Source organism: Meriones unguiculatus, chromosome X (assembly GCF_030254825.1).
Source record: "Meriones unguiculatus strain TT.TT164.6M chromosome X, Bangor_MerUng_6.1, whole genome shotgun sequence".
Taxonomy (NCBI): Eukaryota; Metazoa; Chordata; class Mammalia; order Rodentia; family Muridae; genus Meriones; species Meriones unguiculatus.
In genome coordinates, this window is record NC_083369.1 from 144,833,957 (window position 1) to 144,906,045 (window position 72,089).

At 38.3% G+C, this 72,089-nt stretch overlaps 1 pseudogene; it reads right to left on the bottom strand.

Annotated features, from left to right (window-relative positions):
- Positions 1–17,078: 17,078 nt before the first annotated feature.
- LOC110542152 (large ribosomal subunit protein uL3-like) lies at positions 17,079–18,284 on the bottom strand (annotated as a pseudogene).
- Between the last annotated feature and the right edge of the window lie 53,805 nt (positions 18,285–72,089).

Sequence of the window (72,089 nt, forward strand, 5' to 3'; positions counted from 1 at the left end):
TTTGCCATCTTACCAATAGTGGATGAAAGCTCTCTTTTCCCTGTATTTCTACCCTCATTGTTATATTGATATTGGTTATTCTGACAGGGTAAAGATAAAGTTGTAAAGTTGTTTTGATTTACATTTCTCTTGTTTGCAGGGGAGAGGAACATTTTTTAAAGATATTCCTTAATCATTTCTTCTCTTTTTAAGAACTCTCTGTTTTGGTCCTCTTTCTATTTTTTGAACTGGTCATTTGTGTGTGTGTGTGTGTGTGTGTGTGTGTGTGTGTGTGTGTGTCTTTGTGTTTGGGTTCTCTACATACTATGGATATTAATCTTTTGTCATATCTATAGCCAATAAATATTATCTCCACTTTATAGTTTGTCTTTTCAAACATTTGATTGGTTCTCTAGCTGTGCAAAAGCTTTTTAGTTTTATGGAATCTAACTTTTCAATTACTGGCCTTAATTCTGTCATTATATTTGGGTTCCAAGATGGCAGTAACCAGTTTGTGCCTTATCTGAGGTGCAGAGGATCTGAGACTATGAAATCAGTGAGCCGACAGGTGTTTGGATACAGAGCATTGAATCTGGGGATTAGTATACTAGAGAGGACATCCTGTGAGTTGAGGCTGATTGGATCCAGGAATGGCCATCTCCCAGGTCTGGTAGTCTCCAACTGTGGACACGCTGCTCTTTCCACATACTTGGCTAATGTGGAGGCTATGTCCAAGAATGCCCCCCTCCCACTCCACACCCACACCTTTATCCCAGCTCTAGCAGCCAGACATCAGATCCCTCCTTCTCCACTGAGAGAAGCGTCAGGATTCCTAGGACATTTGGGGTCAGGCACCCTGTGGCCATCACCTAAGTCTGAGAGTAAAAAACGTTAGGCCCCTTGCACTTAAAGCTACCTCCCTCCAGTGAATGTGGAGCCCCAGGTCTAGGGAACCTGCTCTCTATCAGCCAGATATTGGATTCCTCCTGGTCCCCAACCCCCTGACAGTAGCATCAGGATTCTTGGGACAGCTTTCTCAATATACAAGTCACAGTTCTGCTGGTCATCCTGTGAACACCAGGCAAAAAATAGAATCACAGTTATCCAAGATGGCACAGTGCAGATGAATCTCAGTAGCAATAGCACAGAGACTGGCAGAGCTGTAAACCACAAGCCAGCTCCCTTCAGAGACACCTCATGATTGCCACCAATGCAGAGCCCACCAAGGTATCTTCTTATGCTCTCCATGACCACACCCATATCTGCTCCTAAACCCAGCCCTTCAAAGGAACTAAACACATGCACCCCCTGAACTTCAAAGCACACTCCCACACATGCAAATGTGCCTGCAGATGCTTCCTGCCATTCAGGGCACTCTTACCAGTCATGGAGCATGCATACAAGACACCTGAGCCTGCGCCCTGCTTTCCTTAGCTGTGTGCGTGCAAATTACCAGCACCCATTTTTGAACTCCAGGACCTCTCTCATCTTTCTGAATACTACTCCAGTCTCCAGGGACAGGTGGACCTAGTCTGCTATTCAGGATCCAGGAACAAACAGTCATGGCTACAGATAACCAGATGGTTAAAGGCCAAAGTAAGAATACAATCAACAAAAACCAGAACATCATGGCTCCACCAGAAACCCACAATTTCAGTGAATATTCTAATGTAGCTGAAACAGAGGAAATTATCTTAAATATATGATTATGCAATTATTAGAGGTACAAATAGAGGATATGAACAAATCTCTCAAAGAAATACAGGTGAGTACAACCAAACATATAGAAGCCACCATGAACACACAGGAATCCACAATCAAACAGGTGAAGGAAATAAATGAAATCATACAAGACACGAAAACAGAATTAGAATCAATAAGAAAAACACAAACAGAGAAAACACTGGAGCTAGAAAATCTAGAGAAGAGATCAGGAACCACAGAGGTAAACATCAACAACAGAATATAAGAGATGGAGGAGAGAATCTCAGGCGTTGAAGACACAAACAAAATCAATACATCTCTCAAAGAAAATATGAAAACATAAAAGTTTCTGATACAAAACATCCAACAAATCAATGACACCATGAAAAGACGAAACCTAAGAATAATAGGAAATGACAAAAAAGAAGATTCTAGGTTCCAAGGTTCAGAAAACATTTTCAAGAAAATCATAGACCACTTTCTCAAATATATCTGGGTCCATGGGTCTTTTCTGAGACTGTTTCTCCAACCAAGGATCATGCATGGATATAACCTAGAACATCTGCTCGGTGTAATCCATAGCAGTTCAGTATCAAAGTGGTTTCCCTAGTAAGGGGAACAGAGACTGTCTCTGACATGAACTCAATGGCTGGCTCTTTAACCTTCCCCCCACCCCGGAGGGAGGAGCAGCCTTGCTAGGCCCCAGAGGAGGATATTGCAGCCAGTCCTGAAGAGACCTGAGCTATGATCAGATGGAAGGGAAGGAGGACCTCGCCTATCAGTGGACTTAGAGAGGGGCAGGGAGGAGATGAGGGAGGGAAGATGGGATTGGGAGGGAATGAAGGAGTGGGCTACAGCTGGGATACAATATAAATAGACTGTAACTAATATAAAAAATAATAAAAAAGAAAAGAAAATCCTAGAAGAAAATTTCCCCAACCTAGTGAAAGAGATGCCTTTAAACATACAAGAGGCTAACATAATACTAAATAGACTAGACCAGAAGAGAAATTTCTCCTGCCACAAAATAATCAAAACATTAAATCTACAGAAGAAAGAAAAATATTAAAAGAAGCAAGGGAGAAAGGCCAAGTATCATACAAAGGCAGACTTATCAGAATCATACCAGACATCTTAATAAAGACTAAGAAAGCTGGAAGGGCCTAGTCAGATATCAGGAAGTACCTAAGACACCACAGATGCCAACCAAGACACACAACAAACTTTCAATCACCATTGACTGAGATGACAAAATATTCCATGACAAAACTAAATTAAAACAATATTTATGCAGCAACCTAGCACTACAGAACATATTAGAAAAAAAACTCCAATCCAACAATATCAACTATACCCAAGAAAACATAGGATATAGATAACTTCACGTAAAAAAATAAATAAATAAAAGCAAAAAAGCAAACAAACACACTATCTCCACCAATTCTACAATAAAAGGAAGTAACAGTCATTGGTCACTAATATCTATCAATATCAGTAGACTCAAATCTCCAATAAAAAAGGCACAGACTAAGAAAGTGTTTATGGAAACAGGAGCCAACATTCTGCTGCATTCAAGAAACACATCTCTGAAACAAAGATAGACACTACCTCAGAGTAAAGAGCTGGAAAAAGGTTTTCCAAGCAAATGGACCCAAGAAACAAGCTGTAGTAGGCATGCTAATATCCAATAAAATAGATTTTCAAGCAAAATTAATCAAAAGAAATAGTGAGGGACAATTCTTCCTCATCAAAGGAAAAACCAGTTATGAAACAAACCTAAAGATCTGTGCCCCAAATACAAAGGCCCCTGCATTTGTCAAGGAAACATTATTAAAGCTTAAATCACACTTTGATGACAACACAGTAATAATGGGAAGCTTTTTATTAAGTGTATATGAACATAAATGTTATTTATTTATGTTTTCACTTTTTAAAATTAATTTTTTAATTCTATAAATTACAGTTTATTCACTTTGTATCTTAGCTGTAGCTTGCTCACTAATCCCCTTCCAATCCCACTCTCCCTCCTTTATTTCCTCCCATGCCCCTCTTTAAGTCCACTGTTAGGGGAAGTCCTCCCCCCCTTCCATCTGATCCTGGCTTATTAGGTCTCATCAGGACTGGCTGCAATGTCCTCTTCTGTGGCCTGGCAAGGCTGCTCTTCTCTCAGAGCAGGGGGTGGGGGTGGTCAAAGAGCCAGCCACTGTGCTCATGTCAGAGACAGTTCCTACTCCCATTACTAGGGAACTTACTTGGAGACTGAGCTGCCATGTGTTACATCTGTCAAGGGGTTCTAGGGGACCTAGGAGTTCTAGTTTCATGGTTCTTGGTTGGAGTATCAGTCCAGGAAAACACCCCTGAGTCCAGAATATTTTGATCTGTTGCTCACCTTGTGGAGGTCCTGTCCCATCCAGGTCTTCTTGCATAAGATTCCCTGCTCTCTGCCCAAAGTTTGGCTATGAGTCTCAGCATCTCTTTCTTTACCTTGCTGGATAAAGTCTTTCTACTGCCCGCTATGGTAGGCTCCTCTCCTGTTGCCTGTTTTCTCCTTCTTCAAATGTCTACCCCCTTTGCCTTTCTGCCTGAAGATTGATCATCTTACCCAGGGACCTCCTCCTTGCTTAACTTCTTTAGGTGTACAGATTTTAGAATGTTTATCATGTATTATATGTCTAATATCCACATATAAGTGATTATATATCATGTGTGTCTTTCTGCTCCTGAGATACCTCACTCAGGATGATCTCTTTCTATTCCCCACTATTTGACTACAAGTTTTCATGATATTTGAATTTGTTTGTAATTCAAATAAATAAGTAGCCCTTCCGTGTACAAGAGACAAAAGGGCTGAGAGAGGGAAACAACACCCTTCACAATAGCCACTAATAATATAAAGTACCTTGGTGTGACTCTAACCAAGCAAGTGAAAGAGCAGTTTGAAAAAAAAACTTCAAGTCTTTGAAGAAAGAAATAGAAGAAGATATCAGAAGATGGAAAGGTCTCCTGTGCTCATGAATCCGTAAGATTAACATAGTGAAAATGACCATCCTGTAAAAAACAACCTACAGATTCAATGAAATTCCTATCAAAATACCAACACAATACTTTACATACATTGAAAGAACAATTCTCAATTTCATATGGAAAAACAAAAACCATAGAATTGCTAAAACAATTCTGTACAACAACATATAGTCTGGAGGTATCTCCATCCCTGATCTCAAGCTGTACTATAAAGCAACAGTAATAAAAACTGCATGGAACTGGAATAGAAATATAATGGTGGATCAATGGAATTGAATAGAAGACACAGAAATACACCCACACACCTACAGATACTTGCTTTTTTACAAAGAAGACAAAACCATACAATGGAAAAAAGACAGCATTTTCAACAAATGTTGCTAGTGTAACCGGATATCTACATGTAGGAAAATGGAAATAAATCCATATTTATCAGCCTGAACAAAATTAAAGTCCAAGTGCATCAAAGACCTCAACAACAACAACAACAACAAAAACACTAAACCTGTTAGAAGAAAAAGTGGGGAAGAGCCTTGAACTCATTGGCAGAGGAGAGAATTTCCTGAACATAACACCAACAGGCTCTAAGATCAATAATCAATAAATAGAACCTCATGAAACTAAAATCTTCTTGAAAGCAAAGGACACTGTCGTCAGAACAAAATGACATCCTACGGACTGGGAAAGGATCTTCACCAACCCTGTGTCTGGTAGGAGGCTAATATCCAGAATACTTAAAGAATGCAGTAAGTTAAACAGCAAAAAAAAAAAAAATCAAGTAACACAATTAAAAAATGGGGAATGGAGCTAAACAGAAAATTCACAATAAAGGAATATAGAATGACAGAGAAACAGAAATCCTCAGAATCCTTAGTCATCAGGGAAATGCAAATCAAAATGACCCTGAGATTTCACCTTACACCCATTAGAATGGCTAAGATTAAAAACTCAAGTGACAACACATGCTGGAGAGGATGTGGAGAAAGGAGAACCCTCCTCCATTGCTGGTAGGACTGTAAAGTTGTACTACCATTTTCAAAATCAGTCTGGCATTTTCTGAGACAATTAGGAATAGTGCTTGCTCAAGATCCAGCTATACCACTCCTAGGCATATATCCAAATATGCTCAAGTACACAACAATGACAATAGCTCAACCATGATTGTAGCAGCTTTATTTGTAATAACCAGAACCTGGAAACAACCCAGTTGTCCATCAATAGAGGAATGGATACAGAAATTGTGGTACATTTACATAATGGAATACTACTCAGCTATTAAAAACAAGGAAATCATGAAATTTGCAGGCAAATGGTGGGAACTAGAAAAGAACATCCTGACTGAGGTATCCCAGAAGCAGAAAGACACACAGGGTGTATACTCACTTATAAGTGGATACTAGACCTATAATATAGTATAAATATACTAAAATCTGTACACCTAAAGAAGCTAAACAAGAAAGAGGACCTGGGGGAAGATGATCAATCCTCACTTAGAAAGACAAATGGGATGGACATTGGAAGTAGGAGAAAACAAGAAACAGGACAGAGACCTACCACAGAGGGCCTCTGAACGACTCTACCTAGCAGTGTATCAAAGCAGATGCTGAGACCCATAACCAAACCTTGGGCAGAGTACAGGGAATCATATGAAAGAAGGGGAAGTTAGTAAGACCTGGAGAGGACTGGAGTGCCACAAGAGCCCAGGGGTCTTTTCTGAGACTGTTTCTCCAACCAAGAACCATGCATGGATATAACCTAGAAACCCTGCTCAGACATAGCCCGTGGTAGGTCAGTATTCAAGTGGGTACCCTAGTAAGAGGAACAGGGATTGTTACTGACATGAACTCATTGGCTGGCTCTTTATCCCCTCCCCGCCGAGGGAGAAGCAGTCTTGCTAGGCCACAGAGGAGGACATTGAATTCAGTCCTTATGAGACCTGATAAACTTGGGTCAGATGGAAGGGGAGGAGAACCTCCTCTATCAGTGGACTTAGAGAGGGGCAGGGAGGAGCTGAAGGAGGGAGGTTAGGATTGTGAGGGAATAAGTTAGGAGGCTACAGCTAGGATACAAAGTAAATAAACTGTAAGTAATATAAAAAATGAACATTTAATTTAAAAATGTGCTTACAAAAGAAAGAAGAAACACATGGTGATCTCCTTAGATGCTGAAAAAGCATTTGACAAAATCTAACACCCTTTCATATTTAAAGTCTTGGAGAGATCAGGGATACAAGGCACATTCTTAAACATAATAAAAGCAACATACAAAAAGCATATAGCCAGCATAAATTAAAGAGAAAGGAACTTAAAATAAATTCCATTGAAATGAGGGACAGGCAAGGCTGTCAACTCTCATCGTATCTCTTCAATATAGCACTTTAAGTCCTAGCTAGGGCAATAAGACAACTAAAGGATATCAAGCAGATACAAATCTGAAAGGAAGAAATCAAAGTATTAGTATTTGTGGATAATATGATAATCTATATTAGTAAAACCCAAAATTCTACCAAGGAAATCTTACAGCTGATAAGCAACTTCAGCAACGTGGCTGGCTACAAAGTAAAAAAAAATCAGTTGCCCTCATGTATTCAAAAAACATACGGGTTGAGAAAGGAATTAGGGAAATAAGACCCTTAACAATAGCCACAAACAACATAAAGTATCTTGGTGTAACTCTTAACCACACAAGAGAAAGACCTTTATGGAAAAAAAATCTAGTTTCTGTGAAAAGAAATTGAAGAAGATACCAGCAGATGTAAAGATCTCCCATGCTCATGGAGCTATAGAATTAATATAGTGAAAATGGCTATCCTACCAAAAGCAATCTACAGATTCAATGCAATTCCCTCAAATTACCAACACCATTATTTTTTACAGACCTTGAAACAACAATTCTCATTTTCCTATGGAAAAACTAAAAAGCCATCATACCTAAAAACCATCCCGTAAAAAAGAAGATCTTCTGGAGATATCTCTATACCATATCTCAAGGTGTACTATAGAGCAACAGTAAATAATGGGGGAGGCATGGTACTGGTATATAAAAAGAATGGTGGATCAATTGAATTGAAGTAAAGACCCAGAAATAAACCTCCACACCTACAGAAACTTATTTTTTGACAAGAAGCCAAAACCATACAATGGAAAAAAAGATAGCGTCTTCAACAAATGGTGCTGGTCTAACTGGATGTCTACATATAGAAAAATGGAAATAAATCCATGTTTATCAACCTGCACAAAAGTGGATCAAATACCTCACCATGAAACCAGACACACTAAATCTGTTAAAAGAAAAAGTAGGGAGCCTTGAACTCCTTGGCACAGGAGAAAACATCTGAACAGAACACCAACAGCTTAGGCACTAACCTCAATAATCAATGAATGAGAATTTATGAAACTGAAGTTTCTGTAAAGCAAAGGACATTGTCAACCGAAGAAAATGACAGCCTAAAGACTGGGAAAATGTTTTCACAATCTTACATTTGACAGAGGACAAACATCCAGAATATATAAAGAACTGTAGAAATTAAAAACCAACAACAAGTGAGGTTGAGCATTTCTTTAAGTGCTTCTCTGCCATTCGGTATTCCTCTACAGAGAATTCTCTGTTTAGCTCTGTTCCCCATTTTTTAAGTGGATTACTTGGTTTGCTGCTTTTCAGCTTCTTTAGTTCTTTATATATACTGGATATGAGTCCTCTGTCAGATAAAGGGTTGGTGAAGATTCTTTCCCAATCTGTAGGTGGTCGCTTTGTTTTGATGACGGTGTCCTTTGCTTTGCAGAAGCTTTTCAGTTTCATGAGGTCCCATTTATTGACTGTTGCTCTTAGAGCCTGTGCTGTTGGTGTTCTGTTCAGGAAGTTTTCCCCTGTACCAATGAGTTCTAGGGTATTTCCCACTTTTTTTCAAGCCGATTTAATGTGTCTGGTTTTATGTTGAGGTCTTTGATCCACTTGGACTTCAGTTTTGTGCAGGGTGATAAGTATGGATCTATTTTCATTTTTCTACATGTAGACATCCAGTCAGACCAGCACCATTTGTTGAAGATGCTGTCTTTTTTCCATTGTATGGTTTTGGCGTCTTTGTCAAAGATCAGGTGTCCATAAGTGTGTGGGTTTATTTCTGGGTCCTCTGTTCGGTTCCATTGATCCACCATTCTGTTTCTATGCCAGTACCATGTAGTTTTTAAAACGGTTGCTCTATAGTACAACTTAAGATCAGGGATGGAGATACCTCCGGAAGATCTTTTATTGTAGAGGATTGTTTTAGCAATTCTGGGTTTCTTGTTATTCCAGATGAAGTTGAGAATTTTTCTTTCCAGGTCTGTAAAGAATTGTGTTGGTAATTTGATGGGCATTGCATTGAATCTGTAGATTGCTTTTGGTAAGATGGCCATTTTTAATATGTTAATCTTGCCAAGCCATGAGCATGTGAGATCTTTCCATCTTCTCATATCTTCTTCTAATTCTTTCTTCAGAGATTTGAAATTTTTTTCATACAAGTCTTTGACTTCCTTGGTTAGGGTTACTCCGAGGTACCTTATGTCATTTGTGGCTATTGTGAAGGGTGTTGTTTCCCTAATTTCTTTCTCAGCCCTTTTGTCTTTTGTATACAAGAGGGCTACTGATTTTTTTCAGTTAATTTTGTATCCGGCCACTTTGCTGAAGGTGTTTATCAGCTGTAGGAGTTCCCTGGTAGAGTTTTTGGGGTCATTCACGTATACTATCATATCATATGCAAATAGTGATAATTTGACTTCTTCCTTTCCAATTTGTATCCCCTTGATCTCCTTCAACTGTCTTATTGCTCTAGCAAGGACTTCCAGCCTCACTAGCCATTAGGGAAATGCAAATCAAAACAACCCTGAGATTTCACCTTACACCCATGAGAATGGCCAAGATCAAAAACTCAAGTGACAACACATGCTGGAGAGGTTGTGGAGAAAGGGGAACCCTTCTCCACTGCTGGTGGGAATGTAAACTTGTACAACCACTCTGGAAATCAATCTGGCGCTTTCTCAGACAACTAGGAATAGCGCTTCCTCAAGATCCAGCCATACCACTACTGGGCATATATCCAAAAGAGGCTCAAGTACACAAAAAGGACATTTGCTCAACCATGTTTGTAGCAGCTTTATTTGTAATAGCCAGAAGCTGGAAACAACCCAGATGCCCCTCAACTGAAGAATGGATGCAGAAATTGTGGTACATCTACACAATGGAATATTACTCAGCAATGAAAAATAAGGAAATCATGAAATTCGCAGGTAAATGGTGGGATCTGGAAAGGATCATCCTGAGTGAGTTGTCCCAGAAGCAAAAAGACACACATGGTATATACTCACTCATATAGACATACAACATAGGACAAACCCACTAAAGCCTGTGTATCTAAAGAAACTAAGCACGAGAGAGGACCCTAACTAAAATGTCCAATCCCCATCCGGAAAGGCGAAGAGGATGGACATCAGAAGAAGAAGAAAACAGGAAACAACCTAGGAACCTACCACAGAGGGCCTCTGAAAGCCTCTGCCCTTCAGACTATCAAAGCAGATGCTGAGCCTGATGGGCAACTGTTGGGCAGAGTGAATGGAATTTTAGGTAAGAACTGGGAAATAGTAAGAGCTGGAGAGGACAGGGTCTCCACAAGGAGAGCAACAGAACAAGAAAATTTGAACACAGGGAACATCCCAGAGACTCATACTCCAACCAAGGACTATTCATGGAGATAACCCAGAACCCCTGCACAGATGTAGCCCAGGGCAGTTCAGAGTCCAATTGGGTTACATAGTAATGTGAAGAGGGACTGCCTCTGACATAATCTGATTGGCCTGCTCTTTGATCACCTCCCTCTGGGGGGGAGCAGCCTTACCAGGCCATAGTAGAGGACAATGCAGCCACTTTTGATGTGAACTGACAGACTAAGATCAGAAAGGAGAGGAGAACCTCCCCTATTAGTGGACTTGGGGAGTGGCATGCAAGCAGAGGGAGGAGGGAGGGTGGGACTGGGAGGGGAGGAGGGAGGGGCTTATGGGGGGATGCAGAATGAATAAAGTGTAATTGATGAAAAATTTTTAAAAAAAGGGAAAAAATAATTTAAGAACCTTAAATGACTTTCAAAAGTGGAGGAAAACATGGAGTTAGTCAATTGGCATGGAGCACGTCTCACCCCTGGGGTCAATGGTCTCCTGAACCTACTCAGACCTCGGATACCACCACTGCTAGTTTTAGAACTGACGCAGGATGTTTCAACGAGGGGGTTAAGGCTTCTCATAATATTTCCTATAAGCCCATACCTGATTGTCTATATCCCCCATTTTTATTCATTATTAGCCAGATAGAGCCAAGTAATTGTGGTAATGATACTTGCTTTTTTGCCCAATGCTGGAATGCTAGTAAATTTAGGTATGCCCTGGTTACTCGAATGCCTCGCTGGGTGCCTGTGACCGTTGATGCCCCTCACGCTATGACTCTCTTCAGACAGAAAAGGGATCTTGGAACTACAGCCTCCATTGTTACTACCATCTCATTGGCCGCTGTTGGAGCTACCACCAGGGCATTAGCCATGAGTCATACTGGGCAGACTGCTCAGACCCTGAACAATCATTTAGCCAATGTAGCTCATGCCTTAGTTGCACATAAAGGAATTAATGCTCAACTAAAAGGAAGCTTGATGGTGTTCAATCAGAGGATTGACCTCGTGCAGGAGCAAATTGATACCCTATGGCAAATCGCTCAACTTGGCTATCAATGAAAATATGCTGGACTTTGAGTCACTAGCATATAACATGAGAATTTTCCCTGTGCTGCAAATCTGTCTAAACAATTGTCGAGCTATATTTTAGGTAATTGGACTGGAGAATTCGATACTACGATGGAGCACCTGAGAGTGGCCATTGTCACAGTAAATTCTACCAGAGTAGACGCAGGACTAGCCACAGGATTATCATCATGGATTGCTGCAGCCATGAATCATCTGAAGGAATGGGCGGGCATGGGAGCATTAGCAGGCCTTCTGGTGTTGGTCTCCTTGGTTTGCCTGTGGTATATATGCAAGATTAGAGTCTCACAACAGGGTGATGCAGCCATGATCATTCAGGCCTTTACAGCCATTGAAGCAGGACATTCTCCCCAAGCATGGTTGGCTACCATAAAAAGCTAAAATGTTAAGCTCAGGATGCGAGGCTAAGCACTGCACTCAGGGTCAGCCGCTTTGGACCCAGAGAAGAGCATGTCTGGTTGCATGCGGGTTGATGCCCCAGGTCCCGCCTCTGAGAAAAAAGGTATCGGACGGGTCTGATGCTCTTTGGGTGGATGACACCTAAATGAACATCGGTACAAAGTCCCAATTCATTTCTAATATCAGAGATCAGACCTCTACTCTTGCCTGATGCATCTAAAACAAAAAGGGAGAACTGTAGAGAGCTGCGGAATGCTATGCCTTAAAGATGGAGCTGGTTTCTGCCTTCCACCTTCCCGATGGTGAGTGCTCTCTGTCACGAACAATTCCACATTTGGTTAAGGCTGAGGATCTGGCTTGCTTCCATGTATGTGGACCTATCTGCATTGCCCACGTGGCATGCCTGGGTTGGCTACCCAGAGGCTATTTAAGCTGTGGGCTGGCTTTCCCCAGGGTCCAAGGATTGTTCAAGGTTCCTGAATAAACTGCATTGAAAAAAAAACCAACAACAAAATAATCCAGTTTTAAAAATGGGGTACAGTGCCTAACAGAGTATTCTCAACTAGGATTATCAAATGCTGAATAAACATTTAAATAAATGCTTACCACTCATAGTCATCAGGAAAATGAGAATTAAAACAACTCTCAGAAGCTATCTTGAACCCATCAGAATGGTTAAGTGAAAACACATGCTGGAGAGGATGTGGAGAAAGGGGAACCCTCCTCCAATCCTGGTGGGAACGTAAACTTGTACAACCACTTTGGAAATCAATCTGGCGCTTTCTCAGACAATTAGGGATAGTGCTTTGTCAAGACTCAGTTACACTACTCCTGGGCATATATCTGAAAGATGTTCAACCATACACTAAGGATATTTGCTCAACTGTGTTCAGAGCAGCTTTATTCATAATAGCCAGAATCTGTAAACAACCTATCTGTCCCTCAACAAAAGAACAGATACAGAAATTGTGGTACATTTACACAATGGAATACTACTCAGCTACAGGAAATCCGTAACCTCTCCCAGCATGCATCATCCATTTAATTTTTTATCTTAGCCATTCTGATGGGTGTGAGGTGGAATCTCAGGGTATGTTTTGATTTGCATTTCCCTGATGACTAAGGAAGCTGAGCATTTCTTTAAGTGTTTTGCTGCTTTTTGATATTCCTTTGTTGAGAATTCTCTGTTTAGCTCTCTACCCTACTTTTTAATTAGATTACTTGATTTGTTGGTGTTTAACTTCTTCAGTGCTTTATATATTCTGGATATTAGCCCTCTGTACAATGTAAGGTTGGTAAAGATCCTGTCCCAGTCTGTAGGCTGTCATTTTGTTCTAATGACAGTGTCCTTTGCTTTTCAGTTTCATGAGTCCCATTTATTGATTGTTGTTCTTAGAGCCTGTGCTGTTGGTGATCTCTCCAGGAAGTTTTCTCCTGTGCTAATGAGGTCAAGGCTCTTCCCCAGGTTTTCTTCTAACAGTTTTAATGTATCTGGTTTCGTGTTGAGGTCTTTGATCCACTTAGACTTTAGTTTTGTGCAGGGTGATAAGTATGGATCTATTTGCATTTTTCTATATCTAGACATCCAGTTACACCAGCACCATTTGTTTAAGATTCTATCTTTTTTTTTTCTATCCATGGTTGGGAGTAATGTTACCTTGTATACGTACTTTGGAAATCACTCTGGCTGTTTCTCAAAAAATATTCAAACTTTGGGCAGAGTGCAGGAAACCTTACAGAAAAAGAGGGAGATTGAAAGACCTGGAGGGGACAGGAACTCCACAAGGAGACCAACAGAGTCAAACTACCTGGGCCTAGAGGGCCCTGCAAAAATTAATAATCCAATCAAAGACCATGCATATAGAGGGCCTATACGCCCTGCTCAGATGATGGCCATAGGCTGCTCAGTTTCCAAGTGGGTTTCCTAGTAATGGGAACAGGTGCTGTCTCTGACATGAACTCAGTTGCTTACTCTTTGTTCGCTTTTATTTGGGAGGTGCAGTCTTGACAGGCCACAGAGGAAGATGATGCAACTAGCCCTGGTGAGACCTGATAGGCTAGTGTCAGATAGAAAGTGAGGAAGTCTTGCCTATCAGAGGACTAGGGAAAGGGCATAGAGCAAGAAGAGGGATGGTGGTTTGTACTAGGAGAAGACAAAGGAGTGGCTACAGTGGTGATACAAAGTGAATAAGTTGTATATATATAAATATAAATATAAAAATAAATTAATTAATTAATTAATTAAAGAAAATAAAAATCCAAGGTAATCATGAAATTTTCAGACAAATAGATGGAATTAGAAAAGATCAATCTGAGTGCGGTAACCCAGAAGCAAACAGACATGCATTGTATATACTCACTTATAAGTGTATATTAGACATATAATACAGGATAAACATACTAAAATCTGTACAACTAAAGAAGCTAAACAACAAGGGGAACCCTAGGGAAGAAGCTTGATCCTCATTGAGAATGGCAAACAGGATAGACAATGGAAGTGGTTAAAGAGAGGAAACAGGACTGGAGCCTACCACAGATGTCCTCTAAAAGACTCCACCCAGCAAGGGATCAAAACAGATGTAGAGACTCATAACCAAACTTTGGACAGAGCATAGGGAGTCTCATGGAAGAAGGAGGACACAGAAAGACCTGTAGGGGACTGGAGCTCCATAGGAGCCCAACAAGGCCAAAAATTCTGGGCCCAGAGGTAGCCTGCAGAGACTTATGAATCAACCAAAGAGCATGCATGGAGAGAACTTATAACCACTGGTCAGCTGTAGCCCATAGGCAGCTCAGTCTCCATATGGATTCCCTAGTAAGTGACACAGGGGCAGACTCTTACATGAACTTGATTTCCTGGTCTTTAATCACCCCTGGCATGATGGCTTTACTAGGCCACAGAGGAAGATGATCCAGCTAGTTCTGGTGAAACCTGATAAGCTAGGTTCATACAGTAGGGGAGGAGTATTTTTCCTATCAACGCACTAGGGACTATGGATAGAAGAGGAAGAAAGGGTGGGACTGGGAGGAGATGAGGGAGGGGGCTACAACTGGGATTCCAAATGAATAAAGTCTTAAAAATAACAACAATAATTAAAAATCTTTAGAAAGTTCTTTCCCAGACCTATGTCATATAGATACTGTCTCTTTTCCCCTAAAAGTTTCTCTTTTTCAAATTTTATATTCAGGTCTATGATTCATTTGCAGTTAGATTTTGTGCAGGGTGACAGATATGGATATAATTTCATTCTCTACATGTGGATACCAAGTTTTCTCAGCACCATTTGTTATGGATGTTTTCTTTCTTTCTGATTATGTTTTTAACATTTTGTCAAATATTAGGTAACTGAAGGTATGTGCATTTATATATATACGTCTTTAACCTTGTTCCATTGAACTACACATATCTTTTGGTACAAGTATTATATGTTTTTTTTTTCATTACTGTGGATCCTTAATATATCTTAAGATATGGAATTATAAATTCTTTAGAACTGGATTTTTTCCCTCTGGATTGTTTAGGCTATCTGGGGTCTTTTGTGGTTTCATTTGAATATAAGGTTGCTTTTTCTAATTCTGTAAAGAATGAGTAGGTGATTTTGATTGAAATTGCATTGAACCTGCAAATAGCATTTGCTAACTGGTCAGTTTCACAAATACTAATTCTACCAATTTTTGAGCATGAGATGTATTTTTATTTTCTAGATTCTTTTTCTCTTCTTCTGCCAGTGCCAGTGTTTGAAGATTCCATTGTAGAACTCATTCACTTCTTTTTTTTTTTTAAGATTCATTCCTATATATTTGTAGGTTATTTTGAATTGGAATGTGTCCATAATTTCCTTCTTTTGTTGTTGTTTTATAGAAAAGCTTTTGATTTGTACAGGCTGATTCTAATGTCTCATTGATGAATTTGCTTATTATTTCTAAAAGTTTCTGGTAAAATTTTTGAGATCTCTTTTATATAGTGTCATATCTCTTGAAAATAGGAATAATATGACTTCTTTATGATTTGTATCCCATTAATTTCTTTCTCTTTCCTTATTGTACTAGTACTTTGAGCACAGAATTGAAAAAGAGTGAAGTTAGTGAACATCTCTATCTCATTTCTGACTTCACTGGGATTTCTTAGAGCTTTTCTCCATTTAGGGTGATATTGTCTGTTGACTTCTCATATGTAGCTTTTATTATGTCGATTCATGATCACTCCAGCCCTATATTCTACAGGACTTTTATTATGAATGCATGTTGATTTTTTTCAGACTTTTTTTAATCTTCTGAGAAGATCATACAATTTTTTTCTGTAAGTACATGAACATACTTACAAAAAATTTACATTTATTGACCAGTGTATATTGAACCAGATCTGCATATAAGGGATGAAGTCAATTTGGTCATGGTGGATAATCATTTCAATATGTTTGAATTCTGTTTGCAAAATTTTTATTGAGTAATTTTGACCTGTAGTTTTTACTAAATACATATATAATAAAAAACTGAGCCCTTGGGTGGGAACTCTCTTTTAAGTTGCTGGAAACGTGAAGACATGGAGTAATAGAGTATTAGGCTGGAGTTTTTCCAAATGAGAAGGGGGTTTCCCTGTGCTGGCAGGGTTGAGTGGAAGGACAGCAGATGGGGTTTCCCAGCTTGTGCAAGGGTAAGCAGGGGTTTCATCACAACAATGTAGAATGGAATTCTATTCAGCTCTAAAGAAAAAGTAAAGTCATTAAGTTTGAAGGTAAATGTATGATTTACTCTTTGACCCATTCATCCTTCAGTAATGAGTTAGTTAATCTCCATGAGTTTATGTATTCTCTAGAGATTTATTTTTTCAATTTTAAGTGTTATTAACTTGTGGTAACATAGGATACAAGAAGTTATTTCAATCTTTATGGATTTGTGAACATTTGTTTTGTGTCCCAGAGTATGCTCTTTGGGGAATGGTTCCATGTGCTGCAAGGTAGAATGTGTGTTCTTTGGTGTTTAGTCAGAATAATATTTCAATATCTGCTAAGTCCATTGTATGATGTCAATTAATTCTGATGTTTCTAAGATAATTTTTTGGTCTAGATGACTTATCTATTTTAGAAAATGGAGTATTAAAATCACCTATTAATGGGTTGATGCTAATTTGTGTGTACCCCACACTGGAAAATATTTTTTGGGACCCTACCAGTTGCACAAATTGCTTCTAGCATTAAGCACCTTCGTCCTTGGTGATGCAGTCTTTTTTGAGTGGTCCCATGAATGCTTTCTTCTCCTCCATGGTCTTGAAACAACCATGGCCAAACTTGAAGGTGGTATTGATGAACTACAGGTCAATCTTCTACAAAGTTCACAGTTTGGTCTGCACCAGCAAGGACTTGCTAAGAGTAAGCACTCTCTTCTTGGTTCCCACCACGCAACTTTTGAGGATAACAAATTCACTAGTCACTTCACCATAATGGACAATGCCACCCAGTGGGTTGATGCTCTTGTCAGACAGGTCATAGTCAGTAGATGCATTGTTCTTGATCAGCTTACCATCCTTGATAAGGTAACCATGACCAATCTTGTAAATATTGTTAATCTCTGTTCGATGATGGTAGCCTTTTGCTCAGCTTGAGCCACAGAGAAGGCCACATGGGCAGGGTGCCAGGCTCCAATACAGGCAACCTTACACAGCCTTCTGTGGGTCTTGTGGGGCACTTTCTTTGTGTGCTAATGACTGGTCACCTCTTTGTACCCTTTGTCTTTTGTCACCCCAATAACATCAATCATCTCATCCTTTCCAAACACCTGGTTTACAGGAATCTGCTGCTCCAGTCTCTCTCAGGCCCAGTATAGCTTCTTAGCTGCAGTGCCCCATTGACTTGGATCTCCATCAAGTATACCTTTTTCTGGCACAGAGGAAGTAGACGCATCTGAGTGTGGGCAATTATATGGAAGACTTGATAGTACTTCATCATGCTCTTGAAGTTCTCCAGATGTTTCTTGCCCATGTCATCTTGGCCATTTCTTACAGTATTTGGTAAAAAAAAAAAAAAAAAAACTTCTTAAATTTGTGCCAGTTCGTATAGAAACAACATTTACGTTCATCACTGATGTGCTCAGTCTTGAAGGTCCAGAGTCCCCGTGGGGTTTCTAGGCATCCCACAATGCCAGCAATCGTCATGGGTGGGGTTTACACAATGGTTACAGCCTCTCCTACTTCTTTCTTTTTCACCTTAGATGCTGGCCTATCAACTTTCAGGATGATGTGAGTCATGCCAACCTTGTAGCCTAAAAAGGCTGTTAGGTGGTCACGCTTGGAAGGGTCATCCTTGGGGAAGCTCTTCACTTTATCATGATGCAAGCTATTTTACTTCCCAAGCAAGAAGCCCAAGGACCCATGCCTGGGGGCAGATAATTTCCTGTGTGACATTTCACAGTCACATGCCACTGACAGAGGGCTAATCTGTATGTTTGAACCCAGTATTCTGTTTTGTTTGTTTGTTTGTTTGTTTTTAAATTGGTACCCCAGAGTTTGGTGAATATGTGTTTAAGATAGTAGTTAATCTTCTTGATCAACTGTTACCTTGATTAGAATGAAGTCTTCATCTTATCTCTTCTAAGTTTTAGTTTGAAGTTTATTTTGTCAGGTCTTAAGAGAACATTACTTGTTTGCTTCCTATTACATCTAAGAGGAGTACTTTTTCCATCCTTTTACTGTAAGGCTACAATGCTCTTTTTAGACAACATATGGATGCATTTTGTTTCTGCTGTTGTTGTTTGATTTTGTTGTTGTTGTTGTTTGTTTGTTGTTTAGTTTTGATTTTGGTTTTTTGAGAGCATTTTGTTTCTTGATCCATTCAGTCAGTCCATGTCTTTTGATAGGAGAACTGAGTTCATTGATATTTAAATTTATTATTGAACTGTGGGTGTTAATTTTCGTCATCATGCTGTTGAATTTCGGTGTTGTTTATTTTCTCAGGGATATTTTATATTTCAGTAAGTATGACTTAGTATTTCTTTCAACAACCTTTCTGGTGTGTCCAGTCATCTCTTTAGAATGAAATAATTCTTGTATTTTCTTTAGTTTTGGTTTGCAGTGTATAAATATTTTAGGCTGTTTATTTTGTGGAAAATTTTTCTTCTTCCTTGATTATGGCAGATAGTTTTACTGGGCATATTAGTCTATATTAGCTGATATAGCATTTTAGGGCTTGCAAATACATTTCTCCTGAATCTTTTTACTTTCTATTTTTTCTTTGAGAAATCACCTGTTATTTATGATTATTGTTTTAAATTATGTGTCCTGGGGTTGATTTAGGTAATTCTCATTGGAGAATATTTCTACAGGGTTGGCAAGTTTTAAAGAAAAGATACTGGTTTGATATTTCAAATCATGTTTTGTTTTTTTTTGTTTTTTTTTTTCTTAAGTGTGAGACCCTGGAAGTTGGACTTCTTTATTAAGTTCTATGTCTGAGATGCATTGAGCTAATTGAGCTGGAGGAGAAGATGTTCAAGCTAGTTGTACCTAAACTTTGGAAATAGCTTTGGTGGAGTGAAATCAGAATTAGGTAGAGAGGACTGCCCTGGTGCACCAGTTGTGTTTCTTGGTCCAAGTCTAGAGTGCGCTGGTATAACTGTATGGGTAGAAAAATTGTATTTGAAATAGGGCAGGGAAAGGGGTCATCCCATGAGTTGTGCATCAGTTGGAAGAGTCGAAGGGGATTCTGAATATCATTTGTGATATAGTCATACTAGGTCATGGTATTGTGTGTGATACTAGTAATACATCTGGTGGGTTATAGAGAAGGATAAGTCAGGGATAATTACCTAGCTAGGTTATGAAAAACTAATCAGGAAACTTGGCTGAGTAAAATGGTTGGAAGGAGCACAGAATGGAAATTCTTGATAGTAAAGAGAGTATAAATGAAATTTAAAAATCATCCAAACAGTTTTACCAAAACAAGTGATTGGAGTTGGTTAAGTTTTGATACATAAAATGAGTGTATAAAAGAAAAACATGAGTTAAGTACAGAACTGAGGGTCTAATATTAAATATGACTTTGATATAGATACTTTCTCCTTGGAAATAGAGGTAATACTGAAAATATGTCTTGGAACCTAGTTAAAGGAATTCTCCTTATATGCCCATAGTTATCAAACTTTTCAGGCTGAATCAGTAGAACAAAATCTCTACCATGTTGAAGAAAAAGTTATTAACTTATACTCAATGCTGTTAGGAAATATCTTCATCATAAATTATTATGAACTAAATAGAAGGCACTGTTTCACACTATGTACTAACTGCTAGATTAAATGATTTTAAGGTACAGAGAAAATGATAATTCTCACAACATTGTTGGAAGATAAGTATAACAATATCAGTGAGAGATAGAAAATAATTTGGCCAACAGGACTTGGTTATGAAGAAAGAAAGACAGGCCTAGGAAGCATCAACTCTTAGAAAACTCTTAGTGTTTTCAACAGAGAAATTTTCAAAAACAGAATTCAGCTTCAAGAAAAAGATCATCAACCTTTGGAGTTGGTAGTAAAGTAGAAATGCCATGCAAAACTGGGCGTGTAGCACAGAGAGTACAGATGAAAAGACGATGTTCTTTCTCCCAATAGCTTGATGTTTAAATAAGAATAAAAGGTGACCCAATTATAAGTGTCCTCAAGTCAGCATAAATGATTTCTAAGAAAGGCATGACATGAAAATTCATTGGCTGATATAAAATAATCAGAAAGACTTACGATCCTTATTTCATAATCTCATACTGTATGCATGTATTGAATTCTCACTTACCCCCCCAAAACAGACAAATATCGTCTCTCAATAAATCAAATACTAATTTCAGCAATAAACATTATCAACATATAATGCTATTTTGCTTTTTAAAATCACTATTTTAAATATGCAGGATTTGACAATGTAGGATTCAGCTATTGGAAAAAAATCATAAGTAAAGATAAGGTATTTTATAATTCTAAGTGTATATTGCTTGAAATCTGGTTTGACCTATTATTAATTAAACTTGCATTTTTAGCTCTATTTTAAGTTAATATTGGATTTTTTCTGGGAAAGCACCATATAATTAGGTCACTTTGTGTTCATGTAATCTGTTTCCATAATTGTTTGAGATTTTCTTCCACTGAGGAGAGTATATCTAACTAAGATTATAACCTCTACTCTAGCCACAAATTTAAATTGTACCTAAGGATTTGGCTTGATTTGTAGAAAGCTTGCAAAGTAAACAAAAGTCATGTAGTACATTAAGGAATATGGTTTACTAAATCCAAATCCATTTTAGAAAAAATAGAACATGATAAACTTTCTCATACAATGAAATATTTGGATTCATATTGCCCCTTTAAAGTGTTACATATTCATATTATTCATGGAGTCGGTTAGTGGCTTCTTTGTCTACCTTTCTTTTCAAATATATTTACTTATCCCAAATAGAAGATGATTGTGTTCTTTATGAAAGCTTAAGGTTAGTCCATGATACTCTCAAGGAAGATTTATGATCCCACAGAGTATTTTACCACTATCATTAAAAACGAGTGCTGAAATAAAGTGATTTCAATTACACAATGAAAGCACTGTTCCATTTCAAAGGCTGGCTATAGAGGTGATCCAAGATGGCTGCGACCAGGGCACACCATATCTGAGGGGCAGAGAATTTAAAACTCCAAAATTGGTGAGTAGAGAGTAGCTGAAGCCAGAACATAGACAATGAGGCTTCCTGGGAAAGAGGGGACAACCCATGAGCTGGGACAGTTTGGATTCAGATCGCCTGTGGATGACTCCAGGGTCTTAGAGTGGTGAATAGTCAAAGTCCCTGCACTTCCACGTGCCCCAAGCACAGGCCTCTCTCCTCAACAGAGGCAGTAGTGGTTGCCCCAAGCAGAAGCCTCTGTGCTAGGTGACTGAGATGGCAGAGGCTGCTAACCCAAGTACGGGATTCCCTGCCCAGTGGCCAAACAGCAGACACCTCTGAGCTGACTGATCTCCAACATTTTCATTTGCCCCTGCAGGCCCAAATCTGAGAGTAGGGAACAGGGGGAAAGCCTGTGTTTTCAGCATAGGCCCACAAGCAAGGGACTGCACCTTTAAATGAGAACTGTCTACTCTAGGAGCCAGACATCAGATTCGTCCCACCCACAGGCCCACTGTGGGCAACATAGGGATCCTTGGCCCAGCATTATCAACAATGAAACCCCTGTTTTGCTGGTCTCCCAGGCAAATCCAGGCAAAAAATTCTGGAGCCAAGAAGGTGCAACCCAGACAGATCTGAATACCTGGAGGACAGTACTGCAGGACTGTGGGGCACTGAGACTTTTGGGGCATTTGCATGTGCATATTGCACCTGAAATGGCACCAGCACTGCTACCTGTGCTTATGATAGCTCCACCCTTCCAGGCATCTACACGTTCTAGCACCCTGTCCTTTAAGGCACACTTCCATGCCAGTCCCAAGCTTGTGCACATGTGCCTTCAACCTTCTTCCCTTAGCTACAGCTGAGGGACCAACAACCATTCTCAAACTGGTGGACCTCTCTCATCTTCCTGAAGAATAATCCAAACTCCAGAGACAGACCAACCCAGTCTGAAGTACAGCCTCCAGAAACAAACAGTGAAAGTTACAAATAAGCAGGTGGGCTAGAGATCGGCATAAGAATACATCCAACAAAAATCAGGGCACAACTGCTTCATCAGCAACCTAAAAAAATCAATAGATATGTTAATTCAAAGTCTGGCTATATTCAAAAACTTCAAAACAACTGAATGAATATTTTAAATTCTTTTATTGTTTCTTATAAACAAATACTGCATATGATGGAAAAAATAAACCCCAAGCTGATTCCTTTCTTTTCCCCGTGGCTCTGCTGATAAACTGCATAAACAAAAATTTCCAAAAACTTTTCATTTGCTACAAGTTGTTTGTTTGCTTTTATTGCTTATGGGGTTGTTTTTAAACTTGTTTGGTTTGAGAAGTTGACCACATGACCCACGTATCTATAGCCCCAAGCCCTTTATATAGGTTATGTACTGTTTTCCTAATATGATAGGTTTATTTAGAAATGTTTGTTTTTTTCGCTGAAAGGATGTGACTTAGGGTAAAATATAGAAAAGTTTATTGAGAATGTAGGCCTCTGAGAAATGTAGAAGATTGACACCAATTTTCAGATTTATTTACAGTCAATTATTTGATAAATAAAATGTTTTCATCTTAGTTCAGTGTTAAAACTGTCATCTGTAACAGTAAAAACTGCTTGCTTTATTCCTAGTGGGGGAAACCGTAGTTTCTAATATAATACAAAGCATTTGCCAATTATTAAATATTCATTTGACTTCCATAAAAACAGTATGTGAAAATATCCATGGTTAGCAGTATAGTATACTGGATGGAGCTGGGTAGGTATTACAGATTTCTTACAGAAATCGATCCAATTCTGTATCCATTTTATTGTCTGTAACTAGAACAACCTTTTGCCATGTAATTTGGAACTCAAATTCCAAAGGTGTTGTCTCTCCTCCTTACCTTTGATTCTGTGTTGGCCCACAATCTGAATTAGCAAGGCAAATGGGAGAAAAATAATCATCTGCTATATTCAAACCTGGATTCTACTCTTGCATAAAGCCTGGTTCTTCAGGAATAAGACACCTCATAGATCAGGTGCAAACAGTCAAGTCATCCAAGTACCTACAGAACCTAATAGATAGATAACCACAGATACATGAACAAAATCAGTTGAGATCAATCCAAATTCTTAAATCATGAGCTCAATATATTGTCATTTGATAGTCCTAATTTCAGGGGTGGTTTACTATGCCACAAAATTATTTAGTGAGTAGAAATCCAGGGGAGATATGCTGTCAATAGTCTCACTCTTGTGGAGATTTTCTATTTCTACTTCTTATTCTTCTTTTCCTCCAGAGAACAAGCCACACTATCCTGATTGATGAAAGGCTGACATTCAGTGTCCCATATTTTCTAGCATTGAGATTAAGAAAGTAAAACGTGGTTGACTTGCTATTGTACTCTCCAAAAATCTACAATTTGGAAACTCCTTCTGTATTCTATGTTTACTACTGTTTTAGGACAGTTACTTGTGTGTTTGTAGATAAAGTAATGGGTCCACAACTGACCCTCACTATCGTGTCATTGAAGTATACAGAATAAGACTATTTTTCTTTCCAGCATCTAAAACCATCCTACAGAACAAAACAAATCTACATTCAGAATGGAAGTAGAAATAATGACTGAGTTTTAACACATTTCCCAGCACATGTCAACAATTCAATATCGTCTAATAGAACCCCAAAAATAAATGGGATGAGATTTAGCACTTCCTCCTCAGCAAATTTCAACTGCTGGAAATATTCAGCTGAAGTGCATAATGAAATACAATTTATCTTTTAGAGTTTCTACATTAAAATACTACTCTGATTCCCTGGCTTATGGGATTACTATGACTGGAAAACCCTAAGTTTTATATTCATTTTTTTCTATAAACTGTATAAATAAGATCAACACATAAACTTCTATTCACTCCATTTTATCCTCTTTACAGATATGAAAATATACTTTCATATATGGTGGCAGAATTCCATTTCCACTTCTACTTCTGACTAAATCTAGGTTTGTTTTTTTTCCCAACTAGTAAACAAGTAGAGCTAGGTGTAGTGGCCCATGTACTGTAAGGGTGGGCTGAGGCAGGAGGATCACCAGGAATTTCAGGTTAGTCTAGGTTACATAATAAAGCTGACAATAGCTTAAGGCAAATGAATGAGGCCTTGCCTCAAAAATACAAATGGAAAGAGAAAGGAGAGGGATGGAGAAGAAGAGGGAGTGGTAAAAAGAGGATATAGAAACAAAACTTACTGTGTGATTTTTATACAGACACATGTGTATGTATATACACACACAAACATTTGTCTTTTGGAAAGTACCTCAGCAAACAAGAAAAATCCTTTCACTTAGAATGACTATTAAAAATAACAAATCTTGGAGAGGATGTAAAGAGAATAATGTGCATTATTGATAAGAATGTCAACTCGTACAGACATTGTGGAAAATAGTGTAGAGACGCCTCAAAAAAATATGAAAAAAGCATTGCTGCACTAGCCAGCAATTCCATCACTGGATATGCATCCAGAAGAAATGAAATCAGTATGTGGAACAGACATTTTCCCCCCATGTTTGTTGAAGTACTATTCTCAAATGCCAAGAAATGGAAGCTACTAAAGTGTGCATCTAATATGAAAGTGCATATTAGTGCATAAAGATGATGCACTAATAAAGATAATGTGGTAAATATGGGTAATGAATACTCTTCAGCCACATAAAGAATAACATTGTCACTGTGTCAAAAGATATAGAACTGAAGATTCTATTAGTCTTTTGTTTTTCTATTAGTAACGTAAGACATGTTCATAGAGATAAGTAACATATGATTTCACTCAAACATTAAGTCTTAAAAAGTCAAACTCTTAGAAAAATAATAGAATGGAAGGCAAAGGCTAGCATGAGGGCATCAGAAAGATGTTCATCAAAGGACAAAAATACCAAATAAATGGGATGTATCAGTTCAAGAAAACTACTGTATATCATATTGCTAATAATGATACATTGTATTACAGAAACTGAAGGATTATTGTGGTACTACATTTTAAAAACTCACAAGAGAAATAAAATGTCATTATAATACGGTAATCTACCAAAATAATATCATTCTTTATAAAACTATAAAATAGAAAGCATATGAAATTTTATATATACATGTGTACATGCTTGAACACACATACGTGCACACACATATAGAATTATCAAAAATCATCTTGATCAAAAATAACAAACCGAGAGATGCTATAATAGCAGGCTTCAAAATATTATACAAATCAGTAATATTAAAACAGCATAGCATTAGAAATACTATGTAGATCAACATGTAAAATACTATAAAGAACTCAGAAAGAAACAACACATCCACAACAAACAAATTGCTATATCTAAGGTGTTAAGAGAACATACACTTGAGAAGGAACAGTCTCCTCAACAAATGACAGAAGGAAAACTAGATATTCATAAGTAAAAGAAGAAAGCAGCCTCCTTGAGAGATATTTAAAAAAAGTATTTAAAATATAGACATGATACTATAAAATCTCAAACAAATAGAAGAAAAACTTCATAACATTGGAATGGACAAGGAAATTTTTTTGAAAAGGACAGCAAAACCTAAAGCAATCATTAGACAAATGGCATTACAACAACTGCAAAGATTCCAAAAAGCAAAGGAAATATTTGATCTATGAGATGCTTATCAGAATGGCAGAGAGTATTTGGAAATTATATATCTGACACACAAGGGGTTGATATGCAAAATACACAAGGAACTGCAGAGCATTGGTGAGTAGAGGTAGAGAACAGATAAAAATTTTAATGAAAAAGAATGATATACATTTAGATTAGAAGAACAAAGTTCTTGAACTGTTAGGGTGATTATTAGGAGCAATTACATTGTGGTGTGTGTGTGTGTGTGTGTGTGTGTGTGTGTGTGTGTGTGTGATATCAAATCGTGGAAAGGTTTTTAAAGCTTGAGCTAAAATAAATTATAAATATTTGAAGATATTAATATATGCCTGACTTGATTTAAGCATTGTATAATGCACACATACATAGCTATATAATATGGTAAGCAATTAGAATACACAATTTTTATATTTTACATATCAGCTAAAAGTAAACTTTAAAAAGAAAAAGAAAATATGTTTAATACAATTAATGTGTTAATGTCATTTAGCAAGAGTAGATTGTAGAATTTTTGACCATGGTGACTTTCCAATTGCCCAGGAACTACAACTCACTACCACTACCAAATGCTGCAAAAGAATAAGATGCCACACATCACTACCCAGTGTAGTATGTACTGGGCACATTTTTTAAATTTTTCATTTATTTATTTATTTGTGTATTTAGTTATTTATTTACTACAATTTATTCACTTTGTATACCCTCTGCAAATCCCTCAATCATATCCTCCCAACCCCACTCTCCCTCCCGCTTCTGCCCCTCTGCCCTTTCCCTAGTCCCATGACAGGGAGGACCTCATCCCCTTCTATCTGACCCTAGATTATCAGGTCTCATCAAAGTTGGCTGCATCATCTTCTTCTGTGGCCAGGAAAAGCTCACCTAAAGGGAGAAGATCAAAGAGTCAGCCACTGAATTCATGTCAGAGACAGATCCTGTACCCCATACTAGGAATCTCACTTGGAAACTGAGCAACTTATGGGCTTCTCTTGAACAGGGGGTCTAGGTCTTCTCCATGCATGGTCTTTTGTTGGAATATCACTCTCTGCAGCACCCCCCACCTCCCAGGCACAGGTATTTTGTCTTTGTTGTTCTCCTTGTGGAGTTGCTGTCCCCTCCAGGACTTTATATCTTCCTCTTCTTTAATAAGGATTCTGGCACTCTTCCAAAAGTTGGTTCTGAGTCTCAGTATCTCCTTCAATACCCTGGTGGGTAAGGTCTTTCAGAGGTCCTCTGTGGAAAGCTCCTGTCCTCTTCCTCATCTCCGTCTACTTTTGATGACTATCCTGTTTGTCTTTCTGAACAAGGATTATGCATCTTCTCAATGGTCCTCCTTCTTGTTAGCTTCTGTAGTTTTGTAGATATTAGCATGTTTCTCCTTTATTATATGACTAATATACAGTTATAAGTGAGTATATACCATATGTGTATTTCTGCTTCTGAGTTAACTCACTCAGGGTGATCTTTTCTAGTTCCCTCCATTTGCCTGCAAATTTCATGATTTCCTTGGTTTTGACTGCTGAGTAGTTTCTACTGTATAAATGTACTTCACTTTTTGTATCCATTCCTCCATTGAAGGGTATCTAGATTGTTTCTAGATCTTGGTGATTACAAATAAAGCTACTATGAACATAGTTCAGCAAATGTCTTATTGAATGGTGGGGCATATTTTGGGTGTATGGCTAGGAGTAGTATAGCTGGATCTTGGAGTAACAATATTCCTAATTTTCTGAGAAAGTGCTAGATTGATTTCCAAAGCGGTTTTACATGTTTACATTCCCACCAGCGATAGAGGAAGGTCACACAAGGTACTTTATGTTATTTGTGGCTTTTGCGAAGGGTGTAGTTTCCCTAACTTCCTTCTCAGCCCTTTTGTCTTTTGTGTAAAGGAGGGCTACTGATTTTTGCTCAAGACCTTTATCAGTTTGTTAGATTGGAGTTTTGTTAGTTTTTCTTCTAGTATTTTCTGCAAGGCTGGGTTGCTCTGTAGACATTATTTATGTTTAGCTTTGTCTTGGAATATTTTGTCTTCTCTATCTATGTTGATTGTAGACCTAGAAGAATCTCACCAGACTTCTCAACAGAAATTTGAAAGCCAGAAGAGCTTGGGTAGATGTCATGTAGACACAGATGTCAATGCAGACTACATATCTAGCAAAAAAGTAATTTTTTTAAGCTTAGTGTTCTGCTTTTATTTAGTTTATTTTTTTAATTTCTAATTTACTTGTTTATTTTTGGGAATATCTTACATGTTCACTATGTATTTTAATCATGTCTAACTCCTAACTCTCCCCATCCAATTCTTATGAAATTCCCTTCCTAACATCATGTATTTAAAAATGATTGAAAGAATCCAGTGAGTCTTATTAAGTGTTGCTTATATCATATATCCATGGTTGTGGAGTCATCCATAGGGAACATGAGTACTCTACCAGTAGACACTCCACAAAAAAAGTGAGTTTTTCTTCCCCATCAGCTTTCAGCTGCCAATAGTTCCTCTGTTAGGGTTGAAGGCTGTGTACCCCTCTCACATCCATGCTGAATGTTGACTGACTTGATCTTGTATAGTTCCTGTTCAGGCCAACACAGTTGTTGAAAGCTCTTTAGTAAAATAGCCCTATTTTATATAGAAGACAGTGTTTCACAGCACTGTACCCTGACCTGTAGCTCTTAAAATATTTCAGTTCTGCAATATTTTCTAAGCCTTTGAAAAGACAAGGGGTGTGATATATGTGTTACATTTAGGGTTGAACATATTCTCAGATAATAAATGTTAAGTTTTCTCATTATTAATAAATGATGTAATAAAATATGCTAACCATCTCAGTTTAGTCCGTATCATATTTTACATTGAAATTGTAATTTTTACTTTACATGAAATAAAATAGAAATAAATTATCCATTTATTCCTGTATTATTACCACCACATTTCTTTCTCTAAGATTCTCTTTTTTCCATTGTCTTTAGATTTATGTATTAACCTTGATTTTTTTCTCTATCACAAATATTTAAGCTACAAATTCTTTCTAAATGTTTATCTATATGTCACATGACTTAATGCATTTTATTATAGTTAATTTCTCTGTGTTTGACGTGGTTTGTAAATCTTTCAATGAATTGCTTAGAAGGATGTTTAAAATTTGAAGTTCATGAAGTAAACTATAATTTTTATTAGTACTAATGGCATTGTGGTTAGTCTTGCTTTATAGATTAGTAGATATATTTTAATTGTATTCTGGAAAACTATATACTGCAATTTTTGAATGTATGATTTTAAGTGCATCTATCTATCTATTAAAAGTAATATAATAGAAAAATATTCAAGTTTATAGTCATTTCTTGCTTAATCTATTATTAAAATTTGTATTTATCATGATCTTTGAAGATTTCATTACTTTTTACTTACTTTTGCTGTATCTCTTATACAATTTACAGATGTTTTCTATTAACTGAAAATTAAAATTTGATATACTTTCCTAATGAAATGACTGTTTTGTTTGTATGCGTAAGTTTTCTTATCTGATAAGGTTTTCTTCTCTCCAACTCTTTTATCTTACACTAATATACATACTGTAGTATTTTGCTTTATATTTATTTTATGATATGTCAAGGTATAAAAGGATTTTAAAATAGGTGCTCTTTGAAGGCCTCATTTTGAGGTAAGTTTGGAGTTAAATTCTAAATAAGACCAAGATAGAAGCAATGTGTTTATGTGGGCAAAAGGAATTTCATATAGAGGAAACTTACTTAAATATGAACATATATTTTGTATGCTGGCAAACCAGCAAAGAAGCCAGGGTAGCAACAGAGGGATGAATACGGAAAGAATACCAGTGTTGAAATCAGAGAAGAAAGGGAGCTACATCAGTCAGAGTTTATGTAAGGATTCATAAGCTATAAGAGAACTGAGGACTAATTGTAATGGGAAAACTAACTGGATGATTCTGAACATGGGAGACATCATTTGACAGTGCCATGTTTACAAAAGTCTATAGGTCCACAGTGAAGTTCTTGGATGAAGGGTAGAAATAAAGAAAATATTTGGGAGAGTTTTGCAATGATTTTGATATAATATAATGGTAGCCATGACTAGCATAAAAACAATACAGAAAAACAATGGTTAATTTGGGGTATGTTTTGAAATGTAGGCCAGGCTGGAATTGTTGAAATATGAAAGAAAGAAATCAAATAAAAATGGGGTTCTTATCTAATACAAACAATGAATGCTTGCTATTTATTTTTACAAAACACAGATGACCTTGTGAACAGAGTTGCTCTATATAAGGTAAAATCAGATTCTGCTTTATAACCTGCTAAGTTTAAGGTGTTTTTTAGTCATCAAAAGGGAGATGTCTGGTTGAGACTGGAGTCAAGTGTAAAGGAGCAAGCTAATGATGTGAAAATCATCACATACATAGACACTCTTTAAAACTGAACAGTGATGAGAACACCTAGGAAGTGAGTAATGATAGAGAAAAGGAAAGATCTAAGGATGGAACCCTAGGGCACTTTGTTGTTTAAAAGTGGAAAGATGAAAAGAACACAAACCAAAGTTAAAGAGAGCCATGTCCTGAAGGTCAAAGAGAAGAAGCGATTTAAGAAGGATAAAGTCATTGCATCTGAACAGTGATGATAGGTAAGGTAAGATTAAAACTAAGAATGTTTTCACTACCACGCTGGCAATACAAAAGTCACTTAGGGAACATGAACAAAGTTATTAAAGAAGAGTGCTGAGCAATGACTGTCTCACTGAAGTATGTTCAAGTGAGACTGGAGAGAGAAAGGAGGAATAGTAAGAAGAGAAAATTCAAGGTGGTTCTGTAAAGAATAGGTAAATGGAAAGATTATATGAAAGGGGAAGAATGCTTCTTCGATTCTTTACAGCATGTTATGCTACTGGTGCGAGAATTACCTTGCAGAATATTATAATTCAAGTTACAAGTCAGAGATCATTAAATTCTTTCCATAAAATGCTATAAATTTTTTCCATAAAAGGTTAATTCTTAATATTTGAGCTCTGTAATATATATGCTTTCCCTCTATCATTGTTACCTGCTAAAGTAGCCATAATGAATATGTACATAAAGGAGCATGGCTGGATTCAAATATCTATTTTCAAAAATAGAAGCTGGCTGGATTTAGTCATAGATTTCAATCATTGCTCTATTTAATAAATACTTTATGGATTTTAATAAATTCATCTTAAAAATAGTAAGTCGTGAAGTATATGATAATTTTTGATGGAACACAATGTGTACTTTAAGATTACAGATTAACAAGAAATCCCTAGGTCTGAATCACATTGCTTTCTACTTTGTCCCTTTGTGTTCAATTCTCATCAGTAGTTAGCTCAGTAAACAAAAATATTTTTCTTAACAGAAAAATCTATTTAGGCTAAAATTGTCATTATAGAAAAAGAAACACTATAAAGTATACAAGGGTAATAGCCCTAATAAAACATCCCAAGATATTACCCATTCTTATTTGAACTATATAGTATATAAAGTAGTGATCAAATTTACAAAGTAATAAATAAAATTAATCTATATAGTAAACACAGAACATCCATAATACATTTTTTCACACATTCCACAATAAGAAGGGTATCTGATCAAGTAGCATCCATTTGGAGACGAGTGGGCTAGGATGGCATGAAATCAAAAACTATCTTCCATAATGAATATGTGAAGGTTCCATGTTAAGTTAATCAGAGAGAAAAACAGTTTGGTATAGGCATTAAAGAAGGCTTCAAATACTTTGATAACTAAGTTTATATCAGGAAAGATAGAAAGCCATTTAGTTATAGGGTATATATTTTCTGAACAATACAGTACCTATTATTAATGCTTCCAAATGAGTTTTTAAGTTCCCAACAGGTAAGGAAGCAGAGACTTTACTCTTAACACTTATACATTTATTCTCTCCTCAGTAAAATAGAAACTACATCTATAGCCCACCTCTTGGAAAATTTGCCAATAGATGTTCAATAACCTCCTTCAAGCCTTTAAAGTACTCTAGTATATGAGACAGGCACTCTTATCAGTGAACTTTATTCTCTTTATCTCTCTGTCTTAGCAAGGTCCTCTATATCCTAGGCTGGTTCTGATTTGACATATTGCTAAGGATCACATTGAACCCCTGAATCTACTTTCCGTACTTCCCAGGCACAGAGATTACAATGACATGCCATCATGCCTGGCTTTTGGCTGGGCTATGGATCAAACTTAGGGCTCTGTGCATTCAAGGTAGGCACTCTCCCAGTGGAGCTATGTGCCTAGTCCTTATTTGCTTTTGTTCTGTTTATTTGCTTTGAGATAAGTTCTGATGTTGTAGCCCATCTGGCCTCTCACTTCTAAGCCATATCCACAGCCTCCCAAGTGCTGGTGTTGTGAGTGGAAGTTCCTGGCCTGCTCTCTTCTTGCTATTAGCTTAATTTTCAGATTTATTTGTATTTTGCATGTGTGAGTGCTTTGGCTGAAAACAACAAAGTGGGGAGGAAAGGTATATTTTGGCTCCATTTCAGAGGAAATATTTCAATATTCTGCTGTGACCTGTGATGAGACAGACACTCATGGTGGAAGGAAGTGCCCCACTTCCTTCCTACCAGGAAGCGAAGAGAAAGAGGTGGGAAGACAAAGAGAGAGAAAGAAAATATTCTTTTCAAGTGCAGGTCTTCAATGACCCACTTCCTGCAAGTAGGCCTTGCCTCCTGAAGCTTTCCCCAGCACCAAGTAGCTCCTTAAGCTACAAATCTGGCCACAATTTCCCCAGTACTATAAATTATACATTACACACACACACACACACACACACACACACACACACACACTATATATATATATATATATATATATATATATATATATATTACATATGAGTAATAATAACTGTCCTCACAGGCTCTGTTAAAGCCAAGTAACTTAATATACATAACCTACATAAGATCATTAAATGGTCAAGGAGCTTATTAAACCATGTGGTCCCTGAGTCTGCTGAGAGCCAATTTCCTAGAACCACAATTGCTGCAAAACAGGGTGGAACAAGTGTACAAAGAAAGCTTCAGGAGCAAGCAAAGGTGGATGAGAACAAGCAGCTTACATGGGTTGGCCAGCCCTTCTTGGACATGGAAAACTGACATGATGGTCCTTTATTAATGAGATGAACAGCTCAGATGCAAGGTGAATGATGGCAGTCACCTAGCAATCCTTGCTGTGGCTGGTGGGGCAGTTCAGCTGGCCTTCCCTACCTCACTCCTCCCCCCATCTGAATCATCTGAGTACTCTATCCTCATGTGAAGGGTACCTTTTGTAGTTTATTTTTCCTTTTGAGGCAAATTCTTCCATAACCCAGGCTAATTTAAAACACCCTAGGTAGACAAAGATAACCATGAACACTTAATCCTTCCGCCTGCATCTCCCAAGGGCTGAGATTACAGGTCTGCACTCTCACACTTGGTTCATACAGTGCTGGGGATCAATCTCAGGCTATCATTGATACCAAGAACTCTATAGATAAGCCTACATTCCTGGGGTGTCTTTGTCAGATATTTTATTACAGTAACAAGAAAAGTAACCAATAACAAAACAAAACAAAACAAACAAACAAACAAAAACCACTTTGGCTGGAGAGATATATCATCATTAACAGCACTGGCTTCTCTTCCAGAGGAGACCTGTTTAATTTCCAGGACACACATGGCATCTCACAACTGTCTGTAACTCTAGTTCCAGGGGTTCTGACACCCTCACACAGACATGCATATAGACCAAACACCAACGCACATAAAATTAAAAAATGAATTTAAAAAAATTTAAAAACCCACATATTTTCATTAACAAAAATCAAAAATAAGTAATAAATAAATAAACCCCATTTTTAATTAGATTATTTGGTTTGTTGGTGTCTAATTTCATGAGTTCTAAGTATAATTTGGATAATAGCCTTCTATCAGACATAGGGTTATTGAAGATCTTTTCCCATTCTTAAGGGTGTCATTTTGTTTCCATTGAAAAGCTTACAGAACCTTTTCAGTTTCATGAGGTTACATTTATTAATTGTAGATCTTAGAGCCTGAGCTCTTGGAGTTCTGTTCAGGAAATTTTCTCCTGTGCCAATGAGTTCAAGGCTTTTCTCCACTTTTCATCCAACAGATTTAGTGTGTTTGGTTTTATGTTGATATCTTTTACCCATTTGGACTTTAATTTTATGCAAAGTGATAGATATGGGTCTATTTGCATTTTTCTACATGTGGACATATAGTTAGACCAGCACCATTTGTTGAAGATGCTATCTTTTTTCCATTGTATGGTTTTGGCAACTTTGTCAAAAATCAGGTGTCCGGAGGTATATGGGTTTATTTCTGGGTTTTCAATTTGATTCCATTGATCCACCATTCTGTTTCCATGCCAGTACCATGCAGTTTTTAGTATTATTGCTCCACAGTACAGCTTGAGATCAGGGCCAGATGAGGTACAGAACAAAGGAGAGAATTCTCAATAGAAGAATATCAAAAAGCAGAGATAAAATTAAAGAAATGTTCAACATCCTTAGTCATCAGGGAAATGTAAATCAAAGCAACTCTCAGATTACATCTCGCATGGATCAAGGAACAATATATGCTGGAGAGGATGTGGAAAAGGGGGAACCCTCCTCCATTGCTGGTGGGAGTGCAAACTTGTACAACCACCATTGAAATCAATCTGGTGCTTTCTAAAAAAATTGAAAATAGCACTACCTCAAGATCCAGCTATTCCACTCCTGGGTGTATACCCAAAAGATGCCCCACCATTCAATAAGGACATTTGCTGAACTATGTTCATAGTAGCTTTATTTGTAATCGCCAGGATCCAGAAACAACCTGGATGTCCCTCAACACAGGAATGGATACAGAAATTGTGGCACATTTACAGAATGGAATACTAATCTGCTATTAAAAACAAGGAAATCATGAAATTTGGGGCCAAGTGGATGGATCTAGAAAAGATCATCCTGAGGGAGGTAACACAGAAACAGAAAAAAAAAGGTATGGTATATACTCACTTTTAAGTGTATATTAGCAGCATAATATAGGATAGCCATACTAAAATCTACAGACCTAAAGAAGCTAAACACTGAAGAGGACCCTAGAGAGGATGCTTAAATCTCACTCAGAATGGCAGAGGATAGACACCAGAAGCGGTGGAAGACAAACAGGATGGAAGCCTACTATAGAGAGTCCTCTGATTGGCTCCATCCAACAGAGGATTGAAGCAGATACTGAGAATCACAGCCAAACTTTGGGTAGAGAGAAGGGAGTCATATGGAAGAAGAGCAGGATGAGAATAGAAGAACATGGAGAAGACAGGATCCCCACAAACAGACCAACAAAGCTAAAAATTCTGAACCCAGGGGGTCTTGAAGAGACTGATGCACCAACCAAGGACCATACACAAAGAGGACCTAGATCCCCCTGCTCAGATGTAGATTATTGGCATCTTAGTCTCCATGTGGGTCTGGGGCTGCCTCTGTCATGAACTCAGTTGTCTACTCTTTGATTACTAGCCCCTGATGATATGGCCTTAGGGGATCCAGGCAGTCCTGATGAGACTCTACAAGCTATGGGAAGATGGCAAAGGAGAAGAACTTCCTCTTTCAGTGGACTAGAGGTAGGGGATTGGGGGAAGAGGGAGGGAGGGTGGTATTGGGAGGAGTTGAGGGATGGGGTTTCAATCAGGATATATAATGAATAAATTGTAAAAAATAAATAAATAAAATGGAAAATTACTAAAAATAAAGAACTATAATAAGATTAAGATAGATTTAGGAAGAGACCAAAAAGCAATTGAAGGAAAACTTAATCCTCTTCTATCATGACACTGTTCTGCCAACTTCATACACCTTTCTGGAACACTCCACAGACTGTCTGAGCTGAATTGTCAAATATACTGTTCAGTCATGCAACCACCAAGCCATCATTTTTCCAACTCATTAGACCACATTATTAGAGCCATTGCAACTGCAGCTCTTATAGCTCAGGGCATAAATATGTCTAGTGTAACTTTGGGCAGCTTAGAGTGGATATTTTTTTATTTGATCCCATTTCATTTTATTATTTTAATTTTATTTAACAAGACTGTTAAGAGGAATATCTTGTCAAGTATTAGACTGCCTTGACATACATTTTCTCACCCAGCTGTTTCTGAGAGCAAAAGAAAAAACAGGTCATGCCTGGGGTGGCTCTCAAATGATCTGTCAAGACTGGAAAATGCCCAGCTTTGACAGTTCCACCATCACAGAACAGTGAAGACCCCTTGTACCAGGTTTCACACTTTTTTGAGATAATTTTTCTGGCCATTTCATTTTAAAGATGAATTTTCTAACATAATGGTTCTCAACCTTCCTAATACTGAGACCCTCTAATACAGTTCCTCATGGTGTGGTGACCCCCAACCATAAAATTATTTTTTGTTTCTAGTTCATAACTGTAATTTTGCTACTGCTATGACTGATAATGTAAATTTCTCATATGCAAGATATCTGATATGTGACTCCAGTGAAAGTTTTGTTCAACCTCAAAGGGCTCAAGACCCACAGGTTGAGAACCACTGTTCTATTAAGATGCATTTCTAAGGTCTTGCTCTTTCTTAAGTGTCCATTTTTTTACCATTATTGCTTTGCTGTTACAATCACACAAGATAAAATCCAACTATATTTGTTTACATGCCTTCAACTGTTCGTTTTTCAGGTGTACAATTATAAAGCTATACTGATGACATGATTGCACCTAACAACTATGCTTCCTTTTACTATCGATAAAGTTCTTTCATGTACATTAATACATAGAAAATACAAACGGTAGATAATTCAGTAAATTTCATTTTTAAAAAACCATATTTAATTTTAGAAGCTCCACAATCAAAATAGTTTAAGGTATAGGAGGAACTTTGTGCTGCCCATCATTGTAATTCACATTAAGTTAAATGACAAATGAAAGTTGACAGATTTTAAGTAATTTTCATGTTTACACATTTTTAGCGATATGAATTTCCTAGGACTATTGTAATGCAGTAGTGTGAACTAGTTGACATTAAACAATAATATCAAATAATTGAAACTATAATTTAAACCTGTACACCACCTTATCAAGCAATGACAATGAACGTATTGGCTCTTTTAATCCTCTTGTCATCAGTCTTATTCTTCACAAAACTACTTCATGAGTTTGCCTTAAGGGTTCAAGAAATCTCAGAAAATGCTTTTCTTTTTCTTTTGCTCTGGTCATCTAATCCTGTGTAGATACCTGGGTGGGTAACCGTGAAGCTTTTAAGAATGCCATTCTCTGTTATACAGTGATGTATACTGTTGATTGCTGCTAATTCCCTATCTAGTCTCAGTTGGGGATAGCACTGATGAGACTAGAGCTCAGTATCCACTTGAAGATGGAGGTTCCAAAACTTCTACATTACAAAATGTCCATGGGTTACTATTGCTAACGTCACCCTTGCTTTCAGTGACAAATGAATTCAGAGAGCTCATCAGCCTGTATCTCTTCCTCCTATGCTCAAGTAAACAACAGTTATATCACCAATAAAATGTATGCTTGACTATGTAAGCCAATTGAAGTCCCTCTCTGTATGAAATAACCCACTTCTTTCCTGTCTGAGAATAAACTTCTGTTTTCTTATTGATGAAACTATCACTTTTCATAAAGATGTGATCTCAGAAACCAAGAACAAATCTATTTTGAGGAGATTTTCACTAAAAGTTAACTGCATAATATGCACCTTTGTCCTCCCTCCCCCCCAAAAAATAGATCTATGTTAAATAGAACTATGTTAATGTTCCCATCAATAAATATTTTTCAAACTTCCATTACAGTAAAAGCTAGTCAATGAAATGTAGGCCCAAGTATCTCACAAATCTCTCAAGAAGTCACTGTATTGATTCTTGATTCAAGGTCTTCTCTTTCTTAGCTGGAACATATGGCTGGAGCGATTGCAAGCATATTACCACAATCCAGTGAGATTTTTTGTTATTAACTTGACACAAGGCCAGGGTCTTATAAGAAGAGAGAACTTCAACTGAGAAAAGGCCTCCACTATATTTGCATGTAAGCAAGACAGTGTGGCATTTTCTTGATTAATTCTGATTCGGGAGAGCCTAGGCCACCCCTGTTCAGGGGGTTCTGGGTTACATAAGAAAGCAGTCTGAGTAAGCCATGGGAAGCAAGCCAGTAAGCAGCACCCCTCCATGGCCTCTATTTCTGTTCAAGACTCCAGATTTCTGCTCAGTTTGAGTTCTGGCCTTGGCTTCCCTCAGGGGTTTGTGATTCAGGATTTGAAAGCCAAATAAACCCTTTCATCCCCAAGTTGCTTTTGGTCATGATGTTTAACCAGAGCAATAGAAAACAAAATAAGACATAGAATCTTGAATTGACCTTGATGATAATAGCTTAGCCCCAAACTAAAGAAGGCAGAGTTAGAAAGCAGTCAAATGATAAAACATACTGGCAACAATGTGGAGCGAGAACACCCCTCCACTGCTGGTGGAGTGCAAACAGAAAAACTTTGGAAATCAATCTGGCAGTTTCTCAGAAAATTGGGAATAGCTCTACCTCAAGAACCTAGATGTTCCTCAACTAAAGAATGGATAAAGAAAATAGGGTACATTTACACAGTGGAATAGTACTCAGCTATTAAAAACAAGGATATCATGAAATTTTCAGGAAAATACACAAACCTAGAAAATAACCATCCTGAATGAGGTAACCCAGACTCTGAAAGACATGCATGGTGTATACTTATTTATAACTGGATATTAGCCATAAAGTACAGGATAATTATGCTACAATCTACAGACCTAAAGAAGCTAATCAACAAGGAGGAGTCAAGGGAAGGTGCTTGAATATCTCTCAGAAGGGGAAATAAAATGGTAGATAACGAGAGGGAACTGGGTGGGAGAGGGTTGGGGAGGGGTAAAGGGATAGAAATCAGGTGTTGGGGAGCAGGGGTCAGGGAGGGCTGGGAGAGAGAATTGAAACCAGTGGGGGCAACTTTGGGAAGGACAGAGGCTCCTTAGAGTCTACGGGAGTGCTTTAACTGAGACTCCTAGCACCCTTTATAGCCAGGCAAGACTTGAAATGGAGTTAGAGGACACTATTCCACCCACAAAACCTTTGACCCAAAATTTGTCTTGCCTCCAAGAAGTGTAAGGATAAAGATGAAGCAGAGATTGAGGGAATGGCCAGACAATGAGTGGCCCAGCTTGAAAATCACCCCATGGAGAGAGCCTACCCCTGACACTATTAATGATATTCTGCTATATGTTTGCACACCGGAGCTTAGCATAACAATCTTCTGAAAGGATTCACCAAGCATCTGATGTAAACAGATACAGAGACCCACAGTCAATCAATAGGCAAAGCTTGGGGAGTTTTGTAGAAGACTGGGAGGAGGGAGTGAGAGAGGAAGAGGGGTCAAGAACACCATGAGAAGAGCTACAGAGGAAACTAACCTAGACACATGGAGGCTTAAAAAGAGCATGTGTGGCCTGAACCTAGGCACCCTACAGCAGATGCACAGCTTGTTCTTCATGTGGGTCTCCTAACAATTGGAGTAGGGCCTATATATGACTCTCTTGCCTGATTTTAGATACTTTACCCTTAGCTGTGATGCCTCAGTGGGAGAGGAACTGCTTACTCTTACTGCAACTTGATTGCAAGGGTGGGTTAGTACCTTTCTCTGGGGAGAATGAGAGAAGGAATGGGGAAAAGGGATGTGAGGGTGGGACTGAGAAGAAAGAAGAGAGGGGTATGTGATCAGGGTGTAAAGTGATTGAGTAAATTAATTAATTAATGAAAAAAGCTAAAAATAGAACCACTATATAATAAAAAAAGAAGATTGTGTTCCTCAGTGCTAAAATTCTTTCGAAGCTCTAAGGTTCAGTAGCAATATTTCCATCCTGCTTTCAGGACATTAGTAAATCTGTCTTAAATTTCTTTTTTTATGTAAAAACTAGTTTACCTTACAATATATAAATATTAATGTAATTTTTATTTATTACAATTTATTGACATAGCTATAGTCCCCACCATTGTCCCCTCCCAATCCTGCCCCCATCTCACTTCCTCATCTCCTCCCATGCCCCTCCTCAAGTCCACTGATAGTGGAGGTCCTCCTCCCATTTCATCTGACCCTAGCCTATCAGGTCTCATCAGGACTGGATGCATTGTCTCCCTCTGTGTCCTGGTAAGGCTGCTCCCCCTTCAGGGGGAGGTAATCAAAGAGCCAGCCACTGAGTTCATGTCAGAGACAGTCTGTGTTCCCCTTACTAGGGAACCCACTTGGAGAGTGAGCTGCCATGGGCTACATCTGTGCAGAAGTTCTAGATTATCTCCATGAATGGCATTTGGTTGGAGTATCAGTCTAAGAAAAGACCCCTGGGCCCAGATTTTTTGGTTCTGCTCTTCTCTTTCTGCCCCTTCCAGGTCATTCTATCTTTCCATTCTTTCATAAGATTCCCTGCACTCTGCCCAAAGTTTTGGCTATGCATCTCAGCATCTCCTTTAGTACCATGCTGGGTAAAGTCTTTCAGAGGCCCTCTGTGGTAGGCTCCTGTCTTGTTCCTTGATTTCACCTTCTTCCGATGTCTATCCCTTTTCCTTTCTGAATGAGGATTGATCATCTTACCAGGGTCCTCCTTCTTACTTAAGCTTCTTTTGGTATACAGATTTTGGTATGTTTATATAATATTATATGTCTAATATCCACTTACAAGTGAGTATATAATATGTGTGTCTTTCTGCTTCTGGGATACCTCACTCAGGATGATCTTTTGTAGTTCACAGCATTTGCTTGCAAATTTCATGATTTCCTTGTTTTTAATAGCTGAGTAGTATTTCATTGTGTAAATGTACCACAATTTCTGTATCCATTCCTCAGTTGAAGGTCATCTGGGTTGTTTCTGCATTCTTCCTATAACAGATAATGCTGCTATGAACAAGGATTTTCTGGTCTGATTTATTAGGTGTTCTGTAGGCCTCTTGTATGCTTATAGGCTTCTCCTTTAAGTTGAGCAAATTTCTTCTAAGATTTTGTTGAAAATATTTTCTGGGCCTTGGAGATGGAAATCTTCTTCTTCTTTTTTTTTATTACTATCATTCTTAAGTTTTGTCTTTTTATGTTATCTTGGAGTTCTTGGATGATTTGTGTCAAGAATTTTTTAGATTTATCATTTTCTTTTACTGATACATCAATTTCTTTTTTTGTATTTTCCACACCTGAGATTCTTTCTTCTATCTCTTGAAGTCTGTTCAGTATTCTTACCTCTCTAGTCCCTGTTTCTTCCCTAAGTGCTTTCTTCCCATGATTTTCTCTGTGTTTTTTATTTAATTTTTCCAATTCTATCTTCAAATCTTGAACGATTTTTTTATTTACTTCACCTGTCTGACTATATTTTTCTGTTTTTTTCTTCATTTCCTTCACCTGTTTGTTTGAACATTTCTGTTTCTTTTATTTCTTTCAGTGACTTAATTATTTCCTATTTGAAGGCCACAAACTATTTGATTACATCTACCTTTATTTCTTTACGGATGGCATAATCTGTTTGTCTTTATCTTTCTCTAATTCTTTACACATTTTATTTGTTTCCTATATTATTCTCTTCATAAGCATAGATGTAAGGTCATCTTCTTGGATTTCACTTATGATAGGGTGTCCAGGGCTACTTGCCCCTGGATAACTGGGTTCTGGAGATGGCATGTTATTGTGGCTTTTGTTGGTTGTACTTTCACACTGGCCTCTACCCATCTTGCTGTCTCAGGTTTGGATGTTAGTTTCTGGTGCCTGCTGGAATCCTGGGGTGGGAAGAATCACCTTGGCAAGAAGATGGTTGTTTCTGATGGAGGCCTACTCAGCTTTTTTGTGTATGGTCACCGAATGGCTGGTGCTTCTCAGGAATTGCCACAGCTCACCTCAGGCACATGGACCTGTGTGGTAACTGTGGTCGTTGGTAGTAAAGGGGGCTCTACTCTCACCAGAAGTCCTGAAGACAGCTGCCCTGCTGCTGGGTTTCTTGCTCTGAACTTAGTGAGCTGATGCTTCTATTCTTACATTTTGTTTGCTGGATGCAGCCCTCTTGAAGAAACAGGGAGCCCTGCAATTTGGTCAGTTTAACTAGGGAGACAGGTTGCACTTCGGTGCAGATTCTAGGGCTGATCCCATGCTTCTGTAGGTCTGAGATTGGAGCTCTGTGTCTCAGTATCCAAGAAGTAATCAATGGGAGGTGAGCACAGCACTCATGAAGGCAGCCTGAGGCTAGAGACTGGAGCCAGCAGGAGCCCAGAAACTTTTCCGAAGCTGTGTGTCCTGAGGTGGAACCTGATGCTTCCCCACCATAGGGTTTCCTCCCGACAGGGAAACCGCCCAGTCTGTGGTGTTTTGGAGTCCACAATTCAGTCTGGGACGATGAGTAGAGCACACAGGCATAAGCAAGTGGCTCTGCACTGGAGACTGGGTACCTGCAGGAACCCGGGAACTTTTCCCTAGAACTTTTCGAGGGTGGCGAGAATTCGGCTGAGTGTCCTGAGGCCAGACCTGCTGTTTCCTTCACCATGAGGTTTCCTCCCTACAGGAAAACCCAGTCTCTGATGTCCTGGGGCCCACAGTTCTGTCTGGGACATTGAGTCAGGCATGCAGGCAGGTCTCTGGGCTGAGAGCCTGCCAGAGTCTGGAACCTTTTTCAGGAATTGTCTGGGTGACCTGAGGTCGGTCTTAATTACTTCCTTCATCTTGGGGTTTTCTCTCACCTGGAAATCCCAGTCTCTGGTGTTGTGGGGCCCACAGTTCATTCTGGGATGTTGATCAGAACATGCTGGCATGTGGCTCTTGGCAGGAGACTGAGGGTCTGCTGGGACCTGAAAATCTTCGGCGGTTTAGCTGGGTGACCTGAGAATGGACCCAATTACTTCCCACACCATGGGGTTTCTTCTCACCTGGGAAACACAATTGCTGGTGTTTTAAGGCCGAGAGTTTGGTCTGTTGGTGGCTGTGTAGCCACTGCTGTACTGCTCACCATACACAGTGTCCTCTCTGAGCTGCTATCTTGGATTTACAAATCCCTTACAATATATTTTGATCATGTTTTTCCTTCTCACTATTTCTTCCATATACTCCTTACCTCTATATCCATTCAAGTTTATGTTCTTTCTTTCTCCCTTCCTTTAAAACAAAACACAAAAGAAAAATCTAAACAAAATAATCAATAAGACAAAACTGCCAAAACAAAACAAAAAGGTCACAAAAACTAAACCAAGTCATGAAGTTCATTTTGTGTTAGATAACTGCTACTAGGTGTGGAGCCAGGCCTGGTGTGTGGTTAATACACTCAGTGACATTCCATTAAGAAAAATTGATTTTCCTATCCTAGCAGATATCAACTGCAAATAGCTTATTGACTAGGAGATGGGGCCAATATCAATTTTCCTGCAAGCCAGAATCCCATATGAATCAGTACAAGTCTTGTGATTGTTTCCATAGTCTGTATGGGTTCATATATGCATCAGCCTTACTGTGTTACCCTGTTTCCTCCAAGTCATTCATTACTTCTGTCTCTTAAGTCTTCCTGCCTCCTCCTTTGCATGGCTCCCTGAGCTCTGAGGAATAGTAGTTGAAGACAACACATTTAGAAGTGAGTGCTCCAAAGTCTCCCGCCTTCTGCACATTATCCAGTTGTATGTCTCAATATTAATTACAATCTATTGCAAAAAGAAGTTTTTCTGATGATGGTTGAATGAGGCATAGATATACCCATGTAGCAATATGTCTTTAGGATTCATTTTATTCACTGTGGTCCTTTAGCATAATAATAATAGTCCAATACTTGGTCTAGTCTCTGGTTCTTAGTCACTTTAACAATGTCAGTCATGAGTTCCATCTCATGGAATGGAACTTAAATCCCAGTTTTAAAAAGTAGTTGGTTACTTCTATAACATTTTTGCTACTAGCTGGGTGATATTGATGGTTACCATTCTTTTCCAGAGGTGTGTAGAATAACTTCCAATATCATGAATGCTCATAGGTAGGGTTGAAGCTTCTAGTTGGGCATCATCTCAACTCTTTTTTTATGAATTACATAAGTATGTGTTATCCTCAGCAATAGGACATAACCATCAGGTTGTGAAGAACAACCTGGTGAAAGTATGTGATGTTTGTAGATTGGGGTTCCATGGAACCCACTTTGGCTCATAGCTTAATAAATTATAACCCATTCCGTACAGTGGATATTTTACTCGGTGGAATAAGAGTCTAGTTGTAGCATTGTGTTATCTTCCACAGTAGTAGCTTTCCAATGTTTTTTCAAAGGTCTTTAGTCTTAGTTATCCATCCCTGTATCTCTTCCTTTTCCCTGCTTTCCCCACTCCTCCTAATTTAATCAACCTTGTCTTTTTCCAACCTTGTCTTTTTCCCATTTATTTCTCCATAGCACTGTGCGCTACTTTCATAAATTTCTTTTATTTGATCCACTAAATCATTTTTCAGTATGTGGACATAGTTGGAGAGCAAGGTTTCCTATATCTAGTTGCTTAACAGGCAAAGAAAATATTAAACATTATGCAATACACCGAACATCCTTCCATAACTAAGAATCATCCCAAGAAAATGACAGTATTTCTAAGATTAAGAAGCATGTGTTCAAGAATAAAAACCTGTTATTTTGAACCTGTAATACTAGAAGTCAAATATAGTTACATGCAGACAATAAAATAATTCTCAAAACTTAAGATTACTTTCCCTTTATTACAGTTATGTTGTCACATATGAAAGAATTTGATTGAATATGAAACAAATGCTTGTATTGTGCAACGTGAACTTCCTTTATTATCATTTACACTTTCAGAAAAGATCAATTATAAACACTTTAAGGTGCTGCCAGGCGAAAAAAGTTTCTCCAAATTTGAAAAGCTGTACTAAAGGGCTCTGTTGTGCACATTTCAGATATACGAAAGTAAGTTAGGTTTGCATGTCAATCTGTTTTAAAGCAGAATAAATCCATTTCTCAGAAAATGTTTCTTTCAATTAGGTTGTTCACAGATTTCTTAATTTGAACTCAAGTGGGAAGAAAAAACACACTTTCAATATTCCTTCAATTATTTATAGATAAGGATTTTAAAGAATATTAATTCCATTCAATTTTACAAAATGAATAATACTTTCATATCACCTAATAATTTATTATTTGTTCATATGTTTTTCTTGTTTCAGTATGTGAGTTCAAGCAGGATCACCTTGAATTTTGACCTTTGATACTATACTTAAAAAATGATGACTTATGACTATACTTCCATTGGAGGAATGTAAAAGTGACTACTTCTCTTGTCAACATATTCAACAGCACACTTTAGTTTTTATACAAATTTTTATGTAGCAAGTAATTCCTGATATCATCTTCCATTCTTTTTTCTTATTCTTATTTATTAATTTTTTGTTTTTATATTAATTATTGTGTATTTACTTTGTATCTCAACTATATCCCCTCCCTCATTCCCTCCCAGTCCCACTCTCCCTACCTCCCTCATCTCCTCCTTGCCTCTCTCTAAGTCCACTAATAGAGGAGTTCTTCCTCCCCTTCCATCTGACCCTAACTTATTAGGTCTCTTCATGACTGGCTGCAATGTTCTCTTCTGTGGACTAGCAAGGCTGCTCCTCCCTCTGGGGTAGAGAGGTCAAAGAGCCAGCCACTGAGTTCATATCAGAAACAGTTCCTGTTCCCCTTACTAGGGTACCCACTTGGATACTGAGTTGACATGGGCTACATCTATGCCAGGGTTCTAGGTTATCTCCACACATGGACCTTGGTTAGAGTATCAGTCTCAGAAAAAACCCCTGTGCCCCTGTGCGCAGATATATTTGGACCTTGTGGAGTTCCAGTCCTCTTCAGATCTTACTAACTCCCCCTTCTTTTATATGCTTCCCTGCACTCTGCCCAAGGTTTGGTTATGAGTGCCAGCATCTGCTTTGATACACTGCTAGGTAGAGTCTTTCAGAGGCCCTCTGTGGTAGGTCCCTGTCCTGTTTCTAGTTTTCTCCTACATCCAATGTCCATCCCATTTGTCTTTCTAGGTGAGTATTGATCATCTTCCCCCAGGTCCCCCTTCTTGTTTAGCTTCTTTGGGTGTACAGATATCAGTATGTTTATCTATCATCTTACACCCATCGGAATGGCTAAAATAAAAACCTCAAGTGACAACACATGCTGGAGAAGTTATGGAGAAAGGGGAACCCTCCTCCATTGCTGGTGAAAATGTAAACTTGTACAGACACTTTGGAAATCAATCTGGTGCTTTCTCAGGCAATTAGGAATAGTGCTTCCTCAAGATCCAGCTATACCACTCCTAGGCATATATCCAAAAGAGGCTCACGTATACATCAAGGACATTTGCTCAACCATGTTCATAACAGCTTTATTCGTAATAGCCAGAACCTGGAAACAACCCAGAGGTCCCTCAATGGAGGAATGGATACAGAAATTGTGATATATTTATACAGTGGAATATTACTCAGCAATTAAAAACAAAAAAAAAAATCATGAAATTTGCAGGCAAATGGTGGGATCTAGAAAAAAATCATCCTGAGTGAGGTATCTCAGAAGCAGAAAGACACACAGGGTATATACTCATCTTCCATTCTAAGGAATAATTTAAATATTAATTGATCACATCAAAAGTCATTTACATCTATAAATATATGTAAACCTATGTGTATATACATATATATATATATATATATATATATATATATATATATAGCTTATATAAGCTTTATGAGTGGTGTATCAGTAGGTGCATGTGTGCCAGAGAGACAGAGAAAGAGAGAGAGAATGTGGGATGAAACATATGAACATGTGTACATGTGAACGTTAGAAGACAATGACCATTGTCTTTTTCAATCATTGTCCAGTGTGATTTTTATTTTTTGAGATAAGTTCTTTCACCAGTTTGGCTAATCTAACTGGACAGGAAAGATCTTCCCATCTACACCCACAAACTCTAGACTTGATGTACTTTCAGGTACCCAGATTTTTATGTGCATTCTAGGAATCTGAATACCAGTCCCAGGCTTTAGAGCAAGTAATTTACTAACTTAACCATCTCCCTAAGCCCTGTTTATGTACATTTTTAAGATTAAAGCTTTTACTGGTTTATTATCCTCCATTTATATGAGCTGACATTAAGTGACTAAGCAGTTAGATGCTTTAAAGTACAAGATGACAAATGTTGAAACTAAAGGAGAAGTGCTTTATCCCACAATTCCCTGAAAATTCTTTTTTTTAAATTTTATTCTTTTCACAATTTAATCATTATACATCCTGATTGACGCTGTCTCCCTCAGCTCCCCACAGTCCTACTCTCCCTCCCTCTTCCCTCTTTTTCCCTTCCCCTAGTCCACTGAAAGGGGGAGTTTCCACCATTGCCATCTGCCCATAGCTTGCTAAGTCTCATCAGGCCTGCCTGGATCCTCTTCCTCCTTCGTCAAACAAAGCAGCATCTCCAGGGCGAGTGATCAAATAGCAGGCAACTGAGTTCATGATAGTGTCAGCTCCTGCTCCCCTCACTCTGAGATCCACATGGAGACTGAAATGCCAATTGGCCACGTCTGAGTAGGGGGTTTAGATCCTCTCCATGCATGGTCCTCAGTGGGGCATAAGTCTCTGCAGAGTGTCCTGTGCTCAAATCCTTTAGCTTGGCTGGTCTCCTTGTGAGGCTCCTGTCCTTCCATATCCCTTCATCCACACCCCTTCTTCTTCCATAAGACTCCCTGCAACCTGCCCAAAGTTTAGCCTTCGGAGGACCCTCTGTTGTAAACTTCCATCCTGTTTCCTCTCTCCTACTTCTTCCGGTGTGTATCCTGTTTGCATTTTTAATGAGATTTAAACATCCTCCCTAGTGTCCTCCTTAGTGTTTAGCTCTTTAAGGGTATAGATGGCTATCCTATATTATACAGTGAATATCAGCTTATAAGTGAGTGTATACAAGGCCTGTCTTTCTGTATCTGGGTTACCTCACTCAGGATGATGTTTTCTAGTTCCTTCCATTTGCTGCAAATTTCCTGATTTCCTTGTTTTTAATAGCTGAGTAGCGTTCCATTGCGCAGATATACCACAGTTTATGCACCTGTTCCTCTATGTTGAGGGACATCTAGGTTCTTTCCAGATTCTCGCTCTTATGAATAAAGCTGCAATGAACATAGTTGAGTAAATGTCCTTGTCCAATGGTGGAGCGTTTTTTGGAAAAGCATCAGATTGATTTCCAAAGTGGTTGTACAAGTTTACATTCCAACCAACAATGAAGGAGGTTTTCCCTTTCTTGACATCCTCTCCAGCATGTCTTGTTCCTTGAGTTTATGATTTTAGCTATTCTGATCGGTGTAATACGGACACTCAGTTTCTTTTGATTTGCATTTCCCAGATGACTAAGGACATTGAGTATTTCTTTAAGTGTTTCTCTGCCATTCGATATTCCTCTGTTGAGAATTCTCTGTTTAGCTATGTACCCTATGTTTTAATTGGATTATTTGGTTTGTTGGTATCTAATTTCTTGAGTTCTCTATATATTATGGATGTTAGCCCTCTATTGCATGTAGGGTTCATGAAAATAATTTCCCATTCTGTAGGGTGTTTGCTTTACCAAAGAGTTTTAAACCCATATCAGTTCCTAAAGGCCAATATTAAAATTTCAAATTTTTTTTTGGCTGGAGGTTTCTATTATCCAATGCTCAGCATTTCTATTTTGATAGCCAATGATGAGTACCAATTAACTGTCATCATGCTTGGTATTCTCAAACTATAACTTTTGGGACTTTGTGTATACATGCAACACTATTCCATTGTCTGTCAGATGCCATAGGCAAAGGCATATTCTATATTAGTATAATCCTCACTTTGATACACACAAGTAAACATGGCTGGGTCAGTAAAAGCCAACATATCCTACCTTCTCTTTTTGATTATTTTGTTTTTTAATGAATTTTCACTAATAAAATGTGAGCATAAAGTGTAAACACACATTCACGCACACATGCACGAACACACACGCTTGTGACTATCACTTTATTTCCTAAAAGAAATCATTTCCCATTTACTTCTTTCCCTCTTCCTGCAAACTTAGACAATGATGTTCCAGAGAATCAGCTATAGCAATGCTGGTGAGGATCATGTCTTAGGAGTTGAAAGATAAATGGCATGGAGAACTCCTGAATGACCAGGTATTATCAAAATTTCCTTCAGATGTCTTTTCCTACATTATATTTATTTTACAGTAGTATAAAAATAAATGTCACAGAAACATTCACCTACAAGGTAGCATTGCAAGACTCAATACCACCATAGGTGAATGTCAATGTATTTCTTACAACTTCACAATGATAATTACATGACCTCTAAAGGTCATTTTCCCACTATCACTACAACTTCAGTTTTTCATAGTATTTTCAGTGATATCTCCAACTCTCATGAACACTGAGATGACTTAATAAAGACAAAGCTCTTGGCAGGACCTTAAACCAGTGAGTACAGATCTCAGGATTAGTAAAATCTCCCGAGTAGAAATAGTGAGATAATATGTAAATGTACTTAAAATTGATCAAGCATATCTCTAATGGACTTACAAACACATTAACTAAATTAGCCACATGTTATTACTGACATTATCTAAAATGAAGTATTTTTTCTCCTAAAAGCTTGAAGTTGAGTGAAAGGCTATACTCACTAAGACAGGTCAACCAAGAGGGAAAGAAAGAAATACATTCATAAGTAGAATTGTTTCCTAAACTAGTAAGAGTGATTTTTGGTTACTCAAAAATGGAAAGTTCCAGGTTGTTACAAAATAAAGAAGTGAAATATATGCAGTACCTGTAGTGACATCTCTAAGGGTCTTTAAAGCATAGTAGCTTTAAAACTGATACATACTGTAATGACACTTCTTCCAGCAGAACAAGATAAGCAAAAGGATAAAACATTTTAAAATTTATTTTTTGAATTGTATTGTTTAAAGTTGTGAGTTTTCTTAATAGTCACAGTGTCACCTACCCTTTGATCAAATGATTGCCTTTCTAATGTTCCTCTACATGGTTACATTAATAAAGTTCATAGAATATATTTGCTTACTACAAGTACCAACGATTTTTTTTTTGCCCTTTTTTTTTTTTTTCAATGCAGTTTATTCAGGAACATTGAACAATCCTCGGACCCCGGGGAAAGCCAGCCCACAGCTTAAATAGCCTCTGGGTAGCCAACCCAGGCATGCCACGGGGGCAATGCAGATAGGTCCACATACATGGAAGCAAGCCAGATCCTCAGCCTTAGCCAAATGTGGAATTATTCATGACAGAGAGCACTCACCATCGGGAAGGTGGAAGGCAGAAACCAGCTCCATCTTTAAGGCATAGCATTCCGCAGCTCTCTACAGTTCCCCCTTTTTGTTTTAGACGCTTCAGGCAAGAGTAGAGGTCTGATCTCTGATATTAGAAATAAATTGGGACTTTGTACAGATGTTCATTTAGGTGTCATCCACCCAAAGAGCATCAGACCCTTCTGATACCTTTTTCTCAGAGGCGGGACCTGGGGCATCAACCCGCATGCAATCAGACATGCTCTTCTCTGGGTCCAAAGGGGCTGACCCTGAGTGCAGTGCTCTAGCCTCGCATCCTGAGCGTATCATTTTAGCTTTTTATGGTATCCAACCATGCTTGGGGAGAATGTCCTGCTTCAATGGCTGTAAAGGCCTGAATGATCATGGCTGCATCACACTGTTGTGAGACTCTAATCTTGCATATATACCACAGGCAAACCAAGGAGACCAACACCAGAAGGCCTGCTAACACTCCCATGCCCGCCCATTCCTTCAGATGATTCATGGCTGCAGCAATCCATGTTGATAATCCTGTGGCTAGTCCTGCGTCCACTCTGGTAGAATTTACTGTGACAATGGCCACTCTCAGCTGCTCCATCGTAGTATCGAATTCTCCAATCCAATTACCTAAAATATAGCTCGGCAATTGTTTAGACAGATTTGCAGCACAGGAAAAATTCTCATGTTGTATGCTAGTGACACAAAGTCCAGCATACTTTCATTGACAGCCAGGTTGAGCGATTTGCCATAGGGTATCAATTTGCTCCTGCACGAGGTCAATCCTCTGATTGAACACCATCAAGCTTCCTTTTAGTTGAGCATTAATTCCTTTATGTACAACTAAGGCATGAGCTACATTGGCTAAATGATTATTCAGGGTCTGAGCAGTCTGCCCAGTATGACTCATGGCTAATGCCCTGGTGGTAGCTCCACCAGCCGTCAATGAGATGGTAGTAACAATGGTGGCTGTAGTTCCAAGATCCCTTTTCTGTCTGAAGAGAGTCATAGCGTGAGGGGCATCAATGGGCACAGGCACCCAGTGAGGCATGCGAGTAACCAGGGCATACCTAAATTTACTAGCATTCCAGCATTGGGCAAAAAAGCAAGTATCATTACCACAATTACTTGGCTCTATCTGGCTAATAATGAATAAAAATGGGGGATATAGACAAACAGGTGTGGGCTTATAGGAAATATTATGAGAAGCCTTAACCCCTCGTTGGAACATCCTGCGTCAGTTCTAGAACTAGCAGTGGTGGTGTCTGAGGTCTGAGTAGGTTCAGGAGACCATTGCCCCCAGGGGCGAGACATGCTCCATGCCAATTGACTAACTCCATGTTTTCCTCCAATTTTGAAAGTCATTTAAGGTTCTTAAATTATTTTTTCCCTTTTTTCTTAAATTTTTCATCAATTACACTTTATTCATTCTGCATCCCCCCATAAGCCCCTCCCTCCTCTCCTCCCAATCCCACCCTCCCTCCTCCCTCTGCTTGCATGCCACTCCCCAAGTCCACTAATAGGGGAGGTTCTCCTCTCCTTTCTGATCTTAGTCTGTCAGTTCACATCAAAAGTGGCTGTATTGTCCTCTACTGTGGCCTGGTAAGGCTGCTCCCCCCCCCCCAGAGGGAGGTGATCAAAGAGCAGGCCTATCAGATTATGTCAGAGGCAGTCCCTCTTCACATTACTATGTAACCCAATTGGACTCTGAACTGCCCTGGGCTATATCTGTGCAGGGGTTCTAGGTTATCTCCATGAATAGTCCTAGGTTGGAGTATGAGTCTCTGGGAAGTTCCCTATGTTCAAATTTTCTTGTTCTGTTGCTCTCCTTGTGGAGACCCTGTCCTCTCCAGCTCTTACTATTTCCCAGTTCTTACCTAAAATTCCGTTCACCTGCCCAACAGTTGCCCATCCGGCTCAGCATCTGCTTTGATAGTCTGAAGGGCAGAGGCTTTCAGAGGCCCTCTGTGGTAGGTTCCTAGGTTGTTTCCTGTTTTCTTCTTCTTCTGATGTCCATCCTCTTTGCCTTTCTGGATGGGGATTGGACGTTTTAGTTAGGGTCCTCTCTCTTGCTTAGTTTCTTTAGATGCACAGGTTTTAGTGGGTTTGTCCTATGTTGTATGTCTATATGAGTGAGTATATACCATGTGTGTCTTTTTGCTTCTGGGACAACTCACTCAGGATGATCCTTTCCAGATCCCACCATTTACCTGCAAATTTCATGATTTCCTTATTTTTCATTGCTGAGTAATATTCCATTGTGTAGATGTACCACAATTTCTGCATCCATTCTTCAGTTGAGAGGCATCTGGGTTGTTTCCAGCTTCTGGCTATTACAAATAAAGCTGCTACAAACATGGTTGAGCAAATGTCCTTTTTGTGTACTTGAGCCTCTTTTGGATATATGCCCAGTAGTGGTATGGCTGGATCTTGAGGAAGCGCTATTCTTAGTTGTCTGAGAAAGTGCCAGATTGATTTCCAGAGTGGTTGTACAAGTTTACATTCCCACCAGCAGTGGGGAAGGGTTCCAACTATTAAAAGCCCCTCAGGACTTAGGACTCAGTCTCAAAACAATATACTCAACTTCACTAGTTATTAATTACAGAGACTTGGGATTTGTTCATCTGAGTTTTCAAAAGCTCTTTGGAACTTTCTACTGCAACAGCTTTCAATCTTGACACAGTTTAGAATGACCAATTTTAGAATCTTCAAGCCTAAGTCACACCTATACTAACTAAATTAAAATTGTTATAGGTACATGGGAGCCAGGTTACTAAAAACTAGAACAAACTTCTCTGCTCCCCATATGTAATACAACTAAAGAGTTTTTGAGTAGATCAGGGTCTGTAGTTACTTGTCTACATCTCCTGAACTTCCTAGAATTTTTACATGAAGATTTTAAACTAAGTTTCCAGTACTAAGAATTAACTCAACAGTTAATAAATACTCATACATTTTCAATGATCTCTCTGGAGCTGTGTTCAGTACTGGAAATTCAAGAATGAAAAGTCTGGAAAAGGCAGAATAAATGAATCTTCTTTAACTTTAATTTGAACATCAATCAGCCAGGGATCTTGATAAAATGTGGGTTCTGGCTCTGTAAGTCTAACATGTTACATGAGACTGTATTTCTGATGAGACTACTGTAGAGCAGTTAGCATGACTAGCGCTCACCATGGCTCACTGTGCAATAGGAAGGAATTAATACTACGGGAAGTTTAAGGTGTTCTGACTCAGTTAAGACTAAACACAAAATCTGTAACTCTATGATGTGATTTCCTAGCAGACTTTTCAATTTAAAATGTTATGGATTTACTTCCAACAGTTACCTTTGTAGAAAGTTTTAATATTTCATGGTTTATTAAACAAAAAGGGCTAAAAGTCCTAAAAGGAATGTTTTAGAAATAATGTAAGGTCAAAACTTACCAAATGCATCATTAATGATGTTCAAAGAAGGGAAGACATGACAGAAGCTTTTGAAATAACAAATGCATATCCTTATTAGTAAGATACAGTTGCAAGCCAGTGGAAAACAAAGTTACCTGTTCCCTTGCTGTCTTCATAAGTCCACAACTCAAGCTTTCTTCTAGCCTAAGAATATAAAAGTCCTTTGCATTCACAGACAACATTTAGAGATGTGCCTTCAAACTCAGCACTTAGATTTCTGCCATAATAACTCAAAAACAATTCAATCTGTACTTAAGCATTCATGCTGTATCATTACAATGAAAGAAAAATTTCCTTAAATTTGTTTTGAAAGGAAATAAAAATATACTATTTCTTTATTTATTAATTACAGTTTGTTCACTTTGTATCCCCCCAAAAATCCCTCCCTCCTCCCCTCTCGGTCACACCCTCCCTCTCCCTTCTTCGCGCATGCCCCTCCCCAAGTCCACTGATAGGGGAGGTCCTCCTCTCCTTCCTTCTGATCTTAGTCTATCAGATCACATCAGAAGTGGCTGCATTGTCTCCTTCCTTCTGTGGCCTGGTAAGGCTGCTCTCCCCTCAGGGGGGAGTGATCAAAGAACAGGCCTATCAGATTATGTCAGAGGCAGTCCCTCTTCCCATTACTATTTAACCCACTTGGACACCACACTGCCATGGACTACATCTGTGCAGGGGTTCTAGGTTATCTCCATGCATGGTACTTGGTTGGAGTATGAGTCTCTGAGAAGACCCCTGTGTTCAAATTTTCTGGTTCTGTTGTTCTCCTTGTGGGGTTCCTGTCCTCTCCAGATCTTACTATTTCCCACTTCTTACATAAGATTCCCTGCACTTTGCCCAACAGTTGGCCATAAGTCTCAGTGTCTGCTTTGATAGTCTGCAGGGCAGAACCTTTCAGAGGCCCTCTGTGGCAGGTTCCTAGGTTGTTTCCTGTTTTCTTAGAAAGAGAGGGAGGACCCTGACTAAAACGCTCAATCCCCATCCTGAAAGGCAAAGAAGATAGACATCAAAAACATACTTTTTAATCTTTACACTTTCTTAGTTGTAAAATGAAAAACAGTTAATGGTCCTTTGGTAATATTCTACTATGGCCATATACCAAAGCCACCTGTAATATTTTCCAGGAAGAATAGTATAGTGACATGTTGGCATGAGTGGGACTAGGATTCCTGGCAAAGTAATCAAACGATGAATAAACTAAAAGTCAGGTGGAGGATGCACGGGAAGATCTGAGAAGATGAATGATTCTATAGTAATGGCCAGTTTCTCTTAATGAAGAGCTGTTCTCAAGGTACTTGTAGTTGAAGAGTTCTTTCATTACACATATATCTTCTTGCTATAAGATGCTATTGGATTATTTTAATATTCTAAGACTAAATAGGCTTCGTGAATCACTGAAAAGAGTTGTTTCTATGCTGTACACACGCACAGGATTGAGTACTAATGTTCTGGGAAATGTGACATGGAGAAAGTGAATGGCTTCAATTCTAATTTTGGTTCTCTGGTCTTGAAAAATCATTTAAATGTTAATAAATACGTAAGTCTCAGTTTCCTTCTGTGTAAATGGAATAATATAAATATAAATGGATTTCATTGAGAACTAATAATCCCATATTTCAAGTGCCTGGCACTTAACATTCTTTAAAATTATTCTGTATTCTAATGAAGATCCCAAGCTCATTAAAAAGCAAATACTATGTTTTATCATTATAATTCCCTTTGCATCAGATGAGCTTAAGGAATTAATGATGCTAATGGCCTAAGCATTTGTCTAAATATGCTCTAATCCTCTAGTCTCTTCTCTATTTCTTATATGAAATATTAAGTCACTGGGGCAAGCAAAGAGAATTCTGTGGGCACAGTGCATCAAAGAAATAGTTTTATTTGATTTACACGATGGTTTCTTATTGAACAACTAGATTAATTGAAAATATTTGAAAATCAGAATACTTTATGTAAATATCTAGATTTCTGGTTCTTTTCGAAATTCAGAAAACTTGGCAGCATTGCCATAACAATAAAACAAGTGATGGGTTACAACTTCAATCATATGACGATTACAACAGATCTTCTATATGAAAGAGGTTTATTTTTATTTGTTTAATTTTTATTTTTTAATATTGCTTACAGTTTATTAACTCTGTATCCCAGCTGTATTCCACTCCCTCTTTCCCTCCCAATCCCACTCTCCCACAATCTCCTCCCTGCCCCTTTCCAAGTCCACTGATAGGGGAGAACCTCCTCCCCTTACATCTGATACTGGTTTATCAGGTGTCTTCAGGACTGGCTGCAAAGTCCTCCTCTGTGGCCTAGCAGGGCTGCTCCTCCCTGGGGGGAGGGAGGTAGTCAAAGAGCCAGCCATCGAGTTCATGTCAGAAACAGTTCCTGTTCCCCTTATTAGGGTGCCCACTTGGATACTGAGCTACCAAGGGCTACATCTGAGCAGGGGCTCTAGGTTGCATCCATACATGGTCCTTGTTTGGAGAAACAGTCTCATAAAAGACCCCCGTGCCCAGATATATTTGGTCCTTGTGGAACTCCTGTCCTCTCCAGGTCATATTAACTCACCCCCCCCCCTTTTTTTTGATTCCCTGCATTCTGCCGAAGGTTTGGTTATGAGTCTTAATATCTGGATGAAAGAGGTTTATTAGCTGGAGGTGAAGAGAGGGAGAAAAGGGAGAGCAGGACATGATGGGGGGAAAGAGAGAGGGGCACCCAGACAGAAAAAAGGGAGAGGGCCCAAAGAGGCCAAGTGAAGAGGAGCAAGAGAGAAGGGACCAAGAAAAGAGAGACCAAGAGTGGCCAAGAGAGACCAAGAGAGGGACCACGTGTCAGCTGGTCCCTTTAAGGGTCAAGGTAACCACGCCTTCCAGATGTGGCCACCTGGCAGGCGACACATGATGACATCATAGGTTACTAGGCAACCCAGAAGCAGGTTTAGTTCCAAAATCCTAACAAGTACTGCCATTTATACAGAATGTGTTTTCATCAGTTATACACTGTGTCCACCTGATTTATTTCATTCCATTTTGTTAAAAAAGCAGCCTTATAGACATTTGAGACCAGCACTCTACAGGAAGGGGTGTGTGTGAGTGTGTGTGTAGAAAACTATCAAAATAAAGAAAAATACATCGAAACAGTTTTAAATTAGCTGTAAATGTCCATGGATAGTACAGCAAGTTCTCATGCACCACCCACACAGCTTGTGACATGGGCTTTACCCTTCAATTATTCCTATTACTAAAATTGCCATAAGTGCTGACGGCAACAAATTAGACATACTTGGGCCAGAAAGACTATTTATTTATTTATTTACAGCCTGATGCCAGCCCCCTCCCTCTTCTCCAGTCCCACCCTCATTCCACCTCTCTTCATTTCCCCCTCTCCTTCTTTGCAAAGAAGGGGAGGGCCCTAAAAGGTACCAACTTACCCTGGCACCTCAAGTTGCTGTAGGACTAAGTGCATCCTCTCCCGCTGAGGCATTTAGAAGAAAATTGTAAAGAGTAGCAATGTATTTTCTACACCATGGGGCTCAAATGTTTTCCTCTATTTTTTTTTCCAGATAAGAATTAAAGGAAAAAGCAGCCGTTTTTACTGTTGAAGCTGAGCAAGATCCAAGTAGTGCTCTTTGACAATCATTAATAAGGGGAAAATACTCTATATGCTGACAAACTAGAATGGACCATTAAGCATTAGATATTCTAATTCTCTTCTTAGCATACTTAGATAAATTTAATGTGCAGTTACTTCTTTATAAAAAAAAAAAAGAGGACAGACTGGTAATTATCAACTGACAAACTTGCAAAACAACTAATAGGATTTGCTGAACTTCATCTTCATTTTTTTTTACCACATCCTACCACTAAAACATTGGTCATAATCACCAAGCAGTTAATCACCAGAACTAGCTCCAGTTCATGGCCCCTAAAAATGGAGAAATGGGAATCTAGCATTCAAACTATACTCAAATAACTCTGGATGTCACAATCCGGGTGGGTGGTGCATGGGAGCTCACTTTACTATCCGTGAGCATTTTCAGGCAACCGAAAACTATTTCAATGCGTTTTCCTTTATTTTTTACTGTTTATTACACACACACACACACACACACACACACACACACACACACACACACCTTCCTGTAGAGGGCTGGTCTTAAATGTCTATGAGGATGCTTTCCTAACCAAATGGAATAAAGTGAATCCTATAATTCAGATGTCCCTTTTGTGAATACTAAGTACAAACTCATTGAATTTTTCTTCTCTATCATCATTCTTATTTTTCTTTCTCTCACTTACAGTGGCCACAGAGTATGTCAAAATTTATTGTTGACACAGTTCACAAAAGTTTCTGTTCCTTTCAGTACCTAGCACAGAAACCCATCTCTCCTCTCCTGATTCTGGCTAGTTCATGTCCCAGTGGCACTCATTACAGCCACAAAGGTATTCTGATGTAGGAGGAAGACATCAACTCTTTTCTTCTTTTTCAACAAAGACTAATGTCATCAAACCATCTAATGGCTTGCCCTGTGACAAGCTAGATTTTCTAGCATTCTCTAATTTTTATAAATAAACTCCACTCTAGCATTGTGTTTGAGTGTAGGAGTTCAGGGACAGAGAGAATAATATTCTTTGGAATCCAACTTTATTATATTATCATCTTCATTCTATTTTCGTTATACTACCAAGGTTGATTATTTTGACAATATATACTTAAACTTTTAGCTTGTGTTGACCTCTTTTTTTCTCTTATGGAAACAGAGATTTTGTTATAAATCTCATAATGACAATATTTCGAAAAATTTAACATGGAAACTTTTTTTCTTTTGAATTCTTGGAAAATACTGCCATGTTTGAAAGAAAATGCTCAAGAGACTTATGTTTCTTTAACCCTTGAACTAAAGTTGCATTTCTCCTTGAAGCAGATAATGGAAATTGTTAATCTACTAAAGCACATGGCAAGCTTAAAAGAGCCACAAACTGAGAGTTAGAAAATACCTATAATATGAAAAGGAATTATTCATTATAGCTATCATATTTATGTAACTAGTCAAGGGATAGCTAAAAGGATATTTTGAAATTTCTCCTTAGTGTTCCCTTTTTCTCATGATGATGTGATAATGATGATCAACAAATATATTACTTATTTTCCAGAATTATTAATTTTTTTTATTTATTACAGTTTATTCACATTGTATCCCAGTTGTAACTATCTCCCTCATCCCCTCCCAATCCTGTCTCTCCCCTAATCCACTGATAGGAAAAGACCTCTTCCCCTTTCATCTGACCCTATCCTATCAGGTCTCATCAGGACTGGCTGCATTATCTTCTTCTATGGCCTGGTAAGGCTGCTCCCCACTTCAGAAGGAGGTGATCAAAGAGCCATTCCCTAAGTTCATGCCCGAGACAGTCCCTGTTCCCATTACTAGGACACTAGGACACCCTCTTGGACACTGAGCTGTCATGGGCTACATATGGGCCAGGGTTCTAGGTTATCTCTATGAATTATCCTTGGTTGGAGTATCACTCTCAGAAAAGACCCCAGGGCCAAGATTTCTTGGTTCTGTTGCTCTCCTTGTAGAGCTCCTTTCCCCTCTAAGTCTTTTTATCTCCCTCTTCCTTCATAGAATTCCCTGTAATCTGCCAAAGTTTGGCTTATGAGCCTCAACATCTGCTTTGATATTCTGTTGGGTAGAGTCTTTCAGTAACCTGTCATGTTCCCTGTTTTCTCCTTCTTCTGATGTCTGATGTCTGTCCCATTTGCCTTTCTGAGCAAGGACTTATCATCTTACCCAGGGTCCTCCTTCTTGCTTAGTTTATTTAGATGTACAGATTTTAGTATGTTTATCCTATATCATATATCTAATATCGACTTGTAAGTCAGTATAGATCATATGTGTCTTTCTGCTTCTGGGATACCTCACTCAGGATGATCTTTTCTAGTTCCTACGATTTGCCTACCAGTTTCACTATTTCCTTGTTTTAAAATGCTGAGTAGTATTCTATGTGTATATGTCTGTATCCGTTCTTCAGTTGAAGGACATCTAGGTTGTTTCCAGGTTGTGGATATTGCGAATAAAGGTGTTATGAACATGGTTGAGCAAATATCCTTTTTTTATACTTGAGCATATTTTGGATATATGCCTAGGAGTGGTATAGCTGGATCTTGAGGTAGCACTATTCCTAATTGTCTGAGAAAGTTCCAGGTTGATATCCAAAGTGATTGCATAAGTTAATATATGACTTCTTAATTAGAACTCAGTAACAGATTTTTGCTAGTGGTTTCAAGTAAATTATCTCAATTAACTTTTTTTTTCTCAATTAACTTGTAAAAGTGTTTACTTTTAATTTATCCATTAAAAGTTGAGCCTGTCAGATATTTTTCCATGTCACAATAAGGGCAAAACCTTGCCACTTTTCTAAATTAAGGAATGTCTTCTTCTAAATTCCCAATAATAAGAAACTGTGTGTTCCAGTGAGGCTCACAGTGAAGAAGGCACAAAAAGTTCATCTACTGCCGTAGTATTGTACTGCTTAACTTCTATCAGTGCTGTGAAAAAACACCTGACAAAAGTAACTTTTTCAGCTCATGGGTTAAAGGTTCTTCACGATGAGAAGACATGATGGTGGGAATGTGAAATGGCTGGTCACACAGCATCTGTTGTCAGAAAGCAAAGAGAGATAAATGCTGGTGTTCAGCTGATTTTATCCTTCTTTTTTTTTTTCATCCACTCCATGCTTCTACCTTCAACTCTTAAACCTCTCTTGAACCCACTTTCACAGATGTGTTAATGAGTATATTTCTTAGGGGACTCCAAATTTAGTCAGGCAGACAATAAAGATTACCTTTCTCAAATGTCCATCATTCTCTCTCTTTTTTGTGTATGCTTCAGCTAGTGTAGACTTAAAATAATTCTCATTACTTGCCACAGGTTCTTATAGAGCTCTCAGTATATGCCTGCTACATTTAACAAATAAAACTACAGAACATCCCATTAGCTTTGAATTTCAGATTAAATACTTACTCATGGAAAGTCTTGCAAAATACTCAGAAGAATTATTTATCCAACCTTCAAATGTACTTAGAAAGCCTATAGTTGATTAAACAGCCCGATCTGTGAGACAACCTAATCTCAGCCACAGCACATACTTAGTATCCTACTGCCATTTCTTATTCAGGAAGCATGCATATTGGTGGAGGTCATGGAATTCTGAAAACATTTTCATTAGATCCAATGCTCTAGAACATTCATGATGATATCAAAAGCCTGATATAAACACTGAACAACTCCCTTGAGTTATTAAAGAAACCACAAAGTTGTAATGGAAGGGGAACTCTCTCTAATGGAAGTCCACTGTCTGTAGGTTTGCTCTGTGACCTTATAGCATCTATATGCCATAAAAATCTGGTGGAATGGCTTTAGCATGACTCGGGAAAAAAAAATCTACTAAAGATCCTGCAATGGATCTCAGATTAAGGAATATTTTTTTGAAGCCGTCTGACATGGAATCCTGTCTTGGAAAATTGCTTGGAGGTATCACTGGCCATTTAAAGCAATCAAAAGTCAAAACAATAGTGTTAACTCTATATGAGCAATAAGCTTTAAAATACTTACAAAAATTGTGCTTATTCTGTTCTTGTTTGACCACAGTGTTCTTTTTGTAAGTGGTTTAAAAAAGGCTTTGTTTGCCCTTTACATTTAATTTGGCTCAAGAGAATAATGAAACATGGAGATATCAAGCTGGCAGTCAACTGGAAGCTCATATCTATTGGCTTGCATCCATACTGCTATACTTTGCTATGCACACTAAGGATAAAAGTGATCAATCATACATGTCATCCAGCTATCAACCCTGTGAGCTATAACAATGACTTGCCTACAATATATGGCCACTGGTGCAATAATAGCACTAAAGCTATGGGAACAAATTACCATCTTTTGAAGTGATTTAAGTCCTACTACATGAGATGGAATTCTTATCAGACACACTATTAATGAGGCCACAAACTTGATCCTATATCAGTTATAAGCACTACAGAAAAACCTATTAAATGTTGTTCTATGAAATGAACATAGCAATAAAACAACTTCTAATGACATACTACAATATCCATAGATCAGTGAATCACTCATACCTTATCAGAGAAGTTTCTTCTTGCAGTGGATGGTAATTAATATATAGACCTAGAAATGGAAAACATGTAGAGTGCTCAGGAGTAATTCAGATGTTTTTTATCATGCCTCTCCCTCAAAGTTCAAGGATCTATATAGAAGAGTTGGTGGAAAGACATTAAGAATGGTAGATTAATCCAAGGATGTAGTGTTTTTACCATACACAGCAGGGCATGCACATATTTGAACCTATAGAGAATTGTATGTGCTCAAAAATATACAAAGTCTCAGGACTGAGAAGGGGAAGTGTACACAAAATCCCATCACTTTACAATATACCATTTCATTTGCTATTTGCAAATGGCAGCTTCTAAGAGATAGAAAATCAGATTTCTTCAATGATGTGTCACTGGGTATATCAACAACACTCCAGGGAAGGTTTCTTCTTCAGAAGTTGGTCTTTTGTTTTGGTTTTGATTTTATGAGAAAAAGAATGACCATAAAGTTAGATGGGGTGGAAGGTTGATAAAAATATATTGTATAAAATTCTCAAGGAATAAATAGAAAAAACAAACAAAGACAATAAGAAAAAATATTTTTCTAAAAGATCTATGTTAAGAATACTAATTAAAGAAAATAAAATACATTTCATAAAAAATAAAATAAAATAAACACCTCATATCCAAGCAGATCAAAGACCTCAACATAAAACCAGACACACTAAATCTATTAGAAGAGAAAGTGGGGAAGATCCCTGAACTCATTGGCACAGGAGGCAACTTCCTGAATAGAACACAAACAGCTCAGGCTCTAAGATCAATAATAAATAAATGGGACTTCTTAAAACTGAAAAGCTTCTATAAAGCAAAAGACACTGTCATCAGAACAAAACGACAGCCTACAGACTGGGAAAGGATCTTCACCAACTCCATATCTCACAAAGGGCTAATATTCAAAATATATAATGAACTCAAGAAATCAAATACTAACAAACAAAATAACAGAATTTAAAAATAGGGAACAAAACTAAATGGAATTTTCCTTTTATCTTTTGTTTCCTTTATTTCTTATTTTTTTCAGTTATTTTTATTTTTTGTTTATTAAAATTTATTCACTTTGTATTCCAGCTGTACCCCCCTCCATGATCCCCTCCCAATCTCACCCTCCCCTCCCTCTTCTCCCATGGTCCTTCCCCAGTCCACTGATAGGGGAGATCCTCCTCCCCTTCAGTCTGACCCTAGCATATCAGGTCTCATCATGACTAGCTGCATTGTCTTTCTCTGGTAAAGCTGTACCCCCTTCAGGGGGAGGTGATCAAAGAGCCAGCCACTGAGTTCATGTCAGAGACAGCCCCTGTTCCCTTAATAAAGCACCTATTTAGAGACTGAGCTGTCATGGACTACATCTGTGCAGGGGTTCTAAATTATCTTCACACATGGTCCTTTTTTGGAGTATCAGTCTCAGAAAAGATCCCTGTGTCCACATTTTTTTAATCTGTTGGTCTCCTGGTGGATCTCCAGTATCCTCCAGGTCTTTTTATCTCCCCCCTTCTTTCATAAGATTCCCTGAACTCTGCCCAAAGTTTGGTTATGAGTCTCAGCACCTACTGGGTACAGTCTTTCAGAGGCCTTTAAACAGAAAATTTTCAACAGAGAAATCTCAAATAGTTGAGAAACACTTAAAGAAATCTTAAATTTAGTTAGTCATCAAGGAAATGCAAATCAAAATGACTGAGAGTTCATCTCACACTTGTCAGAATGGCTAAGATCTAAATCTGAATGGACAGCAGATGCTGGAGAGGGTGTGGAAAATGGGGAAACACTCCTCTATTGCTGATGGAAGTGCAAACATGTACAACCACTTTGGAAATCAATATGGTGCTTTCTTAGAGAATTGGGACTAGCTTTACCTTAAGACCTAGCTATATCTCTCCTAGGTATATACCCAAAAGATGTTCCACCATACAGCAAGGACACTTGTTCAACTATGTTCATAGCAGCTCTATTCCTAATAGCCAGAATTTTAAAATGACTTCTATGTCCCTCATCTGAAGAATGGATACAAAAATTGTGGTACATTTGCACAATGGAATACTATTCAGCTATTAAAAACAAAACAAAACAAAACAAAAATCATGAAATTTGCAGGCAAATGGATGTAACTAGAAAAGATCATCCTGAGTGAGGTAACTCAGACCCAAAAAGAAATGCATGGTATGTACGCACTTATATGTGAACTTTAGCTATATAGTACAGAAGCATACTATGAGGCACAGACCAAAGAAGATAAATAACAAAGGATAAAAAGGACACGCATAATATTACTTGGAAGGGAAGATAGTAGAAGCAAGATGTGGTTGAAGATAGGGAACAAGGTAGGAGAGGGGGTGCAGATAGTTAAGAGGTTGGACATCAGACCTGGGGAGAGTAAGGGCAGGAGGACAGAAGGCCTGTAAGAGCAAAGAGAAGCTAAGGATGGAAGTATCTCTGTGACAAGTTGGAGACCTAAATCAGGGTAGGCTCCTGGGAGAATATGAAGGGGATTCAAGTAGATACTCCTAGTTTCAGAGGCCATAGACACTGAAGAGGACACCCTCTAACTAAACTAGTCAGTCTCCTAATAGAGAGAGGGAAACACCAACCCACCCACAAAAACTTTAACCCCAAATTTACTGTGCCTACAAGATGTGCAGGGATAAAGATAGAGCAGATAGAGCAGAAATTGACAAAATGCTCAACTAATGCCTGGTTCAACCAAAGTCCAACCCTATGGGAGAGTGTCAACCCCTAACAATATGAACAATACTCGGCTAAGCTTGCAGAGAGGAGCCTGTCAGAGATGTCCTCTGAGAGGGTCTCCAAATCAGTGCCTCAAAACAGATGCTGAGACTCACAGCTAAACACTGGGCGATGTGCAGAGAAGCCTGTAGAAAAGTGGGAGGAAAGGGAAGAGGAGGTATGAGGAGCTCCACAAGAAGAACAACAGAGCCAACTAACCAGGGCCCATAGGGGCTTGCTGAGAATGAAGCATCAACCAAGGACCATACATGAACTGGACCTAGGCTCCCTGCAAAGATGTAGCAGATGAGCAGCTGAGGCTTCTCGTGGGTCCTCTAGTAAAGGAAGTGGGGATTGCATTGAACAAAAACTCTCTTGCCGGCTTTTTTTTGTCACTTTCCCCTGGCAAGACTACCTTACCAGGCCACAAGGAAAAAGGATGTGCTCAGTCCTACTGCAACTTGATGAGCTGGAGTGGATGGGAAAAGAAGCTCCCCTTTTCTGAGGAATAGGTGAGGAGGAAGGTGGACCTAAGAAGGGAGGAGGAATAGGTCTACAACCAGGATGTAAAGTGAATAAAAAATAAATTATTTTTTTTCCCTCAGAGCCAGGCACAGTGGCACATGTCTTTAATCCTAGCACTTGGGGAGCAGAGGCAGGTAGATTTTTGTGAGTTCAAGACTAGCATGGTCTACAAAGTGAGTCCAGGACATCCAGGGTTACACAGAAAAACCATCTTTCAATACATACATACATATATACATACATAAAACAAAGAACAAAACTGTTTTCAAATTAGCGCTTAGGAACTGAGATGATTCTATTCCTAAATAAATACATGGACACTCAGACTAGCCTATAAAGAAAAGTCAACAAGATCACCTTGACCAAGAGAGACTAATCAATGTGTGGAGTGCTTGTGCACAACTATAAAGTCCTGAATTTGAATTCCTCAAATCCACAAAAACCTGATACAATAACACACACCTGTATTCCAGCACTTCTTTGGCAAGACAAGAATGCCCAAAAGCTTGTGGACCAGGTAGCAAGAACCAATGCCTGAGGTCATGTTTTACCCTCCATATACATGCCGTGCACACATGACATATGCAAATATGTGCACACACACACACATACACACACATACACACAATAAATAATGGATTCCAATAAAAAAAGAATCACCTTCACTTACTGGTTTACAGAAAGAACCTACACATTTCAGCAAACCATGAGAGTAGTGTTTTTAATTACCCTTGAAGAGTTTAGTAATTATTGATAAATATACATATCCTATAGTCTTATTTCTAGACTAAAGTAATAGCCATTCCTTTCTTCAAGACAACTAAAATCATAGTCATAGGTTAATGATAAGATTAACCTAGTTTTCTCAGATTGCTTATGCAAATAGAAGACTTTCCAACAACCTCAGCTATTGTTCATATTAACCAAAAAAGGTGATTCAAGTAACAATAATTTACTATATTTAAGGAATCTGTATATCAATATCTTTATGAATGAGTTATTTTAAATTTTTATGAAAAACATTCAATAGAATATCCCTTAAAACAGAAAAAAAAGAAAAATATTCAGTAGAATATCCCTTGAAACAGAAAAAAATATATCCTTTTCTCTTATTATTTTTGCCCTTTATTTTAGATAATAATGGAAGAGGAAGTAGTTTAGGGATTTAAACATGAAATCGACATATACAAAAGTACTAACTTTTAAAAGATATTTATTCTGAAATTGTGTCATGGGGCAAGTGAATGTGATAGGTTCCTTATCAGAGCTCTTCTTTTCAGGCATCATGTATCTTCATTATTTTGCTCCAGACTCCATAAGGTGGCTACACATGGAATGTAAGATGGAACTGTAGAGAGCTGCGGAATGCTATGCCTTAAAGATGGAGCTGGTTTCCGCCTTCCACCTTCCCGATGGTGAGTGCTCTCTGTCATGAACAATTCCACATTTGGCTAAGGCTGAGGATCTGGCTTGCTTCCATGTATGTGAACCTATCTGCATTGCCCCCGTGGCACGCCTGGGTTGGCTACTCAGAGGCTATTTAAGCTGTGGGCTGGCTTTCCCCGGGGTCCGAGGATTGTTCAATGTTCCTGAATAAACTGCATTGAAAAAAAAAACTGGAATTCATAAAGATCTAGATACCTGCCCAGGTCTCACAGCCAGTAAATAGCTAAGTTGGAATCAATAGCAAAATCTGCTTGATTTGATCTTCAACCTCACACGCAAATACTGAAGCATAGCACTTTGGTAACCCGAGACATTGTGTATGTGTGTGTGCATGTGTGTATGTGTGTGTGTTTTAAACTGAAAATGGATGCTGTTATGCCACCTGTAAATAAAGAACCTTATAGATTCTAAAAAAAAAAAAAAAAAAAAAGATGGTAAAATAGAAGGTATCAAATGGAAAAGCTGAGCAAAGTTCAACTGTTAAAAGTTCATTGACTTTCTTTCTTAACCTTTCACCCCAAATCAACATTAGTCTAATGGAGTCTATGATCTGGCTGAAGCCCATTGTTTACTGTCAATTGTAAAACCTTTCTTATTAATGAAATAAGGATAAAAGCCAATAATAAATGAACAGGACAGAAAATTATGATTCTGTAACTTAAACGCCATATATCTTCCCAATTTTACCTATAAGCAAAAATCAATTGCATACTTTTTGAATCATATTTAGTATTGGTGGTCTTTACATTTTATAAAAATCAAATAAAACACTGAAAGGCATTTAAGTTATTCATTTCCATGTACTATTTTATGATTCATTGACTGAAGACTTCAACTGTAATTAATCACATGATTATAATTTAGTTTAATGAAGAAATCAAACCTTCAACTATTAGTATTGAAAACCGTATTGACTTAAAATAAATGATGGAAAACTATATTCATTATGCTAACACTTAATATATAGAAATTAACCACAATATTGTTATTAATTTTAAACAAAGAAAACAGACTCAATTTTAGAAAAATAAGTGTGTTCTATATAATGGTGACATATAAAAATACATTTAAACACTTTTAGTGCTTGCCAATTCCTAGCCAGAATTTATTCAAAGTTAAAACAGAAAATGGTTCTTAGGTTCTTAGGTTCTTAGCAAATGCCTGTATCCCATCATTTGGGACGTTCCAAGCTAGTCAGGATTACCTAGTGAGAGAACAAGTCTAAAAAAAGTTAAGGTCCTTGTTGTGTACTTGAGCATATTTTCAATATATGCCTAGGAGTACAACAACTGGATCTTGAGGAAGTGCTATTCCTAATTGTCTGAGAACACGCCAGATTGATTTCCAGAGTGGTTGTACAAGTTTACATTCCTACCAGGAATGGAGGAGGGTTCCTCTTTCTCCACATCCTCTCCAGCATGTGTTGTCACTCGAGTTTTTTATCTTAGCCATTCTGATGGGTGTAAGGTGAAATCTCAGGGGCGTTTTGATTTACATCTCTCTGATGGCTAAGGACATTGAGCATTTCTTTAAGTTTTTCTCTGCCATTCTATATTCCTCTACAGAGAATTCTCTGTTTAGGTCTGTACTTATTTTTTTTAACTTGGATTATTGATTTGTTGGTTTTTAACTTCTTTAGTTTTTTTATATACTCTGGAGAGTAGCCTTCTGTCAGTTTTAGGGTTGGTGAAGATCCTTTCCCAGTCCGTAGGCTGTCATTTTGTTCTGACGATAGTGTCCTTTGCTTTACAGAAATTTTTCAGTTTCATGAGGTCCCATTTATTCATTGTTGATCTTCGAGTCTGTGCTGTTGGTGTTCTGTTCCTCACTCAGAAAGACAAATGAGATAAACACTGGAACAAGGAGAAAACAAGAAACAGGAAAGCAGCCTACCACAGAGGGAATCTGAAAGACTCTATCCAGCAGTGTATCAAAGCAGATGCTGAGACTCATAACCAAATTTTGGGCAGAGTTCAGAGAACTTTATGAAGATGGGGGATATAGGAAGACCTGGAGAAGACAGGAGCTCCACAAGAAGAGCAACAGAACAAAAAAACCCTGGGCACAGGGGTCTTTTCTGAGAGTGATACTCCAACCAAGAGCCATTCATGGCTATAACCTAAATAACCTATGACCCCTGCACAGATGTAGCCCATGGTAGGTCAATATCCAAGTAGGTCCTTAGTAAGAGAAACAGGGACTGTCTCTGACATGAAGTCGATGGGTTGATCTTTGATCACCTCCCTCTCAGAGGACAGCAGCCTTGCCAGAACACAGAGGAGGACAATGCAGCCAGTCCTTATAAGACCTGATAAGATAGGGTCAGATAAAAGGGGAGGAGGACCTCCCCTATCAGTGGACTTTAGGAGGGACCTGGGAGGAGATCAGGGAGCAATGGTGGGATTGGGAGGGAATGAAGGAGGGGGCTATACCTGGGATACAAAACGAATAAACTGTAATTAATATTAAGAAAAAAATTTAATTAAAAAAATTAAGGCGCTGCTGAAATCAATCAATTAGAAACAAATAAAACTATTCAACGAATCAATGAAACAAAAAGCTGGTTCTTTGAGAAAATCAACAAGATAGACAAACCCTTAGCCAAACTAACTGAAAAGCAGAGAGAATCTATACAAATCAGCAAAATCAGAAATGAAAAGGGTGACATAACTACAGACACCGAGGAAATCCAAACAATCATTAGGTCATACTACAAAAGCCTATATGTCACAAAATTTGAAAATCTAAATGAAATGGAAAATTTTCGTGATAGATTCCATCTACCAACATTAAGTCAAGACCAGGTAGAAAGATTGAATAGCCTTATATCCCCCAAGGAAATTGAAGCAGTCATTAACAGTCTCCCTTCCAAAAAAAAAGCCCTGGCCCAGATGGTTTCAGTGCATAATTCTACCAGACCTTCAAAGAAGTGCTAACACCAATTCTCCTCAAACTATTCCACAAAATAGAACTAGAAGGAACATTACCAAACTCATTCTATGAAATGACAGTCACCTTGATACCTAAACCACACAAAAACCAAACAAAAAAAGAGAACTTCAGACCTATCTCTTTTATGAACATTGAAACAAAAATACTCAATAAAATACTTGCAAACCGAATCCAAGGACACATCAAAGATATCATCCACCATGACCAAGTAAGCTTCCTCCCAGGCATGCAAGGGTGATTCAACATACGGAAATCCATCAATGTAATCCACCACATAAACTGAAGGAGAAAAACCACATGATCATCTCCTTAGATGATGAAAAAGCATTTGACTAAGTCCAACACCCATTCATGTTTAAAGTCTTGGAGAGATCAGGGATACAAGGCATATATCTAAACATAGTAAAGGCAATATACAGCAAGCCTATAGCCAACATCAAACTCAATGGAGAGAAACTTAAATCACTCTCACTGAAATCAGGGACAAGAAAAGGCTGCCCACTCTCTCCATATCTCTTCAACATAGTACTTGAATTCCTAGCCAGAGCAGTAAAACAATTAAAGGAGATCAAGGGGATACAAATCGGAAAAGAAGAGGTCAAAGTGTCACTATTCCCAGATGATATGATAGTATACATGAGCGACCCCAAAAATTCAATCAGAGAACTCCTTCAGCTGATAAACACCTTCAGCAATGTGGCTGGATACAAAATCAACTCAAAAAAATCAGAAGCTCTCCTGTATATCAAAGACAAAAGGGCTGAGAAAGAAATTAGGGAAACAACACCCTTCACAATAGCCACTAATAACATAAAGTACCTTGGGGTGACACTAACCAAGCAAGTGAAAGACCTGTTTGAGAAAAACTTCAAGTCTCTGAAGAAAGAAATCGAAGAAGATATCAGAAGATGGAAAGATCTCCTGTGCTCATGGATTGGTAGGATTAACATTGTGAAAATGACCATCCTGCCAAAAGCAATCTACAGATTCAACACAATTTCCATCAAAACATCAACTCAGTTCTTTACAGAATTTGAAAAAAAAAGATTCTCAGCTTCATATGGAGAAACAAAAAAAAAAAAAAACCACCCAGAATCTCCAAAACTATCCTGCACAACAACAGATCATCTGGAGGTATCTCCATCCCAGATTTCAAGCTGTACTACAAAGCAATAGTAATAAAAACTGCATGGTATTGGCATAGAAACAGAAAGGAGGATCAATGGAACCGAATAGAAGACCCAGAAATAAACCCACACACCTATGAATACTCAATTTTTGACAAAGAAGACAAAACCATCCAGTGGAAAAAAGACAGCATCTTCAACAAATGGTGCTAGTCTAACTGGATGTCTACAAGCAGAAAAATGAAAATAGAACCATATTAATCACCCTACACAAAACTAAAGTCCAATGGATCAAAGACCTCAACATAAAACCAGATACTCTAAATTGGTTAGAAGAAAAAGTGGGGAACAGCCTAGAACTCATTGGAACAGGAGACAACTTCCTGAACAGAATGCCAACAGCACAGGCTCTAAGAGCAACAATCTATAAATGGGACCTCATGAAACTGAAAAGCTTCTGTAAATCAAAGGACACCATCATCAAAACAAAATGAGTGCCTACAGATTGGGAAAGAATCTTCACCAACCCTTTTTCTGACAAAGGGCTAATATCTAGTATGTATAAAGAACTAAAGAAGCTGAAAAGCAACAAACCAAGTAATCCAATTAAAAAATGGGGAACAGAGCTAAACAGAGAATTCTCTGTAGAGGAATATAGAATGCCAGAGAAACACTTAAAGGAATGCTCAACCTCATTAGCCATTAGGGAAATACAAATCAAAACGACCCTAAGATTTTACCTCACACCAATCAGAATGGCCAAGATGAAAAACTCAAGAGACAATACATGCTGGAGAGGTTGTGGAGAAAGGGGAACCCTCCTCCATTGTTGGTGGGAATGTAAACTGGTACAACCACTTTGGAAGTCAATCAGGTGCTTTCTGAGACAATTAGGAATAGTGCTTCCTCAAGACCCAGCTATACCAATGCTAGGTATATACCTAAAATTTGCTCAAGTACACACAAGGACATTTGCTCAACCATGTTTGTAGCAGCTTTATTTAGCCAGAACCTGGAAACAACCCAGATGTCCATCAACGGAGGAGTGGATACAGAAATTGTGGTATTTTTACACAACGGAATACTACTCAGCAATCAAAAAAGAGGAAATCATGAAATTTGCAGGCAAATGGTGGGATCTAGAAAAGATCATTCTGAGTG